The sequence below is a fragment of the Ambystoma mexicanum genome, chromosome 4p (assembly GCF_040938575.1).
Source record: "Ambystoma mexicanum isolate Mex_15411 chromosome 4p, UKY_AmexF1_1, whole genome shotgun sequence".
Classification (NCBI taxonomy): domain Eukaryota; kingdom Metazoa; phylum Chordata; class Amphibia; order Caudata; family Ambystomatidae; genus Ambystoma; species Ambystoma mexicanum.
In genome coordinates, this window is record NC_090927.1 from 500,101,090 (window position 1) to 500,173,178 (window position 72,089).

Consider the following 72,089-nt stretch of genomic DNA (forward strand, 5'->3'; position numbering starts at 1 on the left):
CCTGCATTGAGCACAGGGGCGCAGAGATAACCAGTTGCTCCACTGGCTCGAAGGAATTGGTGAGTTCCAGGACAATATTGATTCCGATATTCCCGGCAAGACGCCGTAAGTATGTAATTCATAAGAGTTCAAATGCCTGACTTTCACTCTTGTCCGATTCCTTGCAGGTTGCAGCTTGACCCTACTGAAGAGTTCCTCGTGGCAACCGGTAATGTTCTGGTAAGGATTTGTATTATCCAACACAGTTCGATAAAATAATGTCCATATGTAACCTGTTGCTTTCTCCCTTATTCAGGCGCTGAGAGAAAGTATGACGTCTCGGGGAATAATGCCTCTGGTGGTAATATCAGGTAAGTCTTTTGTGGTGAGGAGGGTTCCCCTTGTTAGTCCCTTGTTTCACCTTGCTGTCCTTTTGTTTCCCCTTAGGGGCTGGGGTTCGGCTAGGATGCAGTGGAAGCTGTGCCGACCCGTGAAGAAGAATAGTACCCCCGGTGGTAAAATCAGGTAAGTCTATGGGGGGTATTCCTCTGTGTATTCCCTTGGCTCACCTTGCTGTTCTTGTCTTCTCCTTAGGTGCCGGAGTGCGGCGGTAACATACAGGAGGATGCGGTGAAATGTGAAGATGCTGCGAAGGCCGGTGAGTTCAGCGCGGCGCTGCAGCAGGCGAGGCGACGCGCATAAAATAACTTCTTTCTTCCAGCTCGAAGGCGCGATGGATCGGGAATTCAGGTAAGGATCAAAGGTATTGCTCTTGTTCTAACCTTTTCTCCTTCTTTCTCCCTTTTTCTAGGAGCTCCAAACTCGAGGCGGGCGTGGCAGAAGACTGGATGCAGACTTGCAGGCATGGTGAGCGTTACGCTGCTGGATGCAGAATAACGCGAAGCGTGTGCTGCTCTTTGGGCGTGGTTTAAATAGCCTCCAAAGTAGTCCCAGGTAAGTATTCCTCCCCAGCCCCACCCGGGTAAATAAATAGTCCTTAGGTAAAATAGTCCCTTCCAAGCCTTGTTTGGCTTGGAGCTCTTGCAGCATGGTCTGCATCAGGTAAGTTTGCAGCATGGTCTGCATCAGGTAAGTTTTAATCTATGAGCCTGGTGCCTATGGCGCCAGGACTGACTCTCCATATGAGCCTGGCGCCATAGGCGCCAGGACTGCACCCAAATAGCCCCTAGCGGGGGTTGTTGGGCTTGCTCTGGGTAACTTGATGCCTGCTTCCTGGGTTGCTGGACTTGGTCTGGGTCCCCAGGGGTAGGCATCATGACAGCACTCCCCCCCCAAGGCCCATCCTAAAGTCATTCTTCCCTGTGGTTTCGGTTTGTCTGGGAAATTTCGGTGGAATGTTTTCACCAATCGGGGTGCATGAACATGGTCACTAGGTTCCCATGACCTTTCCTGTGGTCCGTAACCTTTCCAGTCGATTAAATAAAAAAGTTTTGACTTTAACAGCTTGGAGTCCAGGATGTTCTTAACTTCAAATTCGGGTTCTCCGTCTACTAGGACGGGGTCTTGTGGCTTGGTTAGTCTTGTGCCTGGTTGTACTGGCTTCAAAGGTGACACATGAAAGACGGGCTGAATTCGCATATTAGCAGGTAAGTCCAACTTGACAGCCACTGGGTTGATAATGGCCTTAATAGAGTAAGGTCCCAAATATCTGGGGTTAAAGGTCCGTGTTCCCTTTAGAGGCATATGTGTTGTGGCCAACCATACTTGGTCCCCTATTTGGTATTGTGGAGAATCACTTCTATGCCGATCAGCATCTTTCTTGTATTTTTCTTTCGCCTGTTTTAAATGTGTAGTTGCTTTCTTAAAGGCTTGTGTAATTGTAGCGTGCAGATGGTCCACTACGGGCATTTCTATGTCTTGGGGTGAGTCAAGGTCTGAGGTTCGAGGATGGTGCCCATATAAGGTATAAAAAGGGCTTTGTCCTGTTCCAGAGTGTACTGAATTATTGTATGCATATGCAGCGATCCAAAGAATGTCTTTCCAATTACTCTCCGTCTGATGTAACATACAACGCAGGTATTGTTCGAGAGTCTGGTTGGTCCTCTCCGTTTGACCATCGGTCTGGAGGTGGTAACTGGTCGATAACCTCACATCGATTTGCGCCAATTGACAGCATTTTTTCCAAAAATGTGAAATGAATTGACTGGCCCGGTCAGAGACCAACACGGACGGAAATCCATGTATGCGAACAATGTTTTCGAGGAATTCTTTGGCCAGGATTGAGGCTGAAGGTAGTCCTTTTAAAGGAATAAAGTGGGCCATCTTGGAAAAAAGATCCACAATAACTAGAATGGTGTTAAACCATTACAAGGAGGTAGATCGGTAATAAAGTCTAACGATAAGGTGTGCCATGGTGTAGGCGGAATGTCTAAAGGTTGTAAGAGTCCAGCTGCTTTTTTCTTTTGACTTTTGTTTTGGGCGCAAATGCCACAAGACATCACAAATGATTTAATATCCTTTCGCCAGGTGGGCCACCAGAATTGTCTTTTAATTTTAGCTTCAGTTTTTGCAATACCTGGGTGCCCCTCCATTAGGGTATCATGATAACGGGAAATGACTAGCTCTTGTAGTTCCTTTTGTGGCAGAAATAGCCGCCCTTGGTAATAAGGCAGATCATTGGTGACAGAGTAGTCCGGCCCTTTCTTTACCCAGTCCTGCAGGGCTGTAGGATCAAAGAGTTGCTGGATCTTTACCTGAATGTCCTCTATTGTCTGTAGAGTAGTCATGCCAAGAATCCTTTGTTCGGAAATTATAGGTACTGGTTCTGGGTTCACTTCTGCCTCTCCCATCCCTATTCGGGATAAGGCGTCTGCTTTACCATTCTTACAACCTGGTCGATAGGTTATCACGAAATCGAACTTGGCAAAGAACAATGCCCATCGGAGTTGACGTGACGATTGGGCCTTGGCTGTTTTTAAATACTGTAAGTTCCGGTAATCGGTGATCACAGTAATAGTATGCCTGGCACCGAGAAGATAGTGCCGGCAATCCTTGAAGGCGGATTTAATGGCTAATAACTCCTTGTCGGTAACCGCATAGTTTAACTCGGGTGCCGAGAACTTTCTGGACCAAAACACTACTGGGTGAAGCTGGCCAGTTTCAGGGTCCTTTTGAGACAGGACAGCTCCCATGGCTAGACAGGATGCATCAGTTTCCACTATGTATGGAAGTTCAGGGCGCGGGTGCTTTAACACAGGTGCAGACGGGAATTTCGCTTTCAGCTCTTGGAAGGCATTTTCAGCTTCTTCAGTCCACATAAAGCCTTTATTTTTTCGCACGAGTGCTGTGATGGGATGTACGACATGTGAAACATCTGGGATGAATCTGCGGTAGAAATTGGCAAAGCCGAGCATGCTTTCTACTCCTTTAAATGAACTTGGTGATGGCCACTTAAGGATTGCGTCCACCATTCGTGAGTCCATTCGGACTCCCTTTGGGGTCAGGATAAACCCAAGGAATTCAACTCCTGTGGCATGAAAAACGCATTTTTCTAGTTTTGCATATAGTTTGTGCTGGCGCAATTTCTCAAGGACTGCTCGCACGTGATTCACATGGTCAGATACTGAAGAGGAGTTTACTAGAATATCATCGATATACACCACAACAGAAACGTCAATGAGTTCACGAAGGACATTGTTCATGAAGTATTGGAAGGCTGCTGGTGCATTGCACAACCCGAAAGGCATCACCTGGTATTCGAATAACCCATACTTAGTGCGGAAAGCAGTCTTCCATTCGTCGCCCTCTTTTTAACGTACCAGATGGTATGCCCCCCGGAGATCTAATTTAGTGTATATACAAGCGTCCTTCACTTGGTCTAGTAGTTCAGGGATCAGAGGCAACGGGTATGAGTTCTTAACAGTTATCTGGTTCAATGCGCAGTAGTCTATGCACGTTCTGAGGTCACCTTCCTTTTTGGGTACGAAGAACAAAGCTGAAGATGCAGGGGACTTGGATGGGTGAATAAAGCCATTGGCAAGGTACTGGTCTAAGTATTGTCGTAGGTGAAGGTTCTCAGGTTCCGTAAGGGCATAGATCCTGCTACAAGGGGGTTGTGCACCGGGTATGAGATCGATTTGACAATCGTACGATCTGTGAGGAGGTAAGGTGTTTGCCTGTTCATTTTGGAAGACATCCTGGAATTCTTGGTATTCTGGAGGTAGTTGCATGACTGCTGTTGTTACTGTGGCCAGGCCTGCGTTCTGATTTTTATTTGGGTAACAGGTTTCTGCACAATCCGGGAAGGTTATTCTCTTCTCTCGCCAATCAATACAAGGATTATGTGTTTCCAACCAAGGTATCCCCAGTATTTTTTGGAACTGTGGTGCTTTGATTAGATCAAACACAATAGTCTCTCGATGCCCATCCTGACCCAATAGTGTCATCTCTGTGGTGGAATGAGTTACAGGCCCAGAGGCAATTTCAGTTCCATCGACTGTGGTGATGACATCTGAGGTGGTTTTTTGGCAGAGATGTAGATTCATCCTGGAAGCCAATTCATAGTCCACATAGTTTCCTATGGCCCCGCTATCAATGTATGCCCTTACTGCGTGCATACGCGATGGCTGCCCTGGATCTACGAGGACCATTGGTATGATGAAATGCGAGGTCTGAGTATCCTTCTTCAAGCTCGGCAAGTGGACCTCTACGCTTGTCGGGCGTGGTTGTTTCCCGAGTCTGACTCCATATGGCTTTTATCAGCAGCTCCTACCACCTTCTTGGGTGGTTTTAGAGGGCAATCCCGTAGAAAATGTCCAGAAGTTCCACAAAATAGACACAATTGCATTTGCTGTCTCCTTTCTCTTTCCTTCTGGGTTAAGGGTCCTTTAACCCCTCCGATTTGCATGGGTTCTGAAGCATCTGCTCCTTTGGGGTTAGCGTGGGTTTTGGCCAACACCCGATTCTCAAACTTGGCTCGATCAGCCTTTCTGTTCTGAAGTCTGTGATCTAACTGGACCACTGAGTCTATATATTCAGCGCAGTCTTGAGGTGGGTTCACGACTTGAGCCAAGACATCCTTGAGTTCTCCTGGAAGCCCTTGATGAAATAACGTGATTCGTTTTACCTCAGGCCATCCAGTTTCCACTATTAACCTATTAAAGGTCGTGATGTAGGATAGAAGGTCCTGGTTACCCTGTCGTAGGGACAAAAGTTCGTTATCCAGGGCCTGTCCTTGGGAGTGCCGGGCAAATAGTCTTTCCATGCTAGTTTGAAAGCCCTGAAAATCCCGAAAAATTGAGTCATCCTGAGTAACTAGTGGAATTGACCAATCAGCTGCACTGCCGCTGACATATGACAATACAAAGGCTACCTTGGCTTGATCGTTTAGGAAGGCTCTAGGTCTGCATAAAAAGTGTAAGCGGCATTGGTTCATAAACACGGCAAACCTTTTGGCATCTCCGGCAAAGCGTTAGGGTGGGGCTAATGGAATATGTCCTGGTAGGTTTATTTGCACAGGGTTACTCGATAACACAGGAGCTGGATTTCCCCCGGAACCAGGTAGGGGTGATTGTCCAGCCTGGCTTTGCAATAGTTGCCTAGCAAGATCATCAGTTCGCTCCTTTGACAAAATCAGTTCTCTCCTAAGAGCATTGGTTTCTTGACGGGCGGAATCCACTTCAGCCCTCAGTTCCCCTAGTAATTGGGCCAATTGGTCAGTCTCTGAGGTATCCATAACGGCCAGGTGGGAATTTGTGGGTAGGCTTTGCATTCTGTTACGCTCACCTGGCTCCCACAGAGGCGTCGATCTGGACTGGACTGCTGCAGTCTCCACCAATGTGACGCATAGGGCCGAGATGACGGACTGGACTGGCCCACCTAGCTTTGTTTGCTTGGCCCGTAGGAATATTCTTCTGCAAGTGGAGAAAGGGAATTAACCACCCGTGGAGTTGAGCGTAAATCCCCCCAACCCGCTGTTCTACCCACTGATCACCTTGGATGTTCCCTCTTATAGTCTCACCTGATGATTTGAAAAGATGAGCTCTCCATCCTGCATTGAGCGCAGGGGCGCGTAGATAACCAGTTGCTTCACTGGCTCGAACAAATTGGTGAGTTCCAGGACAATATTGACTCCGATATTCCCGGCAAGACGCCGTAAGTATGTAGTTCGTAAGAGTTCAAATGCCTGACTTTCACTCATGTCCGATTGCTTGCAGGTTGCAGCTTGACCCTACTGAAGAGTTCCTCGTGGCAACCGGTAATGTTCTGGTAAGGATTTGTATTATCCAACACAGTTCGATAAAATAATGTCCATATGTAACCTGTTGCTTTCTCCCTTATTCAGGCGCTGAGAGAAAGTATGAAGTCTCGGGGAATAATGCCTCTGGCGGTAAAATCAGGTAAGTCTTTTCTGGTGAGGAGGGTTCCCCTTGTTAGTCCCTTGTTTCACCTTGCTGTCCTTTTGTTTCCCCTTAGGGGCCGGGGTTCGGCTAGGAGGCAGTGGAAGCTGCACTGACCCGTGAAGAAGAATAGTACCCCCAGTGGTAAAATCAGGTAAATCTATGGGGGGTATTCCTCTGTGTATTCCCTTGGCTCACCTTGCTGTTCTTGTCTTCTCCTTAGTTGCCGGAGTGCGGGTGTAACATGCAGGAGGATGCGGTGAAATGTGAAGATGCTGCGAAGGCCGGTGAGTTCAGCGTGGCGCTGCAGCAGGCGAGGTGACACGCATAAAATAACTTCTTTCTTCCAGCTCGAAGGCGCAATGGATCGGGAATTCAGGTAAGAATCAAAGGAATTGCTCTTGTTCTAACCTTTTCTCCTTCTTTCTCCCTTTTTCTAGGAGCTCGAAACTCGAGGCGGGCGTGGCAGAAGACTGGATGCAGACTTGCAGGCACGGTGAGCGTTACGCTGCTGGATGGAGAATAATGTGAAGCGTGTGCTTCTCTTCAGGCGTGGTTTAAATAGCCTCCAAAGTAGTCCCAGGTAAGTATATCTCCCCAGCCCCACCTGAGTAAAAAAAATAGTCCCTAGGTAAAATAGTCCCTTCCAAGTCTCGTTTGGCTTGGAGCTCTTGCAGCATGGTCTGTATCAGGTACGTTTGCGGCATGGTCTGCATAGGAGCCAGGACTGCACCCAAATAGCCCCTAGCGGGGGTTGTTGGGCTTGCTCTGGGTAATCTGATGCCTGCTTCCGGGGTTGCTGGACTTGGTCTGGGTCCCCGGGGGTAGGCATCATGACATCTTCCTGTGTGGAACAGTGTCCTGTGCCGTGTATTGGGGTTGAGCCTCTACCTGCTGTGCAGGTCATCCCTTCGTGCCATGAGTGGCAGAGGTGGTTGGAGATACCCCTGTCTGGCTGGAACCACTTTGGCATCCCGGTGCCAGGCCACCTTTGGACTGGGGCCTGCCATATCCTCATGGGGCAAGGACAGGTGTGTCACCACTGCTTCACCAACCACCTTGGGCTGGGGCAGGTGTTTCACCATCACTTCCCCAACCAACTGGGCCTGGGGCAGGTGTTTCACCACCATCACCACCACCCTGACCCCCTCTGCCCCCTTTCCCTTTTGGGGCCTTTCCCACCATGTAACAGGTGTAATGGATGAATGGGAGGCACACCAAGTTATTGCCCTGGGCAATGTGAGTCAGGGATCAGTCTATGTGATGTACAACTGTACAACGCAGATGTGTGGTCCAGCAAGGCTCAAATGTGCCCCAAATGGGAAAAAAGCTCTTCCCAATACGTAGTGGCACCTGATAACACAAAAGGTGCATACACGACACCCGGAAAGCTTCCGACATTGAAGAAAGAGGTAAGTAGGTAAGTAATTTGCAGTGGCCACCACAAACAGAAGAAAATGCATATGTGACCGACCGCGTGCCTCACAATGGGGGAACCCCCCCAAAAACGAACAGTATGCTATCTGAAGAGAATGGATTGCGTGGCCCCCCAAAATATGTGAAAACAAAAATACTCCATCTTCGTACCATCACGCGCACAGCCAGTGGTGCGTTTACTCATCCTTATGTATCCCCGTCAATGCTGTGAGCCGCGTCGGAGCAGTGCGTGCCACGCATGTGATGTAACATATGCACTAAGGGCCTTTACTTTGTTTTAAGCTGCCTTTCTAGATGCATAAGGAAGACCCACTCTCCTGCCTCTGTTCCATGTTACCTGCTCCCATCTGCACTGTACTACCTCCAACATTGCCATCCACATGCTGCTTGACCACTGTGAGTGCCTGCTACCTACCTGCACTGCATCGGAGGGATTCCAGCCATTGCCTGTGCTTCTGTTTCCAGCCCTGTGGCCAACTCAGCTGCTGTGTTGGACTCCCACTTTCACATACCACCACCACTGCTACACAGCCCATCTCCAGGACCAACCTATCCACCCACACCTGCCTTGGGGGTTGCAATGTCCACACCATCTACCTCTGACCAGAGTGGCACCCCATGGCACCAAGGCAGAGGGCTGTGAACTTCACTGCCAAAGAAGTTGAAATCCTGTTGGATAAGGTCCTGAAGAATTATGATGCCCTCTTCAACCCAGCGATGCAGCACGGCAAGGAAGGACGTCTCCAGATCTGGGAGGACATAACGGCTGCCATCAACGTGAAGGGGGTGACAGTCTGCTGCTACAAGACCGTCCACAAGCGCTGGGAGGACATCGAATACAGGACCCACATCAAGGCCCAGCGCTTCCTGAAGTCTAGTGCAACTGCGAAGGTGCACCATGTGCACAGGTTCCGGTTGTCCAACAACAGCATGCAGGTCCTGGCAAGGTTCTACCCAGAGCTGCATGCCCAGGTCTGCGAGTTGCAAAATGTCTGGAGTTGGATGGTGAGAAGGCATGTGTTGTGCTGGTATACTGTGCATGTGTGTTGTGCATGTGCTAGCATGTTTGCAGTGACCCCCTTACTTTTGCAGCATGTATGTCTCAGTGACCAAGATCTGCATGTAGGCCCCAGGCAATGCTTCCCATGTGGGACATCAGACCTGTACGGATTCAAAATGCACTGTAATTTGCATTGTGTTTTGTAGTACATTTTTGCAAACTGTGCACATGCAATATTTCTTCTGTCTGAGACATGCCTGGATGGTAAGTGTGACAGTTGAGGGAGTGTTGACCATGTCAAAAGGATGCATGCTGCTCATGTAGTTGTGGCGATAATAGCAATGTATGGCTATGCATCACTCATGACTGGATGTCACACGTGCATTTGGATGTTTGGCATAGTCACATTTGGGCATTGCCATTTGCGGGACTGTGATATGATTGTTCATGACTCTACTTGTGCACTCAGAGTGATATGTGTGTGCATGCCATGTGAATGTGCTTGAGCTATGGAATGCCACGTGTGCATGTGCAGTTGATGCATTTATGTGTTGTATGCACACAGGAAGGGTTGTGGTGGAGTGTCAGAAACATGAAGGTGTCTCCCTGACTAGCCCGTGGGGATCTGTCATCCAGGTGGCCAGGACACGGCCATCACTATTGGATCAAGTTACTGGGGCTGGACCAGTGAAGGAGGATCACCTGGATGGGGGTCCTCGGGAGAGGAAGTGGGACACTGACAGATGAGATTTGGTATCCCCCTTCTTATACCTTTTCTATATCCTAACCCATAGGATACTCAAAAACCTGACTCCCCCCCCTTTTCCAACACGAAAACCTTTGCACACCACAAAAGATGACGGACAAACACCAGAGCTGTTTACCAGACATGTACCACAAAAAAGGGTCAGGCAAACTCAGGCAATTGACCAGAATCACACACACGTGATAGCCCTTTCCCTTTGCCCACAGGGATAAAAGGTGGAGCACGAGAGCACAATAGGACAAAGGCAGACCGCACAATGAGAGAGCTAACTCAGCATCACAGTTCAAGAGTAGGAGAAAGATGGCACAAACCGAGATAGTGACAAGGAGAGAAGTGACCTTGCCCTTTCTGACCAAGGTTTGTGAAACCTCCACAGAAGGAATCATAAGACTGCGAACAATAGCCAGCGTGTGTTTTAGAAGATGTCAACGATACACAGGGCCCTCCTCCGCTCATAACCAAGCCAGGGAGAGAAGCTTGCCACTGTGGTACTGGCCTTGCCTCCAGAGACAAGAAAAGCGAGCAGTTAATCGCAGACAGTGAGTCGAGGGGAGAGTCGATAAGAAACAGAACTGTGTTGAACAAAAGTAGAAAACGGCTAATTGAAGAAAGTATGAAGAACTGTCAATACGAGAGAGGAAAACCAGCTACAGAGGCATTGAGCACCATTTTAGTGTTCACTTGAGAAACTCTGGGCGACTACCCTATTGCTGAAACTATTGTTATCAGAAGAAATTGGGAACGGCGTGAGAAGAGGGTCAAAGTGGTCATACAGGGTCTAGCAAAATCCTCCACACAGTCGAAAGTCTTTGACCCGCCAATGAAGGTAAGGCTAAGGAAAGTGAACCCCGCAAAGTTTGCAAGAGTGAACCCGACAGAGGAATGCCAATGAAAAGGGGGAAGAGTCTGAAGTCCCAGTAAATAGTGTGTAGACAAGAGTGAACGTGGCATAGGGATGTCCACAGTGAACTGTTTAAAAAGACATTAAGATTTGTGAATGTTACAGAGGAGATTGCATTTAAAAGCCTTATTGAACCCAACTGAGGGAGGCAAACAGTCGAGAAGAGTCGCAGCCCAGAAGAGGAGGATACAGGGGGGAAAAGACATCACCCAAAATGCAAGCAGAAAGGAATTTTTGTTTATTATTTGTGCAATACATCAGGTCCTCTGAGGTAAAAGTCATTTGTAGAAAAGAGACTTAACCACCAAAGGTTCTGATGCCTGAGAGAGGAACTGTAGGGAAAGCTCGAGCGTGTGCTGTGCTCCAGAGTCCTGCCTTGTCCCGTGCTCAAAACATGGGGAAGGGAGACCCTGACTACCGCATCCTGACTTACTATTTGTGAGCACTTCTTCATTCGAGAAGTCGAGAAGGGTCTCAGCCCAGAAGAGGGGGATCCAGGGGTGAAAAGACATCACCCACATGCAAGCAGAAAGAAACTTTGGTTTATTTTTTTGTAATAGGCAAGAGCCTTTTTTGTCAAAGAGACTTAACCACCAAAGGTCCTGATATCTGAGAGCAGAATTGTAGTCTTGTGCTGGGAAAGCTCGAGCGTATGCTGTGCTCCAGAGTCCCGCCTTGTCCCACGCTCAAAACGTGGGGAAGGGAGACCCCGAATACCGCATCCTGACTTATTATTTGTGAACACTTCTTTCTATTCTGTGAATCCTATCCCACACTCTTTGGTTGTATTTAGCGTAAGGATTGGCAATACGTGTTTCTTAGTATAGGCCCTTTTATTTGACAAGACCCCACTAGGATGGTATTATTTTATGTGGCTTGTCACATGAGTGCATCCATCCCACTTGATCCTCCTGCTTCAAACCTTCCAACTGCCTCCTTGGGGTGGTCTGCCCTGCAAAATAACACCTTCTCCACAATGCCACCTGCGGCGGCTGTGCCCAGTGCATGCTCCCTAGGTATGCTCTCCGACCTGATGATGATCGTCTGTGGTGTATGGCACCTACACTGCTCTGTTGTGCCTGCTGTCCGTTCATTGCCTCTGCACCTATTGGTGCCTGCTTAGGCATGGTGACCTCCTCAGCTGTCATTCATGTGACTCCCTTTTGGGGCAGGAGTGTAATCTCCACCGGATGGGGCGATGTGGGTGGAACTAGTGCACAGGGGGCCCTGCTGGTATGTGTTCTGGAAGGTACTCCGGAGGATGACTGGTGCACAGAGGAGGAAGCCGAGGAGGTGGTTGCAGCAATTAACAACCCACAGAGCCCAGCAGGGAACAGGCCTGCTGCCAGCAAGGCAACAACACGGTACAGCTCAGTGTGATGATGGGCAAGCAGACAATGAGTAGCCTGCCCATAATCACAAATGAGTGCAGTCCACCTCGTAAGCCTGGTCAGCAGGGGCAGCACCTGATCCCAGAACGACACACCAGCCGCAATGGGATTCTGGTCTGAGTGGAGGCATCCTGGCATTCGCACAGTCCTGCATCCAATGACCCAGGGACAGGATTTTGCACAGGCACCTCCACGGTCGCCTGCACAGCCTCATGCCTCTGGGGCAGGATGGAAACACACACTCTCACCTCGACAAAACTACCTGACCCCATGGGTTGGGCTGCAATGGCCACCTTCTCTTCCTGCCCCTCCATCAACCTGGATGACTCCAGTGTGTCTTCCGCCATGGATGGCCCTTGTGATGCATCACCCAGTCCCACCGCTGCAGAGGAGTCCCCTGCCACCTCCACCTCCACCTCCTTGGAATTACCCCCAGCAGCCATGCCTGGTGGTACAGGCGCTATTTCAGCCACATCGCTCCCCGAAGATGAGCTGTCATGGGGGAGTGGCTGGGGCCTCTGCCTATGTCTGGTGGAGTGATCCCCACTTCCATGCTGCACAGCACTGCTTCCGCCCTCTTCATCAGCTGCAGCAACTGTGGCAATGGAGGCACAGAACAGCAACATCAGTGTACTGAAATTAATCAAAATTTGCAGGAACATGACATGTCCATTGAATAATCAGCAACATCCATAGCCACACACATGGACATGCAATCCACATGCACAGACACAACAACCCAGGCAGGATGAGAAACACATCCACATGTAAATCCAGCACAATGTGGCCAATGTGGCCAGTGCACAGACACATACCAAGATGAATCACATGACCCTAAGGGAAGGTCAACCTGACCCAACTGCAACCTGACACACACCCATAGGAGACATGCAATATGGGCACAAGGGTGAGCAGGGAGCCAATTGTTATGATGTACACACACATAAAGCATGTGAACACAGATGTGGCGGCCCAACGCCATGGACACATTGTAGGCTAGACACACAGTGGAATCATGGCCACCAGTGGCCAACCATACTTGCACCACTCACAGCATGGCCATGCCGAAACCTGCCTGTGCACCTCTCCACACCATCACATCAAACATCATGCCTCCACCACCACTCATCCTGCGTGCATGCAACACATGCATGCATCAATTGCGCAGGCACATGTGGCATGCCATAGCCCCAATAACCTTCTCATGGCATGCACACACATAACATAATCACACAAGCAGCATCATGATTGATCACATCACAGTCCCACAAAAACTGCTTTGCCCAAACTTGACTATTGCAAACATCCAAATGCACGTGTGACCTCCAGACGTGAGTGATGCATAGTCAGCCACACATTGCTATTGTCGCTGAATGCACATCACATGGTCAAAACGCCCACAATAACCTTCACATGGCATGCACACACATAACATGATCACACAAGCAGCGTCATGACCGATCACATCACAGTCCCACAAAAACTGCAATGCCCAAACGTCACTATGCCAAAAATCCAAATGCATGTCTGACCTCCAGACGTGAGTGATGCATAGTCAGTCACACATTGCTATTGTCGCTGCATGCACATGACATGGTCAAAAAGCCTTCAACTGTTACACTTGCCATCCAGCCACGTCTCAGACGCAAGAAACATTGCATGCACACAGTTTGCAAAAATGTACTACAACACACAATGCAAATTACAGTGCATTTCAAATCTGCACAGGTCTGATGTTCCACTTGGGGAGCATTGTCTGTGACCTGCATGCAGATGTTGTGTGCAGAAGCGGGATGTCTTTCCCCCTTTCAATCTGGATCGAAAAAAGGCTTCAGTACTCTTTATAACTTTAGTGTCCTGCAATATATAATTTTTGAGTGTAACAAAAAATATGCAAAGAAAAATTATACATATGTTTTAACGATTATTGCAGATCATTTGACATGGTCCCTTGTCAGAAACTTTGGGCAAAGCTTGAAAGTTGGAGCATGAATAGTTTTCTTCTGTTTTTCTGCTGTATTCTGAGAATAGTGCGTCTATTTGCTTGAATCACGAGGGGGCAATAACTACGGACATTCAAAAGAATTTCGGTGTTAGACAAGGTTGTGCACTTGCACCCCTTTTGTAAAAACTATATGGGAGCGACATGGGGGAGGCTATTTCAACTCCAAGAAGCTTCCCAGCCAAGTTGGGTCCCATAAAGGTACAATGGCTCAGCTACGCTGATGACACAATTCTATTAGATAAAACGGCTATTGGTCTCAACACCCCATTCTAGCCATTGAAAATTATTCAAAGTTAAACAATTTAAAGATTAACATTGGAAAAACCAAAGTAATGACTCTGGGTAACCAAAATAAATTAGATAACTATAAATGGTATCTGAATGGAAGTCTCCTGGAAGTGGTTGACAAATACACATATTTGGGTTTCCAAATATGTAAATTGTCCCTCCAGTGATTTCGATTATAATATTGTGATCTCTAAGGCGATGAAAAAATTGTTTGTATATAAAAAGATCATTCGGCTAATGGGCGGGAATAACTTGGAAGGCTAAGTAGCTTTATATAGTAAGAGTATTGTTCCAGTCATACTTTACGGACTGGCTATTCTCCCGATAACATGTCTAGATAAACTGCAGGGTAGAATACTCAGATCGATTTTATAAGTCCCTCAATCAGTACCTGTACAAACTCTTAGATGTGAGTTGCGTGTTGAGAGGTCGCTAGAGAGTCCAGCCAAGATGGCTGTGAGCCAGTGAGCCCCTAATCATCTCATTAGATCCGGACATGATCCTGCCGTCCGCGACTAGCCTGAACACTTATACGCAGTGTCAAGCAATGTGAAGACCCCTCCCACAATCAGGCAAAATTTGGGGTTTGTTGTGTATGTGTCCCGAGAAGCAAATATATGAATTCATAACCAGAGGCTTCCCCACACAGTGGCCTCAGCATTGCCCCGAGAAAGAGGCGGTACTGAGGGGAGTGCACTGCCTACATGCTGCAGTGAGTCCATCAGAGAAGTGAGGGACAAGAGCAGAGGGGGCTCGCTGCACTGGTGGGAGCTGTTGCGGGGCTCTGTAAGGATATATTTGAGGATTTTACTGCCAGTATGCACTATGCAATATCTAAATCCAGCCATTTCAAAACAGGTGCAAAATAGGTGTACAATAGGTGCAAGGCAGTTTTCAGTAACAGCCAGCAGGCAATTTTTCAGAGCATTTACTAAAACGTTTTAGCACAGTGTGCTAAATAACTTGGAAGGCTAAGTAGCTTTATATAGTAAGAGTATTGTTCCAGTCATACTTTACGGACTGGCTATTCTCCCGATAACATGTCTAGATAAACTGCAGGGTAGAATACTCAGATCGATTTTATAAGTCCCTCAATCAGTACCTGTACAAACTCTTAGATGTGAGTTGCGTGTTGAGAGGTCGCTAGAGAGTCCAGCCAAGATGGCTGTGAGCCAGTGAGCCCCTAATCATCTCATTAGATCCGGACATGATCCTGCCGTCCGCGACTAGCCTGAACACTTATACGCAGTGTCAAGCAATGTGAAGACCCCTCCCACAATCAGGCAAAATTTGGGGTTTGTTGTGTATGTGTCCCGAGAAGCAAATATATGAATTCATAACCAGAGGCTTCCCCACACAGTGGCCTCAGCATTGCCCCGAGAAAGAGGCGGTACTGAGGGGAGTGCACTGCCTACATGCTGCAGTGAGTCCATCAGAGAAGTGAGGGACAAGAGCAGAGGGGGCTCGCTGCACTGGTGGGAGCTGTTGCGGGGCTCTGTAAGGATATATTTGAGGATTTTACTGCCAGTATGCACTATGCAATATCTAAATCCAGCCATTTCAAAACAGGTGCAAAATAGGTGTACAATAGGTGCAAGGCAGTTTTCAGTAACAGCCAGCAGGCAATTTTTCAGAGCATTTACTAAAACGTTTTAGCACAGTGTGCTGTCATTTTAAAATGCAGATGTGCACATTTTTACAAAGTGGATGTTTTCATGTGTGTGAACTGCATTAGAAATACATCATTAATTAACCTTATACTAATTATCCTACTAATATATTAACTGCCCCTATAATTTGTTAATGCAATTTGACATGCATGGTTTAAAATCCACTTCATTTTCCTTGAAGAGATAAACACTCTGAAATTCATTCCATGTGAGTGTTTTCCATGGAGAGCAGAAATATGCCACTGGCAGGAAGGCAAACGGAAACAGTTGCTTTGCAGAGCTGAAATCTTCATTGTCTTGAAAAACGAGGGCTGGTACAGGACACATTATTTTATTCTGATTGGTCGGGATTGGAGGTGGATGGGCCACGTCAATAGAGGGCTGACCTAGGGGTGATAGACGGGGAGTTTTCTTAAGGAATAAGCCAGGGGGAGGAGCTCAGTTCGAGCTGGGACGGAGGTACAGACGGGGCTTCCAAGGAAATGCTGCCAGACTCCATGTGGGCGTGAGCGTTGGCAACAAACTTAAACAGCTGGGAGCGCAACAAGGAGTTCGAGTTACTGGCTTTGATGCGAAGGAGTCTATAGCACAGGGTTTGCGAAGCAGCAGGGTCATGCAGATAAGGTCCTGACAAAGGGAGTTCCAAACTTTGCTTGGCCTGGGTGAGTTAGGTGCCAAGTGAGGAATGAGAATGAATGAATGGGAGGTGATGTAATGTGTTGGCAGTGCAGGGAGTTAGAAAAAATAATACTGCATGTTCATGTCTCTCTCCACGTTTAAAAGTGCTGAACACCAAATTAATTATTTTTTGTTGCAATGTGCCTGTTGTCTTCTGTTCTCTTTTATATTTTGGAGGCCCAATGCTGTGACATCATGTGGTAAAATGTAACTATGTTTATAATGGTTGTGTAATACATAGTCTACACAAAATAAAGGCTGGGATTTTGGTGTCATTTCATGTGTCTGTGAATAATTTCTACATAAGGGAATCACAAGGGTTTGATGGTCATGCTGAGGCGCTAAAACATTTACCATTTTATCACCAGTGCTAAAAGTAGTAAACACAACTATCTGCCTTACAGAAGATTGTGTGGGTGTGAATGTGTCCTTCTTTGCTTGCGGAAAAGAAGGCAACGTCAGATAAGACACATAGGTTACTGGATGTAAATAAGCCAGTAAAACAAGACAAATACAATAGGTGGCATTTTGAATAAACTCACTGTGTTCTCTGAAAATGTGATCGGTCTGGGGGGGTTCATAACAGGCTACTAAGAGATATTATAACAGAGAGGAAAGTTGTGTTTTATGATGGGGCGGTAGTATAAAAAGATATGCTCACCACTATACCACAAAAAGGAGGTAATTCTGAAAATACCACAAAAACAAGATACCACTAAAAATTACAGCCAATATAAGCTAACACTACATTATCACCAAAATAGAGTAATACTGAACTATCTCTAATGGTAAGGGCAATTTACTGCCAGTTTACCACCAAAATATCACGGTAAGAAAATACCACCAAATCCTGAATTTGCCCCAATAAGACAAAACCTCCTACAGCACCCAGGAGGACTGCCAGGCCAACTGCCAAGCCAAACGGGCAAGGTGAGCCGTGCCCCCACAGCATGGGGAACACCCCCACAGCATGGGGAACTGTCGATCAGAACATTTCTGGCCTGCAGCCAGATCGAAGTGGAATCTGGGAGCATAGACAGAGGAACACCTGGAGGCTGCAAGAGGTTTGCAACCCTGAGTGGAGGAGGAGCACTGAAGCGGCTCAGACCGGCTTTGTGGTGCCTGCAGGAAGATTCAGAGAAGCAGCCCTGTATCATAACGAGGATCACCTCACACACTACGGACAAGTGATATGCCATACCCGATAAGGAGGGAACCCACATCAAGCAGGACTGCATGGTACAGCTCGCTGGGAGACTCCTAGGCATACAATATAGGTATGTCCTGAGCCCCATGAAATGACAGCGCTACATTGGAAGCTGGCTAGCCCCCGGCGGAGTATGATCGGGACTTTCTTCCCTCCCCCTCCTCTAAATCTGGGCTGAGACTGCTGTAGACCGCTGAACGCCACTTGAGAGGAGTCGAGCTGTTGTACTTCTTGGAGGGGGAATTAAATAGCAGAGTCCTCTGACTGCTTACCCCTCTAGGTGCACTGGAGACTCTGAGGGTGAGACCCACCTTACCAGAAAGGAATTCAAGGCAGATACACTGGCCCACATACATAGTCTCCTCCCCACATCAGAATGTGATAAGTTAACAACAAGGAGGTACTCCCTTCAGGCAAGAGTAGATTTATCACCAAACTGCAGTCCATTACGACAGTAAATGGGGCAGTGACATACCATACAGCTTGAAAGTTTGCAGTGCAGGGGGCAACACTGGGACAACACATGCAGGGACCACCTAAACATTGCTGAGCAGAGGCTAGCAGGTTGGACAGCTGAGGCCAGGTGATGCGGGCTTACAGGGAGACCACCAGGATTTCAAACCAGTAAGGGGGCACTGAGTGGGATGACCATAGACCACATTGGGAAACTGTGATTAGTTGGTGGCCCAGAGGAGCTTGCAGAGTGACAATGGGCCTCTCCCTTATGCCTGGAAAGATAACAAAGGCGGGCAAAGGGGGGAAACAGCAATCCAAACTTCAATTCGACACTCCCTGCAATGCTAAAAACCACAAGATGATTTGCCAGTTCGGAGCGAAGATGTGTACCCTGACATGCAAGGTGGACCACATGCAGGTCTGCCTTGATAAGCACAGGGATAGATTGGACGAAGTAGAGGGACGTGTCTCCACGGTTGAAGATGAATCTTCATTCACATCCAGGTAAATGCTACAGTTGAAGTGGGCTCTAAACGACCTGGCCGAAAAATAAGAAGATCTTGAATCTAGATCCAGGGGGAACAAACTGCGAATGGATGGAGTGCCTGAAGCGGTGGAACAGAGATTTATGAAACCTTTAGTTGAAGAGATCCTGAGAGAAGCACTGGGAGCAGAAGGATTCTCCGCGGTATTCATAGTGGAAAGGGCAAACCGGATACCAAATGGGAAGAAGCTGATACCCCGGACCACCGCGCATCTGAACATATCCCGAACACTGAACTACCGGGACTAGCTAGGGAAAAGGGAAACTTGACGTACAAAGGAGACACTATTACACTCTTCCCAGATTTTTCCGATAAGGTGCAAACATCTCAGAGAACGTACATGGACGTGAAGAAACGACTGCGGGAGAGAGGCATATGATATGTCATGATGTTCCCTGCCAGATGTGAGTTGGTTGTTCAATGATTGAGAACTTATTGGATAATACAACCGTACCAACTGTATATCACAATATGGATAGCGGCTGGATTCCCAGACCACTGGCCTGGTTGGATGGCCTAGGTTGTTGTAACACATTTCTACAAAGGTTGAGGCAATCTGCAATGGGGCACATGGCACTGATAAATTTGCAACTAGAAGAATTGAGGAACCTCCCTAATTTTTTAACAGTAAAAAAACAATAGTAAAAAAGAGAACCAACGGCCTAACAGTGTGCAATAACTTAGATTTCCTGGCGGCTAAACCGATGTATGCAGAATACTGCCAGTAGGCATTTAGGGCATCCATGTCAACAACTATCTGGTTAAATATTGCCCAATTCGATTTGAAAATGTATAACCTACCTGGGTTTAAGCACATTACCCACTTTGGAGCATACAGGAATGTGGAAAAACGTCCCCTGCGAAACTAACACAGTGTAAAAAGATGTCCAAATGTTATGACAAGGATTACGCACAGTTTATCGCAAATTCACAACAGAGAGGAGGAGAGCAATTCTAGAGGTCTATCATGGGTGGGGAATCTGTTGTAATTATGGCTGGTGTTTTTATATATGGAAATGTGCCAATAACTGCATAAATGGACAAAAAAGTAGTCAGATCAAATTCTAATAGAGACACCGGTCATTTGGTAACAAAATAGTGACCCTGCTTGATGCTTGAGTTTTTACACATTTGTGTGTTTACAATAAGTGCCTGTTTTAACATGTTATATTGATTGTTGGTAATAAGTTTCACAATTAATATATTCAGATTAATTTTTCTTGTATTAGGTATAGTATTTTGCATTTTGTATTCATGTATGTATTTTAGATATTGTACAATGTTATTTATTAATAAATGTGTATAAGGTTTATGTTAACCAATATTGCACAATACATTTTTTTTTTTAAATCTCTCTATCTGGGAGCTTTCACCTATCTGCTCAGAAAGCTCCAGTGGATCCAAAACTCCACAACCAGATTCCTCCTTGTCCTCTCACCCAAGTAACCCATCACCCCTGCCCGTAGAGTGCTCCAATTGCTTCCTATCAGCCATGACTTTCAAGGCCATGTGCATTACATACTGTGCCATCCTACAGCACCATCTGACACTTCACTAACCCATGGGGAAAAATTAGATCTGGCTGTGCACACCTTCTTGTGATCAGATTTGGAGGATCCTCCTTCTCCATCCACGCTCCCACCCTCTGGAACTCCCTTCCACTCGACATCTGCCGCAGTGAGGACTACCTCTCCTTCAAGAAGGGTGTCAAAACCTGGTTAATTCCTCCAGCAACCTGATGACCTTTCCCCATTTCATGCTTGCCTTCATGATACCAAGGCCTCGACATTGTCAATGCCACCCCAGTATATTTTCCAGGGCAAGGTTAAGAATAATTTTGGAGTAGAAAAGACAATCGGATTACATGGCTACAAAGAGAGCAAAGCTCCAACTGAGGCTCAAGGTACAAAGCTACACACCAATTTGGTGGCCACCAGCCACAGGAACGGCCACCCACCAGCACGCATTTGTCTCCATCAACAAGGCACAACATCTCTGCCATCAGAATGCAGCTACATCCTACGACAATACATTTGGTCAAGCGGTACATTTAAGTCTCTCACACTCGCACACTCTCCTGACCACTATTCAGCACCCGTCCGCATGCCTGACCATCATAGGTAGCTTACTGGCGGCTCAGCCATCCCACCCAACCCCCTATTTTGGCCACATGCACACACACAACTTCTAATCTTTCTGACAATTTTCCCATAGAATGTACTTCGGTACCCTGAGGGCGTACCCCCACAAGTGCGTTGAGGCCATACTAAAGGTTCAATATACATGACAAACTACTACTACTACTACTACTACTACTTTGGAGGGAAATACACTGAAGTTTTATGCATGGCAGACTTCTTGTAAGGATCAACATCAACCGATGGATAACACAGGAAACAAAACCTGCAGTTTAACTTCACTATAAAAGAAGAACTCACATTCTTCCCTATTTAACTCATTGAAGTTAAGCAACCAGTTTTCTCCAATGTTTGTATTATGACTCAAATACGTTTAATCACTGAAAGATTGCTGAGGAAATTACAGAAGGATTGGAAAGAGGACGTATTTAATTTGATAGATAAATGGTCATCTGAACTTGATGTGATAGTTTCAACGCACATATTACCAGCAGGTGCATGCTGCAGATCCAATTGGAACCAAACAGGTAAATCATAATTGTTGGGCCGTAGGAGATGCCACTTCTGATTTTTATATAGCAATGATGCTTTATTTCGATTTGCAAATAGTTTGGATCTTATTAATAACAAACTTTGTTCATGATCGGGAAAACCCGATACAATTCAGTTAATTAGAAAAAGCATTTAGGTCAGCTGAATTACTACTTTATGCTTCTGAGGATCAAATGAAAGGAGAAGTCATTAGTCGAGGAAATACTCAAAAATACAAATTGCTGGTAACGTTCAGAAAAGGACAGACCTTGTTTGATGAAGAAGTTAACTTTTCTCTACATCCAACTCATTAGTGGCTATCAAAGATGACACAATCTTAATATTTGTTCATGATAATAATAATCCCAAAAGCCTCATTGTATTCCCAAATACCTACATTGGAATGGCTGTTGAGTCCAGACACTTTTAAATGGATTTAACCAAACCTGTTATTTGTCCTATACCTTAAAAGTGTTATGCCAATACAGATGGTAGCAGGCCGGAAACTGTTTATACCCAACAAGGGGGGAATTATATAGTATACTCCCTGTGACCTTCAGGAGCAGAGGACCTTAGCTGCAAGATGCGGGAAGATGAGATATTATTCAAAGTCACTAGCAGACACCCCAACACTAATACAGCAATTTGTCTAGGCAGATGCCAAGGACCTCTCGACCCAATTGGAAGATATTTGAGAAATAGACACCTAATAAAGATTTCCATCTTTCTGTCAGATGTTTAAAGAACAAAGCAATATGGCTGATGCCTGTGAAACATCAGAGCAAAAATAAAAATGAAGACAGGCATTTTTTAAATGTTCTGTATGGATTTATATTATTTTGGACACATGCCCCTTCATTATCCAACCAGATCTATGGACCTTAATATGGCACCAGTATTTGTAAGACAATAATGGTTACCTTTAGCATTCATGGAATCACTCACAAAAATAATAAAGTTTTTGGAATCCTGTGGGATCACTTGACCAATTCATCATACCTTCAATAACCCAGCACTAGGAATATTGAAACCCAATGGGCAATGGAGACTCTGTGAAGATTTAAGGGAACTGAATAAGAGGCTACACATGTCATAGTGGCCTCTGCAATATATTGATATGGGCGTTGCACAGGTCCAGGGTTCTAAAGTAAATACTACCATCAATTTGAATAATGGGTATTGTAATGTTTTCCTTTACATTTGGTGGGAAACAGCATGTGTAGCACAGAAATAATTTTGTCCATATTAATAGTGGAAAATAGTACAATACATTTCTGCATAAGGCCATGCCTGACCAGGGGTGGCTCTTCCATAATGGGAGAGGGGGCACTAACCAACCTGTACACCTACATATTATAGAGAAGCTTTGGCTTAAACTGCCAATGGTAAATATGGTTTCCCTTTGACAGTTTATGTTCCCCAGCATGCATGTCAAATCGACCATGCAAGGCTTGGGATGTTTTGGTTGCCAGCCTTGCATGGCCATTTTGGGATGCAGGCAAGGGAACCTCATGTCTGACTGTATGCGTGGCGCTCCTGCACCTCCTCACACATTCAAATGGTTCGGGCACTGACAATATGGTGCTGCGGCGCCTGTACCATGTGCAAGAACCAGGAGGGGCTCTGTGCTTCCTGGTACTATTCTAGTGTGTGGGAGCCAGAGGGCCCTCATCAAGGGAGACAGCATCTCGACAGGAGCAGGATGTGGGCAGGGAAAAGGTAGAAGTAGAATGTTGTATTTATGATGTGCAGGTATTTTATCATGTGTGTATGTAATGCCTGTGTGATTGAGTGTATGATGAATTAGTGGTTGGGTAAACATGCAAATGAGCTAGTGAATGATGTTTGAATGCTGTGTGAATGAGCTATTGAATGCCGTATGAATGTGTGTTTGAATGAGCAAGTGAATGAGCAAGAAAATGTGTGTGTACTTGTGTAGGGTTTGTGCCATCTTGGGATACTGATTTGGGCCAGGGGGCATGGATGTTTTTTACTGGGCATCTATAATAAAGCAAGCATGATACCTGTTATTACATTGATGACCTGCTATTTTGGTGGATCCAGTCCAGCCATTTCTTACTGTGGCATGTCATTTTATACTAGCCATCTATGATAAAGCAATAATGATAAGTGTTATTTCGTGGCTATGCTGGCATTGTGGTGCAGCTAGCATACCTATTTATTACTGTGGCATGGCATTTTGTACTGGGCATCTCTGAAAAAGCAAGCATGATAAGTGCTATTACGTCTGTAGACTGGCCTACTTTGGAGCTGCTATTGTGGCATAACATTTGAATGGCAAGGACAACAGAAGCTTGTTCTTATGTGCAGGTACTGGAATGCTTTGCCAGAGCCAGTTGTGACAAGTTTTATTGCAGTGTCATTAGTGGCATTTTGTCCATAGCAAACATGAGCATTGTCTTAAATGGGAATACTGGCATGTGTTGGTGCAGAATGAATGAAAATGTTTGGACAAAATCAGTGTGAACATGTTTTCTAATCTGGCATATATTGTTGGGGAAAACATCATGAAAATGTGTTGGGAAAGGCCCTTAAGCACTGTTGATGATTTGCATCCATTGGATTTTTTTCATACCCTACACAACTGTCTAGCTTTTCTCCCAATTTTTCACAGACGGTGTGCTGCCTAATGTTAACGCATTATTCACAAAATGTTCTCAGGGGAGAACTGTTGGGTATTTTGTGGATATTTGTGGCTTTGCGGTATTTTCTTACCGCCAAAATACCTTTAGCAATAATCACTCTCTGTATTCATATTGGGTCACACATGACAATAATACATTGCATTATTTCAGAATTCAGACCTATTTAGATGGTATGCGCGGTAGTTTGCATGGTTGGTTGGTATAGTGGTTGGTTTATTTGTGGCCCCAATATCCAACATCCCTTGTTTTTTATCTAGATTGTGCTTGATCACTAGAGAGACCTCAGGCCTACATTTTAGGGATAACACATTTTCAGTGATAGTGTTGTGTTCCACATGGGCAATTGTGGTACTTTTGTGGTAATTTACACTACCTCATATACGGTAGGGAACTATGTCCAGAGAGTCTCTCTTCCCATTGACTCATGTACCTCCAACAGGCTATGCTACAAACAGTCACTCACAACTGTCCATACTGAACAGGATCATGCACACATCTGCTTTAAAATGACAATTGCACTGTTTAAAAATCTACCCACGTTTAAACCTTTCCCCATGCAAAATGAAAGAGAAAAATAATACACACTAGCTCTCTGTTTTCAAATATTTTTGTATTATAGAAATTTCATTTAAACACAGTTTAACTTTTTTTACAGAAATAAATAAAATGGTACAACATTATTTGTGATAAAATGAACAGAGAGCTGCGAGAATATATTCAATTGGCAACATTAAATATGCTGATAAGAGACTGAGACTCCCTCTTATACACTGACTGAACAGCTTCGCACACTTTCGCACAGCTCCCACTCGCTTCTGTAATTACCTTATCTGTTCAGCATGAGTTTTCTCCGGCTATTCTCTTTCTGAATTTGGCTCCCTTGAAGATCAACCCCAGTGAGAACAAGCGTCTGCAGTTCTCAAACCGGGGTTATTGCCTGGCGCTCTCAGCTTTTGCAGCAGGAATGCCCCAGCCAGGAAAGAGATCCTTCTCCCAGCTCTGCAAGATGTCGCTTCTCTCCCCCTCCTCTTAAGCTTCTCCAGCAAAGTTCTAATCACAGCCTCTAGCATGATACTTGCTATGACGCTGCTCCAATCAGAATCAATCATGTCATCTCCTCCCTCACTACACAATGGCTCACTTCTACAGTGGCAATTGTAACAAACTGATTTCCTGCTCCTTCGAGCTCTTTGCTTCCTGTAGTTATGTGGACAGAGCAGCAGAGAAAAAAATGAATGTGCGTTTAAAAGTTCACTTTCAGAGTAGGCCTAATTCTGCAGTGGAGACACATTTCTATTAGTGGGTTATGTTAAATGAAGTTTTATTAGTCAGGTTAGTTGTTAATAAGGTTATTTATTAATTTTCAAATGTGTCTCTTGCAACATAGGCATTTCAGGTGAAAAATAGTGTGCATTTTGAATGTGCAGATGTGTGCTTTTAACTGTAAAATGGATTTGCATCTTATAGGTAAAAATCGTTTTTGACTGAATAGCCTGTCTTTACTTATATGTCCATGTTACTCTGGCAACACATATAGCAATGCACCACACCCATGTAGTGGTGCTGCATAAAAAAATGCTACCTGTGCAGTAATGCTGTACTCTGTGCTGTAACACGCCAAATATCCTTACATACCCTCCTTTTGTTTTTAGAACTTGGCTACGATCCAAGCCAATTCCCAAAAACAAAAACTGATCCTTTTCAGAGGATTTGGCCCTTGTCCAAGCCACAATCGAAAGAAATCTAACTTGCCCCCTTTCTTCTTTTCACAATGTAGCAACCCAACAAAATGAATATTCATGTGCATCAATGAAAAAGTTGCAATCAACACAGTATTCATCTGAGTTCATCAGTTTACAAAATGTTCTACATTTGCCTTCCCAATGGAAATGGCATTAGTCCAAAATTTCGATTTTATAAGTCAATTAAAAACAATAAAATAAAACAACTAACTAAAACAAATAATTAACATAACAGAGTAAAATAAATAATTAAAATAATATATACGTGGAGCTCCATATGTCAGGACTCTTGTTTGCCTCTGATATGTCCCGACCAGCGATGTCACATCATTTGGTTCATTCGAGTACTCTTTCATCTTGGCAATCTTGGATCCATAGGAGTCATCTTTTTTGGCATTCTGGTTATCTTGTCTTCACCTCCACCTGGAGGCAGGCATCTTTTGGTCTTCATCCAGGGGACTCCAGGACTCCATTGTCTCCCGTGACCTCCGGTATAAATAGTTAATGTTCTAAATCAAAATAGAAAAGAAACAGATTAAGTATATTGCACAATACTAACCACCCTTTTGCCAAAAATAAAACATTTTTTTTTTCTGAAATTAAACACAGGTTAAAAAGAAAATAAGCATACATGAAACAACATTTTAAATTCAATGCATTTTCATTCTGCACATCGACCATGAGCTTCTATTATATATATATTTTTTAATATTATTTATTTATTTACATATATTACAGTGTTTATGTGCCATTATAATAATCAACTTTTTAACTTCTCTGTCACTGCCTCCTAACTGTACCCAATTATTTTATCTTTTTGTGTTCAATGGACTTTCTGTTGTATTGTGTGCATCAGTGGGTAGTAGCTCCAGGGCTTTCTGTTTCTACATGCTCAAGCCGCCTGATCTCGTGTCTGGGATGGCATGGCTTGATCTGATTTACATGGACAAACTGCTCTATTGCCGTTTCACCTTCATTTTTCAAAATTTTATAAACTACAGGAGAGACCTTATCTATAATTCGAAATGGCCCCTGCCAGGCTGCTAGAAATTTAGAATTGTTCTGTTTACTTTTTCCAAAATGAAATTTATACACCTGATCCCCTACACTGTATTCCTTTACTGATGTCTTTTTATCATAGCAAGACTTTGCACTGTCAGCAGCTCTTTCCAGATTTCTCTGCACAAAAACAAATGCATGTTGCAAATGCCTCCTCAGTTCATCAATATATTCATGAATTGTGGATGCACTCACAAGTGTTTGCTCATGTGTTCTGTATAGCAGGTGTTGTGGCAACACCATTTTCCTACCTGTCAAGACCTCATGGGGGCTAACACCTGTTGCTTTGAGAGGAGTTGATCTGATTGCCATTAAAACCAAAGGTAATCGTAAATCCCAGCTGGAACCCCGCTTCTGCCACAAATTTCTTTAAAATGTCCACAACAGACCTATTGCACCGTTCAACTCCACCTGAAGAAGCCGCCCGATATGCAATATGTAGTTTTCTTTTCACACCCAGTATTTGCCATACCTTACTCATTAGAGTACTTGTGAAATGACTTCCTCTGTCTGACTCAATTCTTTGTGGCAACCCAAACCTTGAGAACACATGGTTCACCAGCAATGTGGCTGCTGTTTGCACACTACAATCTGGTGCAGGAATGCATTCAATCCACTTTGACATCAAACATACCACACTTAAAATATAACGGTTTCCTCTGCTCGACCTTTTTAAAGGCCCTACATAGTCTATTTGCAAATCTGACCATGGAAGAGTTACGCCTCTTTTCATTAATGGGGCTCTATGCATTGGTGAAGCAGGTTTAAATTGGGCGCATACTAGACATCCTCTAGTATATAATTCAACATCTTGGGACATATGTGGCCAGTAAACATAATCTTTTAGTATTTCCAATGTTTTTTGTGAACCTCTATGGCCTGCAGTTATGACATCATGTGCATGGTGTAGCATTAGCCCTCTGAATGAAAGGGGTACCACCCACTGTATTTGTCCTGTTATGGACTCTCTAATCATGAGTCCGTCCTGTAATCTAATTCGTGTTTTGTTCTTTAATAGCACCCTCAACTCTTCTTTTCCCATGCAATCATTTTCTGTTAAAGGATTTTGTTCAGGATCTATCAAATGATTATAATAGATTCCCAAAATTCGATCATTCTTTTGTGCCTCAATCAAATCTTGGTCTGGCGTGTCATGACTCCACTGTACCACTGGTTGATCTGTCTCCTTTGGTGCTTTAGAACGTGTTACTGCATCAATTTGTATTTGACCCATTAAATAATCAATAGGTAGCAATTCTCCCATCACAGCCCCAATCTTAGCCAGGTGGTCTGCCTTATCATTTCCCTCCTTATCCTCTCCTGGTGTTTTTAAATGCCCACAAATTTTTCTCCAGTATATTGTTAAATCATTCTCTGACACCAATTTGTCTATGGCTTGTATCATTTTTCCATGTTTAAGTGGCTTTTTGTTGTATGTAACCATGCCTCTTGCTTTCCAACCAGGCAAATACTCCACAAAGCTATTCCGTGCATAGTCAGAATCAGTCACCAGGACAATTTCACTGAACTTTCTATCAACTGCAGTAGTAATTGCTTTATAAATGGCTGCCAATTCCGCCACTTGACTGCTCCTAGCTCCAATCCTCACAGGACATTTCCTATTCCTGCCACTAATTGTTTATTACTGTCATTTTCAATGTGAAAAGCACAACCATCCACATATACAGTTGGCAAATCCTTGCATGTTTTTTCATCAAAAGCTTTGTGTGGTGATTGTTCAGATTCCTGCAAACTAGTTTCCACTTCCATTTCATTTGGTATTTGTTCAGCTGCGCAGTCATGTAAGTCAGCTAACCCTTGAGCAATTGGGTTCTTTTTATTTTGTCCATATCTCACTTCTACAGGAAAACCTTGTAATGCCAGCGTCCATGAAGTGATTCTGGACTGCGCTAGATTACCTGATCTAATTCTTTTACTCCCTAAAAATTGCAAAGGTTGATGATTTGTTTCAATAATCTCCTTTTCTCCCTGAACAATGGGGCGGAAATGTTGTAGCGCCCACACAGTGGTTAATAGGGCCTTTTCACATTCATTAAATTTCATTTCAACTTGGGAAAATGCCTTACTTGCATAAGCAATGGTTTTGTGATTCAAATCGTGTTTTTGTGATAGCACTGCTGACATACAATGTTCAGAAAAACCTATTTCTATAAAGAAATCCCTGTCCTTTATGGGATATGCTAAACATGGTGCCTTTACAAGACATTCCTTTAATTTAGCCACTGCATCAGACTGCTCTTTTTCCCATTTCCAGGGAGTATTCAGTTTAAGCAGTTTAGTCAATGGTTGAGTGAGTTCTGCATAATTTTCAATGAACTTTCTGTTATAGCCTGTCATCCCTAATAAACTTTTTACTCCTTTCACATTTTTAGGATCTTTTAATCTTTGCATGGCCTCTATTTTCTTCTTTTGTGGATTTAGCACATGTTCAGTCACTTCATGCCCTAGAAAGTTCACTTTTTTCTTGCACCATTGTGCTTTTTGTAAAGATACTTTGGCGCCTGCTTTCTGCAATTGGCCTAGCACACGTCTTATTTCATCAAAATGGCTTTTCAGGCCCTCACTTTTTATCAGGACATCGTCCACGTAAACTATTGTTCCTCTTTCCGCTGCATCCGGCATGGCCTTTCTCAAAAATATGCCAAATTCACTCCCACTATTGATGTACCCGAACGGAGCTCTAAGCCAGGCATATTGAGTCCTGTCAAATGTAAAGGAAAATAAATTCTGTATTTCCTCTGCCAATGGCACGCAGCAATATCCAGAGGTGAGATCTAATGTGGTAAATACTTTTGAACCATGTACCTGAGCTAGGCCCTGATCAATGAATGGCAGTGGCCATCTAGATACCGGTACTCTTTTATTTAACTCTCTCAAGTCTGAACATAGCCGCCATTGACCATTTGGTTTTAACACACCTAAAATAGGTGTATTGGATGTGCTATGAATGGGCCTGATGATTCCCCACGATTCCAAATTTTTAATAATCTCTGCTAATGATTCTAAACATGCCAGCGGTTGTCTATAGTGGCGTACAAACACTGGACTTCTGCTACACCCTTCTGGTAGTGTGGCCACATGTAAATCAGTTAAACCACAATCATAAGCATCTTTTGCAAATACATCCTTAAACTCCATAAATATCTCCCTCAGATTGTTCCTATCCTCATTGCTGTCACACGCATCTGCTAAGGAGATCTGCTCTTCTACCATTTTGGAAAATTCTGGAAAATCTTCTGGTAAGGGAATCTCGGCGCTTTCCTCTAACTGTGTGGCTGTGTCTTTTTGTAAAGCTGCCACTTTTAAATATTTTGGCATATCAGCTTCCACTTCAATGGGCTGATTTTCTGTTTCATTTTCATTTAAATTAAATATTATGCAATCCTCTTGATGGCAGCACACTGTCTCATTTCAATAATAAGGATACACAAAATGAATTTTAAATATTCCTTGGGCTGAGAGTCCAGGTGTTCTGGAAACTCACCCTTAGCATCTACATACTTTTCAGGGATATTTCCAATCACCATGTTATTTAAATCTGCCGTATAATGTGATTTTTGTATGGCCATTCCTAATGGGGAGTTTTCCTCTAAATGAATATCCTGACAACCTTTATTATTTACCATAATTTTTACAAATCCTTCACCAATATCTACCAATGGAATGTATTCATAATCCAGGCCTTGCTGTTTTATGGATTCATTCAGGCATACAAATGCATCAGAGTCTTTCATCTGCTGTCCATTTTTGCATTTCAGTGTCATTGCAAACTGTTTTGTAAATGCAGGAATAATAGTATCTTTCCTCATTTGTAATTCGATTGCATAAGGAACCAGTTGTGCACAATGATAAGCCCTTCTTTTGTCTTCAAATTCAGGTGCCGGACCACCTAGGCGTGACCATATTTTTTGATTAAGGAAATCTAACACCATACACATTCTGTGCATGATGTCATTGCCCATGTAAAATTCATTTTGTGCTCCACTCACTATCCATACATTATGGTAAATTGTTGTCTGCCCAATGCTAATTTTAAGCATGCATCTGCCTGCAATTCGGTTTTCAAAGTCTGGACTGTCCAACCCAGAAAAATATTGGTTTTTAATCCTAAATTTCGGGATTTCTTCCCTCTCCATTATTTTTTGCAACAATTTCTCATTAATGAAACTCCTTTCATGTCCAAGCGCTAAAGTGGCTTTTATTGTTTTAAAATAGTCATTTATACCAACATGAACCCATGGTTGCTCATCTTCCATGTGTATTTCTGCCAGAGTGGTAATGTGTTTTTCTGAATCTGTTTTAGGAGCAATATTCTGTTTGCATGTTTTCTCTTTTAAATAAAAACGTAATGTGTGCTTATCTATGGCAGTCTGCCAATTTTTCCTTGGGTCCAAGTATATTTGTACAGGTAGTTTTTCATTGTCGCTCTGCATTTTGTCTTGACACATTAATATAACAGTGACACTAGGTATGCAACTATTCTGGAGATATACCTCCACAGCATCATTTGTTTTGGCAACGGTGTGACATTCATTTATGTTGCTGTTTTGTGATTTGAGTTTCTTAGGCCTCAATGGTTTTTTGGTTAAGGACCACAGCACTCCATTAACCCCATCTATGAGAGGAGACAATCTTTTCAGACAATCTGTCCCCATCAGAAATGGAATTTCACAAATAGATGTGATCAATACCTCTTGTTTCATTCTGTGCTTTCCTATTTTTATGTCAACCTCAGTTACACCTATGATGGGCACCTCCTCCCATTTAAATTTATGCACTGGACCTTGATTTTCCTTCACTGTGATCTGACTCTGTGGGGGTCTCCCTTCATTGATACTCTTTACCAGCTCCTTGGACATAATTGTGGCCTGTGCGCCAGTGTCAATCATAGCAAAGGTGTGGCATTTTTCTTCTACAGTGATGGGTGCATAATATATGTCCTCAACTTCCTCTAATACACATAAGAAGTGTGAATTCCTACTGATTTCAGGGCTCACCTTTCTCAGGCCTTTTTCACTTTTGGCTAAGCACATTGGTAAATGGAAAGACATTTTTCCCTCCTTTTTTCCCATTTCTGCGCAAGAGACTTTATTCATTTCTCCATGATCAGAGGTTTTTTGGAGTGTGGCCACTGTTCGCCAATCCATCTGGGTAACATCAGAGACCACATTACAACCTTCCAACTCAACATGTGTAACAACATCATTCAGCAATTTGTCATTTTTTAATTCTGTGCATTTGTGATCATTTTCTTGTGATACCAGCCCTTTCAGCCTCTTCAAAAATATGTGGCTCAAAGAATTCTTCAGGTGATTGACTTGTACCCTCCTTTTGAGAATTTCCTTTTTCTGCCTGTGTTTGGTCATTGTTTTGCTTGCCCAGGGAAGGAGCTGTAGCATCCCCACTTACTCCCTGTTCACTGGTATTCCCCATGCATGAGTCATTTTTCTTAAATCTATCCCTTTGTTCTTTTGGAATTCCTAATGTTTCTTTTTCATTTGTGCAAATCTTTACTGTTTTATTTAGCTCTAGGTTAAACCGTACCTCTTTTTTTAGAAGTATTTGCACTTTCTGTCACAAGTTCATTTACTGGCACTTTCATTTTTAATTCATTAGGCATCTCAGAGTCGTTATGCAAAATTATATCAAAGCAATCTGTCATTTTGGCACTGCAGTTATCATGAGTACTTAGTCACTTTTCGGAAGCCCCCCGGTCATTGCTATGGCCATCAGCCCCCTCTTTGGACGGTTGTTTTTGCGCTGTATAGAGCTTTCCTATTTGCTCAGCTAACATTTTCACTTGGGCCTCAAGGCACTGGAACCTTTCCATCTCTCTAGAATCCTCTTTCTGTGGCCTAGGTCGATATTGGTTGTTTTCCCCCTGATTGGATCTATTCTGATACCTCTCAGGTGATTGATGTCGGTTGGGATGGTTTCTGAACTCTTGATTCATTTGTGGAGGGGAGCGGGGTGCACCCATCCTTTGATTATAGTCCCCTGGTGGGGAATCATTGTACTGACGTGGATTGTAGTTCATGTTTTGCCTCATGTCCTGTCTCTCAGATTGTGGGTACTGGCCCCTATGTTGATTTCCATTATCAGTAAATCGATCCACATATCGGGGTCTATCCTGATTACCATATATCATGGTGTTGGGATCAAATCTGCTCTGTGTCCCCAATGACTGGTAGGGACCATCATTTCTTTGATCTTGATTTTGTCTCTGGTTATTGTTCATACCTGCCATATCAGGCCGATATCCTACCCGGGGTCTGTCCCCTAAATACCTAGGGCTGATGTAGCTCTCCCTATTACTAGGATCATGTGATTGGAACATTGGTACAGGAAATGGCGACCTTTGTTGATTACCCCTTTGTTCAGGTGTCACATTATTTTTACCTTGGCTTTGAGCAGACTCAAGGGACATTTTGGCTGACCTGATTTCCATTACTGTGGCTGAGGGTTCTTTAGATTTAGGTCTAGTATCTTTCATTTTATCACTTTCTCTACCCTGACAATAGAGTACCTCATATAGTTTTGTGCTTTGATGTACAATCCATTCAAGGGATTTGTCACGGTCAAATTCACAGACCAATTGGGATATGATGTCTTTCTGTAGCCCATAGAAGTATGCAGTTTTAAACTCATTGGAATTGGGGTCAAACGATACATCAAAGCGAGAAAATGCTCCTTTTAAGTCTTGTAAAAATTGGCGAGGGGATGTATTAGGTCCAGCAGTGATTGTGTAAGCGACTTTCTTTGCCTCCTGCAATGACTGAAAAGGAGAAAAATGACGCCTAATTTCTTTTTCAAATTCCACCCAGGTCATATTCTGCTGTTCATTTAATCCCCTTATGATGCTGGCCGTCGGGGCATCTAAAGTTAAATGAAAATATTGTCTGTACTGTTCCTTAGGTATCTGGAGTGCTTTAAAAATGTCATGCACCGCTTCTAAGTGATCCTCAATGCAGCATTCACCTCCCTTTTTAAATGGTTTGATCAGGGCTTTAATGGATTTCATTATTTTTATGGGGCTACTTGTTGCAATGCATGGAATTGCACTACTTTGTGATTCAATCCTGTTTTCAGGTGTATGAGATTGGTGGCTGCCCCCAATGGGAGTATCAAATCCCCCAAGTGCGCTGCAACCAAGTTCAGTCACCGGCCCAGTCACTGGAGCACTAGCTCTTTGGGCAGAACTAGAATTCACCTCCACTCCATTGAATGTGGTACCCTGCCGCCTCTCCTGGGACCTGGGAATGCACATTTGCTGTTCTAAGTCCTTACACTTTTTAAGGAGTCTGTTTGCTTCATTTTGCAAATAGTTGTTTTCATCACTCATCTTATTAATCACCTCCTGCATGTCGCACATTTGCATTTGGCATTCATTGAACTCTTTATTTCTCTTGTCTCTTTCTTGAGTCATTTTAATCATTTCTTGTTCTGCACTCTGGAGATCACATTCTTTTTCACAATGTTCTTTTTGTAAAATCTGCATTTCTGAAACAACCTCATCTTTATCCTGTCTAATGTGGTCCACTAAGGCTTTTAAGTGTACCAATTCTTGCTCACTATCCTCAAATTGTTTCTTGCTTTTGGATAACTGAGCATCAAAGTCTCTGCATTTTAATTGCATGTCTTTTTGGCATACATCCAATTCTGCTCTTAACATTTCCTGATTTTTACTTGCCCCATCTAATTCAGGCTTTAACCTGTTAATTAGCTGTGTATCATTTTCCTGCATTCGCAGGGACTTGTTCAAAATAAACCATATTTTGCCGCACAGCTGTATTAAACAGTCTTTCTCTGCACTTTTATCGGCTGCATTCAATAATCTTGTAAGGCAGACCTGAATTATGCTGCCTTCTGCAAAAATATTGTCTAGTTTTTCTTTCTGCACCTCACCCTGAATGCGGTCACGCCATTCTAAGGTGCTGTTCGACGACCACGTCCCATGTGCAAACAACTTTGCCTCTAAATATTGCACTAGGTCTGAAAATGTGGTTTCCCTTTGTGACATTCTGAAATTTGTTTTTAGTGGCACACTGCTATTATAAAATGGGTTCCCTTTAATGTGCAAATGGCAGTGTGAGACACGCTTGCCACGCCCAGTAGGTACTCTATGATCACTTTCCCGGCCAACGCACCATAAATATGTTGGGTATTTTGTGGATATTTGGGGCTTTGCGGTATTTTCTTACCGCCAAAATACCTTTAGCAATAATCACTCTCTGTATTCATATTGGGTCACACATGACAATAATACATTACATTATTTCAGAATTCAGACCTATTTAGATGGTATGCGCGGTAGTTTGCGTGGTTGGTTGGTATAGTGGTTGGTTTATTTGTGGCCCCAATATCCAACATCCCTTGTTTTTTATCTAGATTGTTCTTGATCACTAGAGAGACCTCAGGCCTACATTTTAGGGATACCACATTTTCAGTGTTAGTGTTGTGTGCCACCATGGGCAATTGTGGTACTTTTGTGGTAATTTACACTACCTCATATACGGTAGGGAACTATGTCCAGAGAGTCTCTCTTCCCGTTGACTCATGTACCTCCAACAGGCTATGCTACAAACAGTCACTCACAACTGTCCATACTGAATAGGATCATGCACACATCTGCTTTAAAATGACAATTGCACTGTTTAAAAATCTACCCACGTTTAAACCTTTCCCCATGCAAAATGAAAGAGAAAAATAATACACACTAGCTCTCTGTTTTCAAATATTTTTGTATTATAGAAATTTCATTTAAACACAGTTTAACTTTTTTTACAGAAATAAATAAAATGGTACAACATTATTTGTGATAAAATGAACAGAGAGCTGCGAGAATATATTCAATTGGTAACATTAAATATGCTGATAAGAGACTGAGACTCCCTCTAATACACTGACTGAACAGCTTCGCACACTTTCGCACAGCTCCCACTCGCTTCTGTAATTACCTTATCTGTTCAGCATGAGTTTTCTCTGGCTATTCTCTTTCTGAATTTGGCTCCCTTGAAGATCAACCCCAGTGAGAACAAGCGTCTGCCGTTCTCAAACCGGGGTTATTGCCTGGCGCTCTCAGCTTTTGCAGCAGGAATGCCCCAGTCAGGAAAGAGATCCTTCTCCCAGCTCTGCAAGATGTTGCTTCTCTCCCCCTCCTCTCAAGCTTCTCCAGCAAAGTTCTAATCACCGCCTCTAGCATGATACTTGCTATGACGCTGCTCCAATCAGAATCAATCATCTCATCTCCTCCCTCACTACACAATGGCTCACTTCTACAGTGTCAATTGTAACAAACTGATTTCCTGCTCCTTCGAGCTCTTTGCTTCCTGTAGTTATGTGGACAGAGCAGCAGAGAAAAAAATGAATGTTCGTTTAAAAGTTCACTTTCAGAGTAGGCCTAATTCTGCAGTGGAGACACATTTTTATTAGTGGGTTATGTTAAATGAAGTTTTATTAGTCAGGTTAGTTGTTAATACGGTTAGTTATTAATTTTCAAATGTGTCTCTTGCAACATAGGCATTTCAGGTAAAAAATAGTGTGCATTTTGAATGTGCAGATGTGTACTTTTAACTGTAAAATGGATTTGCATCTTATATGTAAAAATCGTTTTTGACTGAATAGCCTGTCTTTACTTATATGTCCATGTTACTCTGGCAACACATATAGCAATGCACCACACCCATGTAGTGGTGCTGCATAAAAAAATGCTACCTGTGCAGTAGTGCTGTACTCTGTGCTGTTACACGCCAAATATCCTTACAGAACCCAATGAACCCATGCTTGGTTCGGGCTCCCTGGCTACGCTCGTCCGATCTTGCATGTTTGTGGCAAATATATACACCCCTCCAATAAAAAAAATCACCAGCTGTCACTGTGCCTGACCTTGCAGAAAGAGAGAATGTGGCCAATGGCCATGACCTCCTTTTCGGATGTAAGACTGTGGAAGAACAAATGGAGGATATCCCCAATATATTGAATCAACTGAAAAATGAAGGTGCACAATTATCACTTCAGAATGCACAATGATGCAGGACAAAAGTAAACTTGCTAGGCAATGAAATCACACCCGCGAGTCTCAATAATCAGAAGAAAAATGTTGAAGTTCTAAGGAAATTTTTAAGAACCCCACAACTTTATATTAATTACAAAATCTTTTAGGATTGAATAACTACAGTCATAAATTCATAGAGGATTATGCAGAGATCACACAACACATAGTCCATCTTTTGAAAACATGGTCGGTCAAGTTGGAATCGGGGTACTCTCAGATAGAGCTTGAAAAGAAGTCCAATCGGGCTCTGTGCTTGGCTCATCCCATTAAAATCAAAGTTTTTCTTGTAAACAGGATTTTATGACACCCGTTTAACCTTTGTCTTAAATCAGTAGCATGACCAGGTTAACAAAGTAAAACGTTATCACCTGTTGATATCACATTTAATGAATCTGAGAAATTACTCCTGGCAATGTTATAGAAGTTGAAAAACTACCACCCATTGATCCATGGGAAATATATAATAGTTGAGACGTCCCACTAGCCCCTCAGTGACCAGAACCAAACTGGGTATGTCTCTAACTCAAGGATTACTTCCTGGATACCTTCAATACAGGGTTATCTAGTATAAATCATATGTGGACAAAATAAAAAAAGTCCTATGGCACAATGATGAGCCAGCCGATCTACATGACTTTGTCCAAGACAATGTTCTATATCAAGAAGAATGCAGAGCAACCAACATAACCAACATATCTAGTTTTTCCCCATAAAGTGCATGACAAAAACACCTGACAGTAAATGTCCATAGTTCATATGAATGGATGTTCCTACAATATTAAAGACACTAATATGAAGGAAGTAGAAGCTGATGTCGGGAATGTTTGTGTAGATGACATCCCTGAACCCACGGACGGTTTTAAAATTGGTCCCCTGAGAGGTCTGGGAGGTGGAATTGATGGCCAAAGGTAAATATGTTCTTATTCATGTAAATCACCAGCTCCAGGAAATAGTAATCATAAGCAACTCAGACTATGTCCGAAATTGATTTGCTGAGCACTTTGTAAACTGGAAAGCCAGAAGGATGCTTTGTGAAAATCACAAACCCCTGAATCACGGGAAGTTAGTTGAAACAATGGATTATTTAGTGAAATCAAATAGCATGACTTTATTTTGGAAGGAAATAAAGGGTCACTCAAAAAATGAAGGTTCTGATAAAACAATGTCGCTGATCGACCAGCCAAAACTGGAGCAATCCACCACAAATACATTGACATGAACTTTTGCCAAAGCGGACTATAAATAACAGCAGTAACTCAATTACAAACTGAAGCTGAAAGGTAGCTTTCTACTCTTCAATGGAGATGAGATACTCCTGATAAAGATTTAGTTACGACATAGAGAGAAGACCCAATCTTGGGAATAGTCTACAAATAGAAGTTCCAGAAAGCTTTCCCTTATCTGAATCAGATTGGTAGTGAAAGGAAGACATTTGATTTATTATGAAATTACAGAAGATGATGAAACTTCAAAATGGACACTTGAGTAGGAAACCCATATCTGGTTACAATCACCTCTTTTCGAAGTATAATGCCCATGACGTAGTGACTGCAATTAAGTCGCTTACGGAACACACATGGGCCAGAATCTGAATATGTATTTAATGGGGTGTCTAGTGTGTGCTCAGTTCCAACTGAGTTCTCCCATTCACCAAGCTTCCCAACAAAAGATAGGAATGACATTAACATGGTCTAATGTTGCGATCAATATTATTGGTCCAGTGACTCGCTCTGCACGCAACAACAAATATATGTTTCCCGTTACATGTCTCTTCACCAAGTGGGTTGACTGACACCCCATTCCAAATTGCTCGGCTGAGACAACAGCTATGTTATTGATCAACCACATCTTTTTTCATTTTGGCTTTCCACAACAGATTGAATCTTACTGGGGTAGTCATTTTACCAGTGGAGTAATGACTAAGATGTGCAAGTTTAGACCTGAAGAAAAAATGACATGTTGCCTACCTACTGTAATCCAGCATGGTGTTGGAATGATATAACACCATAGTGTTCATTCGAAAGACGTCTGAGATAGCTTCTGGACCCAGTTAGGACTTTCAATTACCACTTGTCCTAATGGATTTGAGGTCTACCCCTACTTCTCCTAGTAAGAGTCTCCTTTTAAACCCATGAGTGGCAGAAAAATGCTCTTGCCTTAACATTGGTTGTACCAAACATAGGACAAGACATTGATAACTGCCTCTACCACTTATGAATATGTAGAAAATATGCATCTCCAGCATGCTTCTGCTCATGCTCAGATTAACCAGGAGAGGTATGTGGTAAGTACAACGACCTGCTAACATCCAATAAGGAGTATAAGGTAGGTGAGTTTACCTCTTACATTTCTGTAGTAATCAAACTATGGAGCAAGAATTCCTTCCCAGCGTACGTGGGTCATATGAGATCTTAGATAAGATCACCCCCATTGCATACCAAATAGGAAACAGACAGAGAAATGTTGGGTCCATGTGAAGTAGCTGAAGATCTGTCATCCCCTGAATTCCCATAATCCGATTGAGGATTCAGTTCCCCCTTCCTTTGAGACGACTTCTGACTAAGAAAAGGAATCTGTTTGAAATGGTTAATAAGGATGTGTTGATGAAAGGATGAATGTTTGGGTAATGTTTATAAAATAAATATAACCATATGGAATTTGGATGTAAGGACTACAGTAGGCGATAGGGAAGTAAGGTAGTATGTACAATATAAAACCCTGTCATTCTGTCATACTAAATCAGCCCTTTCACCCCCACTATACTTAAATATCTAAGTACTCCTTCCAGACTCCCAGACGGAAGAGTGGAAAAAGGGGGCCTGGAAAAAGGGTGTCAGTCACATGCCCTAATGAAGGAAAGGGGGTGCAGATCCAACTATCCTTAGCCAAAGAAACAGAATCACAAAAATTAAACAACAGTATCAAGGAGTGGGAATATCTGGCCAGAGTGAGAAGAAAAATGTTGTATCGACAACCGGAAATGAAGGTTATTTGATCTCTGATTGAACAACCCCTGCTCCTCAGTCTTCCCACTCAAGACATTTGTCAGGGGGAAGGATCTGGGGGATAATTAAAGGCAAACGTATTATGTCTGGGAATACAATGAGAGGTCTTCAAGTGTGACATATCTGATTCAACTGTTATAATGAACTGCACCTACTCAAGACTTGGAGACAGCCTCAATGTAAAGCCAGAGGTACTGAATGAACCCATCATTTTAATTAGAGGTACATTTTCACCAGGATCCTGAGAGACAGCAATGAAAAAAGGAGAACCGTGCCTGTGCAATGGAACTGCACATCCAAGGAGTATAAAGGCTAAAGCATATTAAATATAATTACCAGCAAAATAACCAAGCCCATGCCATAAAAAACATTGATTTTGGAGATATGAAAGTTAAATGAATGATCCTAGCCTTTCACAGAATTATTTTCATATTTTCAAATGTTATGACAAAAACAAAAATGTAGCTGTGTATTCACCTGTGATTTCTCAACTAAGCTACTATTTACTTTTTAATGCAGCACAGCCTATTGATAAGTGGATGTATTCTGAGTATCCATTATCAGGTACATGGTAAAATATTGTTTTCTGTATTAGGATTTAATAACATTGGTGTATTAAATTCAGCTTGGCATAGTGCTGACTGCATGTGAACTCAGATTCAGCTTGGAGCAAAATCACTCCCACTTTGGGATATGTTCTTGAACAAATCTTTCAAAAGCAAATGATAGAGTGCTAAAGACCAGGCTTTTCTCAGTGGGGAAAGAGATTATTATTTGAACTGAACAGTTGTTTGAGGTAATGGATAACCTTGGAGGTGGTGAAAGGTATTTGAATAACAAACTCATGATGGCCTATTGAAAGGTTTCATAAATAAGTGTAGAAACCACTCATGAAAGTATGTTTAACTGTGTTGGAGCACTAAGGAGCACTGAGGCACCCCATTTTGATTAAATAAGTGTATATGGCACAAGTGACAGAAAATGCCATGGTTAATATTATTCATAACTTTATAATAATACGATGTAGGAACCTGAATCTAATTGTGTATTGTATATTAGTGATATCTGTTTAGTTTACAATGAATTCAAATCTTTCACAATTAGGAAAAATAAAAATTCCAATGAATATATGAATGTTCTACAGAGTAATGCATCATGTCGATGCTCATATCTCGAAGCATAGATCTGAATGATCTTGATTTAATTGATGTAGCATATCACTTCAATAAATTATGAAAGAAAAACAAAATTGCTGTCAAAAGTGTTTGGAGTGGTTTTTACCCACACCAACACATCTTGGCCTACATTTAGTGCTTGGTTGGAGTCAACATACATGTACATGTCAGGGTGAGTGTGCATGAACATGGTGCCTATCGCCGAAAGTCACATGGTCACAGGCACAGAGCAATGTCAATGCACATGTTTGACATTCTGGGAAATGTACATGTGTGGGCAGCTTGCCCGGATACGTTGCCAGATCGCAGAAACATTATTTTTAAATGCAAACCCCAACTAAGCTGAATTCACCCTTATATGAAGAAACATGCTTTTTAAATGTTTTATCCCTCTTTCTTGCACATGTGATCTGTACCAGTGATGTCACTCTTCATGTCACTGGTATTGTCCTATGTGATATCATCCGTGATCTCATTTCTGGTATCATCAGTGTGCTCAGGTGCCGCGCAATGGGGAATCATAGTTAAGGTCACATAGCTTTCTGCACCTGCTCAATTTTAGGGGTTTTCGGGCATTAAATTGGCACCTTAAAGTCACGTAACAAAACTTTAAAAACAGAATTTCCAGGGTTACATGCATTGGATTGTTTCACCTTAATGGTATTTCAACTAATGTATTTCACAGAATTTCAAGGGTTTTATTATGCCATACCTGTCATGACGTGTAATTCTGTCTTTTCAGTGCACCCCCGAAATACACGTACCACGCTCGCACTGGGCCTATCGCGTGTGATTCCCCCCGCGCACCCCCGAAATACACGTACCCCACTCGCACAGGGCCTATCGCGTGTGATTCTCCCCGCGCACCCCCGTAATACATGTACCCCGCTCGCACAAGACCAATCGCAGGTAAAACTTCCTGCGCACCCCCGAAATACACATAACCCGCTCGCACATGGCCAATCATGGGTAAAAATACCTGCGCACCCCTGAAATTCATGTACCCCGCTCGCACTAGGCCTATCGCGTGTGATTCTCCCTGCGCATCCCCAAAATACACGTACCCCGCTCGCACAGGGCCTATCGCGTGTGATTCTCCCCGCGCACCCCTGAAATACACGTACCCCGCTCGCACAAGGCCAATCGCGGGTAATACTTCCTGCGCACCCCCAAAATACACGTACCCCACTCACACTGGCCCTATCGCGTGTGTTTCTCCCCGCGCACCCCCGTAATACTTGTATCCCGCTCGCACAGGGCCTATGGCGTGTGATTCTCCCCGTGCAGTGGGGTACGTGTATTCGGATTGGTGCCTATCGCCGAAAGTCACATGGTCACAGGCACAGAGCAATGTCAATGCACATGTTTGACATTCTGGGAAATGTACATGTGTGGGCAGCTTGCCCGGATACGTTGCCAGATCGCAGAAAGTGCGCAGGGAGTTTTACAAGCGTATTCATGGTTGGGGGCTGTATGCTGGTCCACTGGCCTGTGCGCCATGTACGGGATTTGTGCGCTGTTCATGGCGCACGGGGAGGGGTTGGGGGCGTAACTGGTGCTGCTGCAGGGTCGCTGCGCCACTCTGCGCCATGGCTGGTTATGGATGTTTGAATCCATGAATACGCTGTGCGCGGAAATGCATTTTGCCGCACGCTGCTGGCGCAGACTGCCGCACGCGCACACTGTGCACCAGCCGCGTGCACCACTTACGCGCTGAATTCTATGAATTACCCCCTTAGTCTTGAAAGAAGCTTAACAATCCTTGCAGACAAGCAACTTTCTTGTCACAGTCAACTGGTATAATGGCCACTGTGAATACTTACTACATTGTGGAATATAATTCCAACAGTTTCAAATGTTATCTGTGCTATTGAAATGTGACTGTGTACAAACTTCAAAATGTTGGAATTAATGTTGTACCATTATCTCTATATCGCTGCAACAAAAGCATCAAATACTTTTGACACTAATATTTTCTTAATGTTGACTTGTAGTAAGTAGTGGACTGATCACCGACCATATCCTGATAAGCGTTGATAACCAGCTCACAGATTGAAATATTATCTTGGTCTGGTACCAAAAGGTACACAAACCGCTCAAATGATTGACAGTCCAGAATTTACAGGCCGATTCATGGAATAATTAGCGCGGCGCAAGTGGCCAAAAATGTGCGATTCGCAGTGGAATAGTGAAAATCGCAGTGCAAGTGCGAAAATCGCACGAAAAGCAGCGCACATCGATTCAAGGAAGGCCGTGCGCGAGAAAACCATCGGATGTGCGCTAAAAAAGTGCGCGGTGCACGTTGGCGCACAGGCCATCTAACGGCGTGCGCCAGGTCACAGCGAAAATCGCACAGGCCACAGCGAAAATCGCACATAGCGCGGCGCACACAACAAAAGTAGGCGGAACACGGGGCGTAACACTCGGAATGGGGAACAACTTGCCAAAATGTGGGCGTCACGGGGGAAGTACAGGGTGCAAGTGCGCGGAACGCCCACATGCTCGCCTACAACACGTATTCATGGAATCAAATAGGGCAAAACAGCGCACGGTCAAACCAGCGCACAAGCACAAACACGACCGCCACAAGAAAGCAGGCGGTAGCGTCTCTGCGCCTGTAATAAATGTGCGCCAAAAGGTGCGCCAACAAATAGCACCTATATACAGCTATGATGAATGTCCTATACTGTGGCCCTCCAGGACAAATGACGTGCAAAGGGGTACCCACAAACACGGACACCCGCTGACTGAAAAATAACATGTGCGTGTATTTCGGGATGCGCGGGAAGTTTCACACGCGATTTGGCTGTGTACGTGGATTCCACGGGTGCGCGGGAAGTTTCACACGCGATTTCGCTGGGTACGTGGATTTCAGGGGTGCGCGGGAAGTTCCACACGCGATTTGGCTGGGTACGTGGATTCCAGGGGTGCGCGGGAAGTTTCACATGCGATTTGGCTGGGTACGTGGATTCCAGGGGTGCGCGGGAAGTTTCACACGCGATTTCGCTGGGTACGTGGATTTCAGGGGTGCGCGGGAAGTTCCACACGCGATTTGGCCGGGTACGTGGATTCCAGGGGTGCGCAGGAAGTTTCACACGCGATTTGGCTGGGTACATGGATTCCAGGGGTGCGCGGGAAGTTCCACACGCGATTTCGCTGGGTATGTGGATTTCAGGGTGCGCGGGAAGTTCCACATGCGATTTGGCCGGGTACATGGATTTCAGGGGGGCGCGGAAAGTTTCACACGCGATTTGGCTGGGTACGTGGATTTCAGGGGTGCGCGGGAAGTTCCACACGCGATTTGGCTGGGTTCGTGGATTCCAGAGGTGCGTGGGAAGTTTCAGACGCGATTTGGCTGGGTAGGTGGATTCCAGGGGTGCGCGGGAAGTTTCACACGCGATTTCGCTGGGTACGTGGATTTCAGGGGTGCGCGGGAAGTTCCACACGCGATTTGGCCGGGTATGTGGATTTCAGGGGGGCGCGGGAAGTTTCACACGCGATTTGGCTGGGTACGTGGATTACAGGGGTGCGCAGGAAGTTTCACACGCGATTTGGCTGTGTACGTGGATTCCAGGGGTGCGCAGGAAGTTTCACACGCGATTTCGCTGGGTACGTGGATTCCAGGGGTGCGCAGGAAGTTTCACACGCGATTTGGCTGGGTACGTGGATTCCAGGGGTGCGCGGGAAGTTCCACACGCGATTTCGCTGGGTACGTGGATTTCAGGGGTGCGCGGGAAGTTCCACATGCGATTTGGCCGGGTACGTGGATTTCAGGGGGGCGTGGGAAGTTTCACACGCGATTTGGCTGGGTACGTGGATTACAGGGGTGTGCGGGAAGTTTCACACGCGATTTGGCAGGGTACGTGGATTTCAGGGGTGCGCGGGAAGTTCCACACGCGATTTGGCCGGGTACGTGTATTTCAGAGGTACGCGGGAAATTCTACACGCGATTTGCCCGGGTACGTGTATTTCAGGGGTACGCGGGAAATTCTACACGCGATTTGGCTGGGTGCTCCCAGGTATTCCCTGTACACCCTCCACAGCCCCTGCAGGCAGCCGACACCACAGGGGACTACCCTGCACACCTGCTCATGTCACCCAGCACCCCCACCCCCCGGCACTGTGGGCCACCCTCCACCAGGCCCCCACTCATGTCTCCCACACACCCCCACCCCCCAGCACTGAGGGGCACCCTCCACCAGGCCCCCACTCATGTCCCCTATCACCCCCACCCCCCAGCCACCATGGGCAGCCTCCACCAGGGCCCCACCCATGTCTACCACCACCCCCACCCCCCAGCAGTGCAGGGGCAGCCTCCACCAGGCCCCCACTCATGTCTCCCACCACCGCCACCCCCCAGCACTGTGGGGCACCTGCCACTAGGCCGCCACTCATGTCAGCCCAGCAGTGCAGGGGCAGCCTCCACCAGGCCCCCACTCATGTCCCCCACCACCCCCACCCCCCAGCACTGAGGGGCACCCTCCACCAGGCCACCACTCATGTCCCCCAGCACCCCCACCCCCCAGCAGTGCAGGGGCACCCTCCACCAGGCCACCACTCATGTCCCCCAGCACCCCCACCCCCCAGCACTGAGCGGCACCCTCCACCAGGCCCCCACTTATGTCTCCCTGCACCCCCACCCGACAGCATTACAGCGGCAGCCTCCACCAGGCCCCCACTCATGTCTCCCACCCACCCCCCAGAAGTGCAGGGGCAGCCTCCACCAGGCCCCCACTCATGTTCCCTATCACCCCCACCCCCCAGCCACCAGGGGCACCCTCCACCAGGCCCCCACTCATGTCCCCCACCACCCCCACTCCCCAGCACTGAGGGGCACCCTCCACCAGGCCCCCACTCATGTCTCCCTGCACCCCCACCCCCCAGCACTGTGGGGCACCTGCCACCAGGCCCCCACTCATGTCTCCCACCCACCCCACCCCCCAGCAGTGCAGGGGCAGCTTCCACCAGGCCCCCACTCATGTTCCCTATCACCCCCACCCCCCAGCCACCAGGGGCACCCTCCACCAGGCCCCCACTCATGTCCCCCACCGCCCCCACCCCCCAGCACTGAGGGGCACCCTCCACCAGGCCACCAGTCATGTCCCCCAGCACCCCCACCCCCCAGCAGTGCAGGGGCACCCTCCACCAGGCACCCACTCATGTCCCCCAGCACCCCCACCCCCCAGCACTGTGGGGCACCTGCCACCAGGCCCCCACTCATGACCCCCACCACCCCCACCCCCCAGCACTGTGGGGCACCTGCCACCAGGCCGCCACTCATGTCCCCCACCACCCCCACCCCCCAGCACTGAGGGGCACCTGCCACCAGGCCCCCACTCATGTCTCCCACCCACCCCACCCCCCAGCAGTGCAGGGGCAGCCTCCACCAGGCCCCCACTCATGTTCCCTATCACCCCCACCCCCCAGCCACAAGGGGCACCCTCCACCAGGCCCCCACTCATGTCCCCCACCACCCCCACCCCCCAGCACTGAGGGGCACCCTCCACCAGGCCACCACTCATGTCCCCCAGCACTCCCACCCCCCAGCAGTGCAGGGGCACCCTCCACCAGGCCCCCACTCATGTCCCCCAGCACCCCCACCCCCCAGCACTGTGGGGCACCTGCCACCAGGCCCCCACTCATGTCCCCCACCACCCCCACCCCCCAGCACTGTGGGGCACCCTCCACCAGGCCCCCAGTCATGTCCCCCACCACCCCCACCCCCCAGCACTGAGGGGCACCCTCTACCAGGCCACCACTCATGTCCCCCAGCAACCCCACCCCCCAGCAGTGCAGGGGCACCCTCCACCAGGCCACCACTCATGTCCCCCAGCACCCCCACCCCCCAGCAGTGCAGGGGCACCCTCCACCAGGCCCCCACTCATGTCCCCAGCACCCCCACCCCCCAGCATTGTGGGGCACCTGCCACCAGCCCCCCACTCATGTCTACCACCCACCCCACCCCCCAGCAGTGCAGGGGAAGCCTCCACCAGGCCCCCACTCATGTTCCCTATCACCACCACCCCCCAGCCACCAGGGACACCCTCCACCAGGCCCCCACTCATGTCCCCTATCACCCCCACCCCCAGCACTGTGGGGCACCCTCCACCAGGCCCCCACTCATGTCCCCCAGCACCCCCACCCCCCAGCACTGTGGGGCACCTGCCACCAGGCCCCCACTCATGTCTCCCACCCACCCCACCCCCCAGCAGTGCAGGGGCAGCCTCCACCAGGCCCCCACTCATGTTCCCTATCACCCCCACCCCCCAGCCACCAGGGGCACCCTCCACCAGGCCCCCACTCATGTCCCCCAGCACCCCCACCCCCCGGCACTGTGGGGCACCTGCCACCAGGCCCCCACTCATGTCTGCCACCCACCCCACCCCCCAGCATTGCAGGGGCAGCCTCCACCAGGCCCCCACTCATGTTCCCTATCACCCCCACCCCCCAGCCACCAGGGGCACCCTCCACCAGGCCCCCACTCATGTCCCCTATCACCCCCACCCCCCAGCACTGTGGGGCACCCTCCACCAGGCCCCCACTCATGTCCCCCAGCACCCCCACCCCCCAGCACTGTGGGGCACCTGCCACCAGGCCCCCACTCATGTCTCCCACCCACCCCACCCCCCAGCAGTGCAGGGGCAGCCTCCACCAGGCCCCCACTCATGTTCCCTATCACCCCCATCCCCCAGCCACCAGGGGCACCCTCCACCAGGCCCCCACTCATGTCCCCCACCACCCCCACCCCCCAGCACTGTGGGGCACCTGCCACCAGGCCCCCACTCATGTCTCCCACCCACCCCACCCCCCAGCAGTGCAGGGGCAGCCTCCACCAGGCCCCCACTCATGTTTCCTATCAACCCCACCCCCCAGCCACCAGGGGCACCCTCCACCATACCCCCACTCATGTCCCCCACCACCCTCACCCCCCAGCACTGAGGGGCACCCTCCACCAGGCCCCCACTCATGTCTCCCTGCACCCCCACCCCCTTGCACTGTGGGGCACCTGCCACCAGGCCCCCACTCATGTCTCCCACCCACCCCACCCCCCAGCAGTGCAGGGGCAGCCTCCACCAGGCCCCCACTCATGTTCCCTATCACCCCCACTCCCCAGCCACCAAGGGCATCCTCCACCAGGCCCCCACTCATGTGCCCTATCACCCCCACCCCCCAGCCACCATGGGCAGCCTCCACCAGGCTCCCACCCATGTCCCCCGGCACCCAGGTCCTCACAATCCCCAATCATGTGCGTTATGGTCAGCCTCCACAGCCAAAAGGCCCTACCAAGTAACCCATTCACCCACATGGAAAAGGAAATTACATGTTACACCCCCAATGTTCATAAAGCAAATGAACCCATGTCCGTCACACAAATGGTTGCAATTGAATGGGAAACACCCAACATGACATGCATGAAACCAATGAGATGATACCACACAGTGAAGTATGAAAACAAAATTGTATTAAAAAAAATTGAATGTAAATGAAATGAAACAAACTACAATGTCAATAAAAAAAGACAAGCTGCATGTCCTTAAAAAAAATTAAAACTACAAATCCCAATTCAAAAAAATGTTTTCCAAAGTCACAGTAAAAATAAAATCAATCCAAGAGAGAAAAATAAATGCAAAGACCATTGCTCCATGGTGAATAAATAAAAACTAAAAAAATAAAACAATCCAATGAAGAACTATGTACAAAACATCCAAGGGTCCATGAGCCCAACTGAACAAAGGAAAAAACCCGAACTTAAATGCAACTATATACAAAAAGTGGAGCAGTGTCCGTCGACTCCAAATCATAAGAAGAAACAAAGGAAACCTAAAACTAAAGAACTATATACAAAGGCGGCGGGCAAGTCCAGCGGCTCACTCTGTGGTGTTCCGGGCCAGGACATCATCAAACTCCTCTTCGATGTCCCGGAGGCGGTCCTGTTCCATGGCCCTGAGGGTCCGCAGGGACGACGCCATCTCCTCCTCCAACCCCCTGCGGATTGCCTCAAGGCACTCGGCCCGCCTCAGGGCCCTCCGCATGGAGTTCTCCGCCCTGACCACCGTGAGCCGCACCTCTTCCGCCCACCGCCGCTCCGCACCTATCTGCTGGCCCAACCGCAGCCACACGGAAGACACTTCCCGTCCTGGGTCCTCCTGCCCTCCGGCCGATGCCTGCCCCTACGATGTTGATGGCCCCGAGCCATGATGCCTCCCACGTTGACTCTGCTGCTGCCTCCGACGCAACCGCCTCTGCCAGCACGACGGCATCCAGGCTGATGGAATCCACCGACGCCGTTGTGCACGTGCCCTGCCTGATGATGCCGGCACATCCTCCATCTGCTGGGGTACAGTTGCTGTGGTGTCCACCCCTGCTTAACCTCTGACTCCCGACTGTGGCAGGGATGGGATCCCCACCGAGCTGGCTGCATTGGTCAGGGCAGGTCCACAGCGGGCCCTGGTGGCATCTGGGCCGGAAGACGGCAAGGAGAACGACCGGCGTATAGCCTCCACAGAGGAGAAGAGGGCCGCCAGATTGGCCGACACATGCAGGAAACCCCCGAACATGGAAGATCCCAATTGGGCCACGTCGGCATGGTGCTCTTCGTGATGACGTGCGTGCTCCTCCCGGGAAGCACGCACGTCATCACGAATTGCACCCGCGAGCATCGCGACCCCAATCAGGACCTTCTCCATGCGGCCACGGTTGCCCTCGTCCGCAGGTGGAGGAGAGTCAGGTGACATGGACATCCCCTCTACCTGCGGACGGGCCTGGGATGGGGCATCCCTGCTGGTGCATGGTGGTGCACTCACAGGGTCAGGGACAGCGACATGCACAGGCCCCTCCACGGTGACCTGTGCTGCCTCCTGCCCCTGGACTGCACCACTTGCACCAGCAGGGATGCCCCCACCAGGCCCCATGTGCGCCTCAGTGGCGGCCTCCTCCTCCTCTGTGGAAACCACCAACCTGGATGGCTTCTCACCGTCTTCCGCCGTAGCAGGCCCCTGTGGGGGCTCACCCACCCCTTCCGCTGCAGCCGTGGGGGCATCCCCGCCGCCTTGCTCCACAGCGCCGTCTCCGCCCTCTTCTTCACTATCCGCTGCGTAGAGGGAGACATAGAACACAAGCATCAGGGTACTGTACAATGGTCCCCTAGACAGGAAGCAATAGCAGATGAGTACCACTGTCAAAGTACACTTCCATCATGTCCCTCCACAACACATGGGTCAGTCCAGGCAAAACACACACAGTAACAGGCATGGTGCATGCCATGGACATTTCCATACATTTCCAATGGACTCTTGAAACATACAATGATATGGAATTCACATGCATCATGGGTCATGCCTATCACATGCACACACTTCACCTCAGTCACATCCATCTGGCCCCATACACCCCAAACACAGCGGATACAAGGATAACTAGGCTGCATCAGTGAATCTGTACATTGTCACAGACATGTGTCATGCATCCATGGCATTCACAAGTCACAGACACGCAGGTCAGGCACACAGACATGGCTACCATATATGTACCTGGCATCAGCACCCATACCTCACCCCCACCCATGTCCAGGAACAGAGACTGGCATGCTCTCATGTGTAAAATCTGCATAGGGCTCCCCATGTCGGATTTAAACACATGCAACGACCATGTGGTTCACACATCACTGGTCGCACATGCATTACCAGGATGTCCCTGCACACATACATGCGTACATGGCCTATGTCACACATCCAGGCAAGTATCAGACAACCAGCACACCGCAACATGCCCTGTCTCACACAGCAATGCTTGGCCACTTACCGCTCAACTCCAGACGGGTCTCCCTCTCAAGGATCTGGGCGTGGAGCGCTGGGCGTACGCGTTCCAGGACCCTCATCTGGATGGAACTCATGCGCCCCCGGCTCCCCTCCACGAGGCGCCGGGCCTTCACGAGGGTCCTGGACCTCAAGTCCTCCCAGCGCTTCTTGATCTTCTGGACGTTGCGGGTTGCCACCCCCTCCGCATTGATGGCAACCACACAGTCGGCCCAGATCCTCTCCCGTCCTTCCTTGCTGGCGCGGGACGATCCGAAGAGGGCATCATACTGCCCCAGGACATGCTCCACCAGGACACAACTTCGGTGGCAGTGAAGCTGGTGCCCCTATGCCCCTCTGGCCTGGGGTTGCCACTGGTGCCAGATGTCGAAGTGCCCGACATGGCAACCCCAGAGGCAGGAGTGGGTGGGCAACTGGGTCCTGGAGCTGGGCTGTGGAGCGGATGTTATCCCAGTCGGGAGTCTTCTGTTCCAGCAGGGGTGGACACAGCAACTGGACCCCTGCAGATGGCTGATGTGCAGGCACCAGATGGCAGGGCACGGTGGCAGCAGGCAGGCAGGCAGGCAGGCAGCAGCAGATGGCACGTGGGAGGCTGCTCGGGGCACAGGGGAGCAGTAATTCGGCCTTCTGGGCAGGAGCGTGGTCTTCCATGTCTTTTCGCGTGGCCAGCTTGATACGGAGTGATTTGGCACGTGAAAATCCTGCACGTCAGCGTGAAATTCGAGGAAAGGCCCTTAGCGCGTAAAAGCGGCAGCACGCATACGCGATTCTATTGGACCAAAGGCCCTCAGCGCGTAAGCGCGTCTGTGACGTGACCTGCACGGGTGTTTCCCTCATAGTACGTGATGACAGAGCACATGTGGAAAGACTGCACGTCAGAGTGTCATCGCGTGTAATTGGACAAAAGTGCACGTACACGCGATTGGCCTATGTACGTGTATTTCAGGGGTGCGTGGGCACTTACACACGCGAGTACATCAGCGCACGTGTATTCCGGGGTGCGCAGGAATTTCCACACGCTATTTGCCTGGGTACGTGGATTTCAGGGGTGCGCGGGAAGTTTCACACGCTCGCCTACAACACGCGCAAAGAAACACGTACGCCAGTAGGAAGCAGGCATACGTCGACCCGCGACGCATAAAATTGCGCGCAAAAAACTAACAAGCTCAGACGCCAGGATGAATATACCGTTCCTAGCAGCAGTGGCCGTGGGCTACCAAAGGAGGAGGAGGAGGATAGTCAGGGCCAGAATTTTCACACCCAGAACCAGCCTTTTTGGGATGCCTGATGACCAGGTGTATGGGACGTACAGGTTTCCACCACACATAATACTGGACCTGGTGAGTGAGTGGGAGGATGACCTCACATCACCCACCCTGTGCTCCCAAGCACTCAGCCCCCTGGAGAAGGTCCTCAATGTACTGCACTTCTTAACCACTGGATAATTTCAGCGGACAAGTGCCATAGTGGGTGGGGTGTCACAGGCCACGCAGTCACGCTGCCTACAGCAGGTCTTGAACATCATCACTGCACGCCCATCAGTCCGCAGGCACATATACCTGCCCAGAACACCTGCAGAAAGGCATGCTGCCGCCCTGGATTTTTACGGTGTGGCACGATTCCCCAAAGTGCTAGGTGCCATCGACTGCACCCATGTGGCTCTACGTCCCCCCAGGGCATCTGAGCACATCTATAGGAACCACAAGCACTGGCATTCCATCTCAGCCAGCGTTTCTTTAGTATCTCTGGGGTTGTGGGAACAACAGAATTTAGATGTCTATAATTCTATTCCCGATAATACTAAAGAGTATTATAAGGACAGTGTCCAGGTGAATGGTCAGGAGACTCCTGCCATTAGGGACACTGGGGCCAGCATAACTGTGGTGGATAAATCGTTTTTTCAGGCTGAGGATGTTGCTAAGGCACCCAAACGCCTCACCAAGTTAGCTGGAGGGCCTCTGCAGATGCTTCCCCAATTACCAGTTCTCATCCAGTGTAACGACATGACTGTGAAAATACCTGTCAGCATACAGAGTGAGGTACCAGGACTCGTACTGTTGGGCAACATTTTGAAAACTCTCGGAGTTGTATCGCATACTCCCAGACCTCCTAGTAAACGGTTACAGGAGCTAACCAGACCCGCACGAGAGAGGACCATGCGCGGTACTCTCCAGGAGATGATGAAGAAAGAAATCACTCCTGCTCCACTGGAATTGTTGGCCGCTGTCTCCAAGAAATCAGAAGCGAAGGGGAAACCTAAGACTTCTATCCCGAAACCAGCCGCCAGCATTCCAGTGCAGCCGACACGGACTTCCCCGCGGTTGTCCAACGTCACACCCGTAACTCCACCTCCAGTCGAGGCTGAGAGGGAGGTACAACCCTGCGTGGTAGAATTAGACTCTGAGGAAGAGCTAATGGAAGGCCAGGAACTCATTGGAGATCTGGATCCTATTGACCATCCTGAGCTGCAGTCTTTACTGGCAGAAGGTGGACCCAGCAGGGCAGACTTCAGTAAGGGACAGAGAGAATGTCCAACTCTGGAAGGTCTTCGCCATCAGGCAGAAGCTCAGGCTGAAGGGCAAGAAACTGGGAAATACAGGTTGCACTGGGAAGATGGCCTCTTCTACAGTGAACCGACCGAGTCTGCACCTCGAGACTACAAACGACTTGTAGTACCCCAAGAGAACAGACCACAGTTCTTGCAGTTAGCCCACGAGATTTCTTTGGCTGGTCACTTGAGTTTCAAGAAGACTAAGGAAAGGCTCTCGCTCTACTTCTATTGGCCAAAGATGGGGGCCGAAGTAGAAAAACACTGCAGGAGCTGCCACACCTGCCAGATCTCTGGTAAGGTTGGATCCAAGAACGTGGCACCGTTAGTGCCTCTCCCGGTTGTGGGAGTCCCATTTGAGAGAGTAGGGATTGACATCATTGGTCCCCTTGATCTTCCAACCTCCTCAGGCAACAGGTTTATACTTGTTGTAGTAGACCATGCTACTAGGTATCCTGAGGCAATTCCTATGAGGACTGTTACAGCTCCGGCTGTGGCTAAGGCCCTCCTTGGTATTTTTACCAGGGTCGGGTTTCCTAAGGAAGTAATCTCTGACAGGGGTCAAACTTTATGTCCCACTACATGAAAGTCATGTGGAAAACCTGCGGAGTAACTTACAAGTTCTCAACGGCTTACCACCCACAACCCAATGGGTTGGTAGAACGGTTCAACCGAACCATGAAGAGCATGATAGGTGCTCTAGAGGAACCCCTTAAGCGTAAGTGGGACCTTCTATTGCCATGCCTTCTCTTTGCTTATAGAGAAGTCCCTCAGGAGGGAGTAGGTTATTCTCCCTTCGAACTACTCTATGGCCATCCCGTCAGAGGTCCATTGGCCCTGATTAAGGAGGGGTTGGAGAGTGCTCCTTCCCCCAAGCCAGTCAGAGTGACTGACTACGTGATAGGTCTCCAGAGGAGAATGTCGCACATGATGACGGAAGCAAGCGATAACTTGAAAGCTGGACAAGTATTGGTCAAGCACTGGCACGATCAAAAGGCTAACATGGTTGAGTTCGCTCAAGACCAGCTCGTTCTCGTTATGATCCCAACAAGGCAGAGGGCCTTGCAAGATAAGTGGATGGGACCCTACCGAGTAGTGGGTAAACTCGGAGAGGTTAACTATCTGGTGGACTTGGGCAATCCCAAGGAGGCTCCGACAGTCTTTCACACCAACCGACTTAAAGCGTATGTCTCGCGACCTGATGTAGGGGCGTTGCTTCTAGCATCATCAGAGGAAGAAGAAGAGAGTGAAGCTCTTCGGGATCTCCTCAGAGGCTTACCTTTAGATGAAAAAATTGAAGGAGTGAATCTCTCCTCCAATCTGACACCCGAGCAACAAGAAGAGTGCAAATCTATGTTGAATCAGTTTGCCTCTCTGTTCTCGCTTTCACCAGGCTTGACCCCTTGGGGCCAGCACGACATACTCACTGGTGATTGTCTGCCGGTCAAAAGCAGAGGATACCGCATGTCAGAAAACGTACAAACCCACATCAAAGGTGAGGTCAGCAAGATGCTTGATCTCGGGGTAATAGAGCCCTCTACTAGTCCATGGTCTAGCCCAGTTGTGTTAGTACCAAAGGCCGGATCTAAAGAACTTAGATTCTGCGTGGATTATCGAGCTCTTAATGCAGTCACCACGACTGATGCCCACCCTTTGCCAAGAACAGATGAGTTGGTGGATAAACTTGGCGCCGCCAAGTTCCTCAGCACATTTGACTTGACGTCAGGCTATTGGCAAATAGCCCTGACAGACCATGCCAAGGAGAAAACTGCATTTTCTACTCCCGTTGGCTTATACCAGTTTAAGGTAATGCCTTTCGGACTGAAGAATGCACCTGCTACGTTTCAACGGATGGTAAACCAGGTTCTGAATGGGATGGAGGACTTCTGCATGGCATACTTGGATGACATCGCAGTGTTCAGCAATTCCAGGGAAGAACATGTAATCCACCTGAGAGATGTTTTGCAGGCTCTTGGATGAGCCAATCTGACCATAAAGGCAAGTAAATGCCAAATTGGACAGAGTAAGGTAGTCTATCTTGGGCATGAGATAGGCGGTGGAGAAATAAGGCCTTTGCTCAGTAACATTGAAGCTGTGCAAAATTGGACAACACCGACTACTCAAACCCAGGTGAGAGCCTTCCTAGGCCTCACTGGGTATTACAGGAATTTCATAGAGAACTATGGGACCATAGCTTCTCCACTGAATGTCATCTCCTCGCCCAAATTTCCAAAAAAGGTTAAATGGAACGAGGAGTGCAATCAGGCTTTTGAAAACCTGAAACAGGCTCTTTGCCAAGCCCCAGTACTCAGAGCTCCTGATTACCGCCAACACTTCATTGTGCAGACAGACGCTTCCAATGTAGGGATAGGTGCCGTACTCAGTCAACTGGATGGGAAAGGTAGGGAGCACCCCGTTTGCTTCATCAGCCGCAAGCTGAAGGATCCTGAAACAAGGTGGGCAACAATCGAAAGAGAGTGCTTTGCTATCGTGTGGGCTCTGAAGAAGTTTAGGCCGTACTTGTATGGTTCTACTTTTGTTATTCAGACTGACCACCAACCCTTGAGATGGTTAATGCAGATGAAAGGGGAGAACCCAAAACTATTGAGATGGTCGATCTGCCTGCAAGGGTTTGATTTCACCATTGAGCACAGGTCAGGGTGTCACCACCAAAATGCTGATGGTCTCTCTAGGATGTATGTCATCGACTAGAGGTATGAGATTCATCCAGGAGTGGATTAAATCCTCCTGTCCCTTAGTCTGGGGGGGGCGAGTGTTAGGGAGAATTCTCTGTTTAGGCTGAATTTCCTAACCCAGTGAGTCCCCCAGCAGCTTTGCTGGATTTCTGGAGTTTGTTTTTTTCCATCCTGCCAAGAGTGAGACTCTTTTCTCCCACTCTTGGACATGTATGTGTGTAATTCCTTTGAAATGTCAATGTGTTCGATGGGCTATGGGGTCTTTTACTCCATAGGGTCTCATATGTTTTTCTATGTGTGTTACACCGCACCCTATGTGTCGTAACACGGGGGCGCCCTAGCGGGTCCCCCACCATAGACTCCATACCCGGGGACTGACTACTGTCTCCCCGGGCATGTAAAGTCACCATTGGCTTTACTAGACCTAAATTTACTAACAGAACTAGTACCAACCATCTTATTGTGGACGTACTAGTAGGGGTTAATTCGATTAACCCTGGATCTGTTACTCGAGGGGGCACTGTCCCGTCCCCCCTCGTCGAGTTTTGGCTGGTGGCAGTGGAAACTACTTGTTATGTTCGACCCCGAACATAACCCTATGGGATTCGTCCCATTGTTGGAGATTGATTTTTTTTTTTTTTTATTTTTATTTTATTGGTTGGTTGAAAATCAACCTTTCAATTTAATATATAACACAATTGATCACAAATTAAAACAGGATAGAATCAAGCTCAAAATCTGCATTCAACAAAACCCTACAAACTCACCACTTCAACCTTCAATTGTTTCTCATTAACAGCAAAAAAAATAATAAAATCACAATTCATATGTATACATCATCTGAGTTTTCATCTAAAATCAATCCAAATAGATTCAAATTCCACATCATTGGAACCACTAGTGATCCACCAGCAAGGAGGTATTAGTTGGAAAACACATGTCATCTATTTAGGGGCTCGTCTCAAGATTTAGGGCTAGCAGAAATTGGACTGTGGCTATACGAACAGCTTGGAGAGGTGAGGAGAATATTCTAGACCACAGTACATCTTTAGTTAAACAGGTATAGTTTTCATACAGTTTTTTAAAATATTTACAACGTAAATCCTTTAGTGAGGGGCAACCTACTATCAAATGTTTTAAAGTTTCCTCGCACTCTGGTAATTGACAAAACCGACATTTATTTTCTTGTTTTGTTATTTGACCTCTTCGAGCTAAAATTTCTCTAGTGGGCCACAAATTAAATCTAAATCGAAGATAGTTGTTTCTAAAATGGTGCGAGGGAAATTTAAGTAAATAGGAGGCTGCAACTCTCATTCTTTTCGTACCAAAAGGCAGGCTGCAATAATCTTTGTACTGTGAGCAAAGCTCTAAAGTGCAGATCCAGTCATGCTGATATAATTTTCTCTGGGCACGATTGGGATTAGTTAGAAGCAGTTCAATGGTTATGTCGGCCTCTACTAACAGATTGGTAACAGAATTTCTCCACTTATTGGGAAAGAAGTGTGTGGATTTCAACATATATGTGGCCAATATATAAGATAAATCCGAACAATTAGTGCACAGCAGAAATTTCTTCATTAGCGAACACAGTTTCCATGCATAAAATACAAACATTGAAAGAGCACCCAACTCATATCGTATCAAAGGCCCTGGTGTTGAATTCGGTAACTTAAGCACTGACCGCCAGAATTTTGCCTCCAGTCGATCCCAAAACATACGGTCTCTTGGTAATTTACATTCTGAGCCGTATGTTATTATTGGTAAAACTTTTTGCGTATAATATAACAATATCTGCGAACATGTGAATTTACCAAATTTTTGCAAAAGGACTTTAGCTTGACTTGTTAATGTTTGCAATTTTTGTTTTATATCCTGCACATAGGGGGTGTCACACTTCAGATTATTAATAATCACTCCTAAGTATTTGTATTGCGGGGTGATTGAGATAATCTCTTCCTGAAAAGTCCAGACGGGCGATTTTAGGGGGCGACATTTTATTTTATTATTATAACATTGCATGATCTGTGTTTTGCTTAAGTTAACAGCCATATGGTTTCTTTGAACATACAATGAAAGCCCTTGTAGTAGCCGCTGTAGACCGGCCGGCGTTTTAGAGATTAAAATAAGATCATCCGCATATAATAGCCATGCAATTTGATGCGGCCCAAGTTTTGGGGCATCTGAGTTGATATCAATAAAATTCTTACCCATGTCCAATATAAATAGGTTAAAAATAGTAGCTGTTACAGCTCCGGCTGTGGCTAAGGCCCTCCTTGGTATTTTTACCAGGGTCGGGTTTCCTAAGGAGATTGATACTTTTTCTCATTAATCTTTGACGTACCACCGATCTACTTATCTTAAATAAGTTTATCGAGTGGTATTTTCTGCCAGAACTCGGTTTTAAAATGGCATCTGTGTTCATCTCTGTGACTCCTAAACCAAAGGTCGAGCCCTTTTTTCCACTTTTGGCGGGCTCTGTACAGAGACTCTCCAAAGTGGTGCCATTCTGTCTGGGTTACCACAGGGAGGGGGTTTAGGCACCCTGGACCGAGTTGCCTTGCCAACTCCGGTCGCACTCTGGAGTGATTGGCCCAGGTGGTGAGCCTTCCTGCTCACCACTTAGCATGTGTTGATTGACAGCTAGGCTGAATGAATGGGGGTCTTCTGCATAAAAGCAGGGCTTTTGGGACTGGATCTTCAGAAGTCGCCACAGGACCTAAGAATCCGACGAGGGTAACGCTGAGCCGACCTGCAACGACGACACCTCCGGTGGAGCCCTGCTGAGCCGACTCACCACTTCCCGACGACAGAGGAGATCTCCCTGCCGGAGAGTCTCTTCCCCTGACTGGTGGGAACAACCAGTCCCCTTTGCTTTTTATTCGCCTTAGGACGCAGTGGTCGAATTGCCCGTGCAGAGCACCTCGGCAACCGGAGAGCCACTACCCCTGTACCGCGACCAAAAGGTGGTGCCTTGTGACGGAGCACTCCGTGGCTGGTCTCTTCCCTGGTGGTGCACCGGACTTCACTTTCCTTCGACGACGAGATCATCTCTACTCTTGGCCAAGACCCGACGTGCATCCACCACCAGGAACAACTGCCCCCGCCGGAGCTGCCCTCCACAACAAGGTACCGTGTACGCCTGGCTTCCCTTTCGATCGGTTCAAGTGAGGTGTCTTAATCCTCTCCGTTCCGTTGGGTCGCCTCCAAGCTTTTCTCATTCGTTGTTCTGAACTGGTTCAATCTACCGATAACAATTTGCAATACAGACTTGAATGCATCTCCACTAGAGACTTTTTGGGACATCGCGCCTTGCCTCTCTCCGAGTGGGCCTGGCCTCTGAACTTTACGATCTATTGTGATTCTTGCCTTCCTGCCTTGCATTTTATCCGATAGGATCGAACTGTGTTGATTTCGTAACCTGCCTATCTTTTTCTCTCCCGTCCTAACTAATATTCGAGTGTCATCTAGGTTGAGGTATACACCTCTGTCTGGAAATAAGTGGTACCGGTAGAACCTAGAGTTGTCGATATTTTGCTAGGGGGATTGATCATTTTCTACTTCGTATAGTAATTGTGTTTGATTTGTTTGCCGTGAATTTGCTATAGTGTTTTTCATAGATGTTCTGTTATAAATAAATACCTTGATATCTTTACACTAAGCCTCGTTGCGTGTGTGCTTGTCTTGCTGTGAAGAATTGCCCTATTTTGTATACTCCACATACTGCTCAACTTTTCTTGAGAGAAGTCTGACTGCTCAGCCACAGCTACCAAGTGAATCTGTGTGGTACAGACTGCTACCAAGTGGGTTCACCGCCAACGCCTGTAGTCCTAAATCTTTTGCAGTGGTCCCAGAGGGAACTGCACAGGTTTCCGCCTAACAACCACGTGTGCGGAAAAATAAACCTGCACTACGCTGTGGCACCCAGTAACACAAGAATGAACGTATGCGTATCACACGCAGCCTAGAATGACCTCTGAAGGGGTAGGCTACACACGGGGCAAGCACAGATGTTAGATACGTGCGTGACTCACCGTCTGCCAGGAAAAAGAGCGTGGAAAAGAAGCGCGTGTGCGCGTTGGCAACACCCCTGCCAAAAGAAGAATTGTACGCTGTCTGAGGAGACAGGACAACAGTAGAAGGGAACGCTGTTTGAGGGAACAGGCCCAGGAAAACCAGAAAAAGAGAAAAAAGAGAAAAAGCTGTCAGAGGTAACAGGGAGTACGAACTTGAAACGCCGTGAAGTAAATCGCGTGTGAAACGACAAGAAGTACAGATTTCACCCACTCGCTCTCCATGAAAAGCACGTACAAGGAAATGGTGTTCTACACGTACCTTTTATGCAGGCCCACACGTCCAGTGTCACTTCCGCGTGTACGCGCTAGGGCCATTTCCACCAATTACACGCTTTGTCACTTCCGTGTGTACGCGCTAGGGCCATTTCCACCAATTACACGCTTTGTCACTTCCGCGTGTACGTGCTAAGGCCATTTCCACCAATTACACGCTTTGTCACTTCCGCGTGTACGCGCTAAGGCCATTTCCAACAATTACATGCTTTGACACTCGGACGTGTCTTTCATTTTTTTAACACGCAACATTTCAAACGTGTGCCATATTCAACGTGCACGTGACTTCATAGACGCGCATACGCTGGTGGCCTTTGGGCCAATGAATGTACAGACGTGTGCTGATGCGCTTACGCGCTAAGGGCCCTTCCTCGAATTACACGCAGACGTGCTGGATTTTCATGTGCAAAATCACTCCGTATCAAGCTGGCCACGCGTTCACACACGGAAGACCACGCTCCTGCCAGAAGGCCGAATTACTGCCCCCCAGAGCCCTGAGCACGCTCCCACCTGCCATCTGCTGCTGCCTGACTGCCTGCTGCCCACGTGCCCTGCCATTTGCTGCCTGCACATCAGCCATGGGTGCTGTTGCTGTGACCACCCCTGCTGGAACCGAAGACTCCCGACTGCTTTTCCATCGCCCCACAGCCCAGCCCCAGGACCCAGTTGCCCACCCACTCCTGCCTCTGGGGTTGCCATGTCGGGCACTGCAACATCTGGCACGAGTGGCAACCCCCGGCCAAGGAGGCAGAGGGGCACCAGCTTCACTGCCACCGAAGTTGGTGTCCTGGTGGAGCATGTCCTGGGGCAGTATGATGCCCTCTTCGGAAGGTTGCGCGCCGACAAGGAAGGACGGACTCGGATCTGGATGGACATCGTGACTGCCATCAACGCGGAGGAGGTGGCAGTCCGCGACTACGAACGTGTCAGGAAGCGCTGGGAGGATTTCAGGTCCAGGACCCTCAACAAGGCCCGGCGCCTCCTGAAGGCAGCGGATGCTAAGGGGCGCCGGGGCCACTTGTCGGAAGATCAGATGAGGGTCCTGGAACGTATATCCCCAGCGCTCCACGTCCAGGTCCTTGAGAGGCAGACCCGTCTGGAGTCGAGCGGTAAGTGTACATGCATACTGATTGTAAGCTGTGGGTGTGGTGGTGTGCCAGGAGTGTGCAGGTTGAACATGTATTTTTATGTGGGCAAGTAGGGCGGTGTACAGGGCCGTGAGGGTGACACATGCGAGGGGTCTCATGTGTGACACATGGATGGTGCTTGTGTGTGTGGGCTTGCATGGCACAGGATGTGGAGGAATGATTGTCAGGTGTGATATGGATGTCGATCGGAACACTGCAACAGTTGGCGGAGGTGTACACATGCATGCAGGTTTGGTGGTGTGTGTGCATGTGTAGTGTACTCCCTATGTTGCATGTGATGTGTGGATGACCTTTGGCTGCTCATGCTGTTGTATGTGAATGGATGGTGCTGTCTGTTGCAATATGGCTGTGGTATGGCTCATGTTTGCAAGTTGAAATGACATGTGTGTTGGGGATTGTGATGCCATGTCTGAGGTTTACCAATGCCACTCATGTATAACTGTCATGTGTGTATGAGTCCATTGTACAGTGCCCTGATGCCTGTGTTTTCTTTCTCCCTGTCTGCAGCGTCAACTGATGAAGAGGGCGGAGAAGGTGCTGTGGAGCACAGCGGCAGGGGTCACACCACCAGCCGGAGACGCAAGGCCCGGATCCCCTCCCAGGTACTGATCTCGTCGGGGAGTGAGGAGTCCGGTGCCATGTCCCAGGCCGCAGCTGCCTAGGGGAGGTCCAAGAGGCGGAGGTTGGAGTTGGACTCCTCGGCAGCAGAAGGGGCAGCTGGGACCCCACAGGGCCCAACGGAGGAAGATGGCACGGAGTCATCCAGGTTGGTGGGGGGTTTGGAGGAGGAGGAGGCCGTGCAAGCGACAGAGGCGGGGTCTGGAGGTGGGGATTCCACTGGTGCTAGTGGTGCAGTGCAGGATCAGGGACAGGAGGCAGCACAGGCCGCCGCGGAGGTGCCTGTGTGCAATCCTGTCCCTGCTCCTGTCACTGCATCATCTTGCACCAGCGGGGATGCCTACCTCCAGACCCGTTCTCAGGGAGGGGATTGGCTTACAACACCTGGCCTTCCTCTCCCTGCGGATGTGGCTATCCTGCACCAGGTTGAGCCTGTCCAGGGTGGGGTGGCATTGCGTCAACGGGCCATGCGAGCTGACCTGCAGTCTTTTCATGATGAGTCTGCACGTCTTCTCGCATGGCTCGTTGACCGCGATGACCCACTGGGACAGCTCACCAGGGCTGGATTCCTCCGTTTCCTGGACCTTGTTCCGACCCCCTGCTCCACGGAACCCCCTATGCCCCAGTCCTCCTCCATGCCATCTTCCCACCCATGTGTCACCTGGGTGCCCTGTGGAGCTGCCTCTGACCGTGCGGCCAGGCTGGTGGACAACAGATCCCTGCCACAGTCGGGAGTCGGACGTCCAGCAGGGGTGGCCACATCAACGACTGCACCCCAGCTGGAGGAGGATGTGCAGTCACCATCGGACAGGGCACATGGACAGCAGCAGCTGCAGCAGCAGGAGGCTGTAGGTGGCAGCCACGATAGCTCGGGTCCTTCAACATCGGAGGGGCAGGCATCGGCCGGAGGGCAGGTGGACCCTGGACGGGAAGTGTCTTCCGTGTGGCAGCGGTTGGGCCACGCCACGGCGGCGGGCGGAAGAGGCGTGGCTCACGATGGTCAGGGCGGAGAACTCCATGCGGAGGGCCCTGAGGTGGGCCGAGTGCCTCGAGGCAATCCGCAGGGAGTTGGAGGTGAACATGTCGGCGTCCCTGCGGACCCTCGGGGCCATGGAACAGGACCGCCTCCGGGACATAGACGAGGAGTTCGATGATGCCCTGGCCCGGAACACCACTGAGTGAGCCGCTGGACTGGCCCGCCGCCATTGTATATAGTTATATAGTGATAGGTTTTCTTTATTGTTTATTTTTATTTGGAGTCGACGGACACTGCTCCACCTTTTGTATATAGTTCCATTTTAGATAGTTTTTTTTGTAGGTTTCGTTTCGTCTGTTGGGATGATGGACCCTGAATACTTTGTACATAGTTGGACTTTGCATTTGGATATTTTTTTTACTATGAATATTTTTTTCCATGGAGCAATGGTTTTCTATTTCTTTTTTCCCTTCATTTACTTTTTATGGACTGGAACTTTGGAAGACATATTTTTGGATTATCATTTATTGATTTTAATTTGAAAAGGGACAGCAAGCTTAATTTTCTTTTTTTTTACTTGTGTATTTTGTTTAATTTTGATTGCCATTACTGTTGTTTTTAATACATTATTTTGATTTTTTCATTCTTCAATGTGTGGTTTCATCTCATTGTTTTCATGCATGTCATGAAATGGGTTTTCAGGTTCACTTGCAACCATTGTGTGTGTGTGAGACACATGTGTTCATTTACATTGTTTCCATTGGAGTAGTATCATGGGCGCATGTAATACTTGGTTGTGTCTTTGGGCTGTGGTGGCTGGCCAAGAGGCCCATGCTTGAGGATTGTCAGGACCTGTGGGCAGGGGGACATGTGTGGGGGCCTGGTGGAGGCTGCCCATGGTGGCTGGGGGGTGGGGGTGGTGGGAGACATGAGTGGGGGCCTGGTGGAGGGTGCCCCATGACTGCTGGGGGGTGGGGGTGCAAGGGGACATGAGTGGGGGCCTGGTGGAGGGTGCCCCATGACTGCTGGGGGGTGGGGGTGCAAGGGGACATGAGTGGGGGCCTGGTGGAGGGTGCCCCATGACTGCTGGGGGGTGGGGGTGCAAGGGGACATGAGTGGGGGCCTGGTGGAGGCTGCCCCTGCACTGCTGGGGGGTGGGGGTGATAGGGGACATGAGTGGGGGCCTGGTGGAGGGTTCCCCATGACTGCTGGGGGGTGGGGGTGCAAGGGGACATGAGTGGGGGCCTGGTGGAGGCTGCCCCTGCAATGCTGGGGGGTGGGGGCGCAAGGGGACATGAGTGGGGGCCTGGTGGAGGGTGCCCCATGACTGCTGGGGGGTGGGGGTGCAAGGGGACATGAGTGGGGGCCTGGTGGAGGCTGCCCCTGCACTGCTGGGGGGTGGGGGTGATAGGGGACATGAGTGGGTGCCTGGTGGAGGCTGCCCATGGTGGCTGGGGGTGGGGTGGTGGGAGACATGAGTGGGGGCCTGGTGGAGGCTGCCCCTGCACTGCTGGGGGGTGGGGGTGGTGGTAGACATGGGTGGGAGCCTGGTGGAGGCTGCCCATGGTGGCTGGGGGGTGGGGGTGGTGGGAGACATGAGTGGGGGCCTGGTGGAGGGTGCCCCTCAGTGCTGGGGGGGTTGGGGGGTGGGAGACATGAGTGGGGGCCTGGTGGAGGCTGCCCCTGCACTGCTGGGGGGTGGGGGTGGTGGTAGACATGGGTGGGAGCCTGGTGGAGGCTGCCCATGGTGGCTGGGGGGTGGGGGTGGTGGGAGACATGGGTGGGGGCCTGGTGGAGGCTGCCCCTGCACTGCTGGGGGGTGGGGGTGATAGGGGACATGAGTGGGTGCCTGGTGGAGGCTGCCCCTGGTGGCTGGGGGGTGGGGGTGATAGGGGACATGAGTGGGGGCCTGGTGGAGGGTGCCCCATGACTGCTGGGGGGTGGGGGTGCAATGGGACATGAGTGGGGGCCTGGTGGAGGCTGCCCCTGCACTGCTGGGGGGTGGGGGTGATAGGTGACATGAGTGGGTGCCTGGTGGAGGCTGCCCCTGCACTGCTGTGGGGTGGGGGTGATAGGGGACATGAGTGGGTGCCTGGTGGAGGCTGCCCCTGGTGGCTGGGGGGTGGGGGTGATAGGGGACATGAGTGTGGGCCTGGTGGAGGGTGCCCCATGACTGCTGGTGGGTGGGGGTGCAAGGGGACATGAGTGGGGGCCTGGTGAAGGCTGCCCCTGCACTGCTGGGGGGAGGGGGTGATAGGGGACATGAGTGGGTGCCTGGTGGAGGCTGCCCCTGGTGGCTGGGGGGTGGGGGTGATAGGGGACATGAGTGGGGGCCTGGTGGAGGATGCCCCATGACTGCTGGGGGGTGGGGGTGCAAGGGGACATGAGTGGGGGCCTGGTGGAGGGTGCCCCATGACTGCTGGGGGGTGGGGGTGCAAGGGGACATGAGTGGGGCCTGGTGGAGGCTGCCCCTGCACTGCTGGGGGGTGGGGGTGATAGGGGACATGAGTGGGTGCCTGGTGGAGGCTGCCCATGGTGGCTGGGGGGTGGGGGTGGTGGGAGACATGAGTGGGGGCCTGGTGGAGGGTGCCCCTGCACTGCTGTGGGGTGGGGGTGATAGGGGACATGAGTGGGTGCCTGGTGGAGGCTGCCCCTGGTGGCTGGGGGGTGGGGGTGATAGGGGACATGAGTGTGGGCCTGGTGGAGGGTGCCCCATGACTACTGGTGGGTGGGGGTGCAAGGGGACATGAGTGGGGGCCTGGTGAAGGCTGCCCCTGCACTGCTGGGGGTTGGGGGTGATAGGGGACATGAGTGGGTGCCTGGTGGAGGCTGCCCTGCACTGCTGGGGGGTGGGGGTGGCTGTAGACATGGGTGGGAGCCTGGTGGGGGCTGCCCATGGTGGCTGGGGGGTGGGGTTGGTGGGAGACATGAGTGGGGGCCTGGTGGAGGCTGCCCCTGCACTGCTGTGGGGTGGGGGTGATAGGGGACATGAGTGGGTGCCTGGTGGAGGCTGCCCCTGGTGGCTGGGGGGTGGGGGTGATAGGGGACATGAGTGTGGGCCTGGTGGAGGGTGCCCCATGACTACTGGTGGGTGGGGGTGCAAGGGGACATGAGTGGGGGCCTGGTGAAGGCTGCCCCTGCACTGCTGGGGGTTGGGGGTGATAGGGGACATGAGTGGGTGCCTGGTGGAGGCTGCCCTGCACTGCTGGGGGGTGGGGGTGGCTGTAGACATGGGTGGGAGCCTGGTGGGGGCTGCCCATGGTGGCTGGGGGGTGGGGTTGGTGGGAGACATGAGTGGGGGCCTGGTGGAGGCTGCCCCTGGTGGCTGGGGCGTGGGGGTGATAGGGGACATGAGTGGGGGCCTGGTGGAGGGTGCCCCATGACTGCTGGGGGGTGGGGGTGCAAGGGGACATGAGTGGGGGCCTGGTGGAGGCTGCCCCTGCACTGCTGGGGGGTGGGGGTGATAGGGGACATGAGTGGGTGCCTGGTGGAGGCTGCCCCTGCACTGCTGGGGCGTGGGGTGACAGGTGACATGAGTGGGTGCCTGGTGGAGGCTGCCCCTGGTGGCTGGGGGGTGGGGGTGATAGGGGACATGAGTGGGGGCCTGGTGGAGGGTGCCCCATGACTGCTGGGGGGTGGGGGTGCAAGGGGACATGAGTGGGGGCCTGGTGGAGGCTGCCCCTGCACTGCTGGGGGGTGGGAGTGATAGGGGACATGAGTGGGTGCCTGGTGGAGGCTGCCCCTGCACTGCTGGGGCGTGGGGTGACAGGGGACATGAGTGGGTGCCTGGTGGAGGCTGCCCCTGGTGGCTGGGGGGTGGGGGTGATAGGGGACATGAGTGGGGGCCTGGTGGAGGGTGCCCCATGACTGCTGGGGGGTGGGGGTGCAAGGGGACATGAGTGGGGGCCTGGTGGAGGCTGCCCCTGCACTGCTGGGGGGTGGGGGTGATAGGGGACATGAGTGGGTGCCTGGTGGAGGCTGCCCCTGGTGGCTGGGGGGTGGGGGTGATAGGGGACATGAGTGGGGGCCTGGTGGAGGGTTTCCCCATGACTGCTAGGGGGTGGGGGTGCAAGGGGACATGAGTGGGGGCCTGGTGGAGGGTGCCCCATGACTGCTGGGGGGTGGGGGTGCAAGGGGACATGAGTGGGGGCCTGGTGGAGGCTGCCCCTGCACTGCTGGGGGGTGGGGGTGATAGGGGACATGAGTGGGTGCCTGGTGGAGGCTGCCCATGGTGGCTGGGGGGTGGGGGTGGTGGGAGACATGAGTGGGGGCCTGGTGGAGGCTGCCCCTGCACTGCTGGGGGGTGGGGGTAGTGGTAGACATGGGTGGGAGCCTGGTGGAGGCTGCCCATGGTGGCTGGGGGGTGGGGGTGGTGGGAGACATGAGTGGGGGCCTGGTGGAGGGTGCCCCTCAGTGCTGGGGGTTGGGAGACATGAGTGGGGGCCTGGTGGAGGCTGCCCCTGCACTGCTGGGGGGTGGGGGTGGTGCTAGACTTGGGTGGGAGCCTGGTGGAGGCTGCCCATGGTGGCTGGGGGGTGGTGGGAGACATGAGTGGGGGCCTGGTGGAGGCTGCTCCTGCACTGCTGGGGGGTGGGGGTGGTGGTAGACATGAGTGGGGGCCTGGTGGAGGCTGCCCCTGCACTGCTGGGGGGTGGGGGTGATAGGGGACATGAGTGGGTGCCTGGTGGAGGCTGCCCCTGGTGGCTGGGGGTGGGGGTGATAGGGCACATGAGTGGGGGTCTGGTGGAGGGTGCCCCATGACTGCTGGGGGGTGGGGGTGCAAGGGGACATGAGTGGGGGCCTGGTGGAGGCTGCCCCTGCACTGCTGGGGGGTGGGGGTGATAGGGGACATGAGTGGGTGCCTGGTGGAGGCTGCCCCTGGTGGCTGGGGGGTGGGGGTGGTGGGAGACATGAGTGGGGGTCTGGTGGAGGGTGCCCCTGCACTGCAGGGGGTGGGGGTGGTGGTAGACATGGGTGGGAGCCTGGTGGAGGCTGCCCATGGTGGCTGGGGGGTGGGGGTGGTGGGAGACATGAGTGGGGGCCTGGTGGAGGCTGCCCCTGCACTGCTGGGGGGTGGGGGTGGTGGTAGACATGGGTGGGAGCCTGGTGGAGGCTGCCCATGGTGGCTGGGGGGTGGGGGTGGTGGGAGACATGAGTGGGGGCCTGGTGGAGGGTGCCCCTGCACTGCTGGGGGGTGGGGGTGGTGGTAGACATGGGTGGGAGCCTGGTGGAGGCTGCCCATGGTGGATGGGGGGTGGGGGTGATAGGGGACATGAGTGGGGGCCTGGTGGAGGCTGCCCCTGCACTGCTGGGGGGTGGTGGTGGTGGTAGACATGGGTGGGGGCCTGGTGGAGGCTGTCCATGGTGGCTGGGGGCTGGGGGTGGTGGGAGACATGAGTGGGGGCCTGGTGGAGGCTGCCCCTGCACTGCTGGGGGGTGGGGGTGTTAGGGGACATGAGTGGGTGCCTGGTGGAGGCTGCCCCTGGTGGCTGGGGGGTGGGGGTGATAGGGGACATGAGTGGGGGCCTGGTGGAGGGTGCCCCATGACTGCTGGGGGGTGGGGGTGCAAGGGGACATGAGTGGGGGCCTGGTGGAGGCTGCCCCTGCACTGCTGGGGGGTGGGGGTGATAGGGGACATGAGTGGGTGCCTGGTGGAGGCTGCCCCTGGTGGCTGGGGGGTGGGGGTGATAGGGGACATGAGTGGGGGCCTGGTGGAGGGTGCCCCATGACTGCTGGGGGGTGGGGGTGCAAGGGGACATGAGTGGGGGCCTGGTGGAGGGTGGCCCACAGTGCTGGGGGCTGGGGGTGCAAGGGGACATGAGTGGGGGCCTGGTGGAGGGTGGCCCACAGTGCTGGGGGGTGGGGGTGCTGGGGGACATGAGCAGGTGTGCAGGGTAGTCCCCTGTTTTGTGGGCTGCCTGCAGGGGCCGTGGAGGGTGTACAGGGTACACCTGTGAGGACCCACCCAGCCTAATCGCGTGTGATAATTCCCGCGCACCCCTGTAATGCACGTACCCGGCCAAATTGCGTGTGATAATTCCTGCGCACCCCTTTAATACACGTACCCAGCCAAATCGCGTGTGATAATTCCCGCGTACCCCTGTAATACACGTACCCTGGCTAATCGCGTGTAAATCTTCCCGCGTACCCCTGTAATACACGTACCCAGCCAAATCGCGTGTGATAATTCCTGCGTACCCCTGTAATACACGTACCCTGGCTAATCGCGTGTAAAACTTCCCGCGTACCCCTGTAATACACGTACCTTGGCTAATCGCGTGTAAAACTTCCCGCGTACCCCTGTAATACACGTACCTTGGCTAATCGTGTGTAAAACTTCCCGCGTACCCCTGTAATACACGTACCCTGGCTAATCGCGTGTAAATCTTCCCGCGTACCCCTGTAATACACGTACCCAGCCAAATCGCGTGTGATAATTCCTGCGTACCCCTGTAATACACGTACCCTGGCTAATCGCGTGTAAAACTTCCCGCGTACCCCTGTAATACACGTACCTTGGCTAATCGCGTGTAAAACTTCCCGCGTACCCCTGTAATACACGTACCCTGGCTAATCGCGTGTAAAACTTCCCGCGTACCCCTGATATAAACGTTACCCACTTTGCGTTCCTTGTTTGGCAGCCCTGTAAACTGGTCCAGGGTTAGCGCAGCCCTTTGCGATGATTTAGCGATTTTGATGGCTTTTCCTTGCACGAGGGCGTTCTTGGGGGCGTTACTGGTGCTGCTGCAGGGTCGCTGCGATACTCTGCGCCACGGCTGGTTGGGGAGACTAAAATCCATGAATGCGCTGTGCGCGGAAATCGGTTTTAGCGCACGCGCCTGGCGTAGACAATCGCACGCGGACACTCTGCGCCAGCCGCTTGCAACACTTTTCTGCTAAATTCTATGAATTACCCTGTTAATGACAACTAGAAGAAACATGTAACTACTCATATGACAAACCGACAAAAGAGTCAACAGGAACATGTACATTATGCAGATCTTCAAAGATTGACATAAGGAACTCATGTGCATCTTGTTGAGAGGTTTCCGAAAAATATGAACGTTGGCTTGCAGCTGCAACCACACTACGAATTGATGATGCACAATACAAATCCTGTAAAGCTGCCTTAAAAAGTGTTCACCAAAGTGCTTAATTCACCATCTAGCATATTTTCTGCATGAGTGTTCACTTTCCATTAACTTTGTAATTTGAAACGGCAAAGTCAAAGTTGAATTGCAATAGCACTCAAATCCTGTTGTGTTACTGAAAGCCAGTTCATTGATTCCATAACAGAAACAGTGCTGTTCTATTCCTTAACCAACATTTGCTTTTTCAAAGGGACTATGTAATTCCTATGTCTTTCATTAACACTATCTGACCTCGATTCTTTTACAACTAGCCCTCACAGGAAATGGCTGTGCAGCTAGGTGAGGAGCATACTCTAAACGTTGATGGTTATAGTCTACAGCACATTCCATGTAAGCAGCAACTTTAGACTCCTCAAACGCTATTAAATATAATCCTTGCAAACCTCTCACACAAGACAATGAAACATATGATGTGCCTTGCTCAGAGAGGGACCACCCAATATATGCTAGTACAACATCTAAACTTAATGTGGTCAAACTACACAAGAGTGAACTGTCCCGAAGTACTCAGGGAATAAGGCACAAAACCAATTACTCTTCCCATTGCTCCATTAGTCCAATCTCCATATTTAAGTTATGTCTCAAAATAACTTATGATTTGACACACAATTTAAAATGTGATTCACAATATTTTCTTTTCCAAGTCAACCAGATGTGCCTTTGCTTTTCTATTTAATTATAATGGCATTGCTTGAATCAAACCCATTCTGCAATCATAGACAACAAGCAAGTATATTCTATTTTCCTTTGTTGCAAATCCAACATAATGTCAGAAACACTGCATCCATTCTGATATATTTTAGAAATGAGCCTACTACCTAAGGCTTTCCGTGCAGCATGGCTCACCACGACATCCTTCAGGATATCTGCATACTAAAAATCTACAGATTGTCTCATGTTCGCAGTCAGTTCTGATATTGGAAATATGCCTAGAGGTTCCCATTTCCTATAGTACCAATACACGTTTGTGAATAGTAGGATGTTAAAACAGGTTGACCTTCGACAGGAGTGAACAATAGGGGATCATCACAATCAATCAGTTGTTTTCCACCAAAAGGTTCCTGGTAGTCTATCTTCAGCACGTCCTGCATTCTCAAAAGTATGAAAGCAAGCATGAGATTTGACACAATGCTAACTTCATCAGCAATGAGAACTTTCATGAGCAGCTTGAGAGTTTATGAAATTCCAGCTTGATGTTGTGTTCAACAGGTAACATCAACAATCAATGCAGAGTAACACCTCTTATGTTCATTGATGCCAAACCAGTCACAACACAAGAGAGAGAACAGCCGGTCTACTCCTGGACAAAGGCTCTCAGGACATGAATTAGGAACTTCTTTCCTATTCCAGTATGTCCACTTACATACTGCAACAGAAGATGAAAATCTGAACATGAGCATACCTTCCTTTTAAGGTCAGTGCCGTGAGAAATACACACACTAACTTCTTTGAAAATTGCTTGATGCTTATTGTTTAGTTTTGCTACTAAACCAGGAAGTTAAAGCTCAGAATCCTTAGCTGGTATCTGGTCATTGCATCAAATGCAATACCATCAAATGCCTTACCATTGAAAAAATTAAGGTAAAGGGTTTTGTTTAATTATAATGGGTTTTAAAGGTTAAAAAAAGAGGGTTGAGGGGGAGAACCCCCATAAAAAAATGCATTCAATGCAAATTTTTTCGATGCATTTTTTTTAGATGGAATGGTATGTCGATGGC